Source organism: Canis lupus, chromosome 22 (assembly GCF_048164855.1).
Source record: "Canis lupus baileyi chromosome 22, mCanLup2.hap1, whole genome shotgun sequence".
Classification (NCBI taxonomy): domain Eukaryota; kingdom Metazoa; phylum Chordata; class Mammalia; order Carnivora; family Canidae; genus Canis; species Canis lupus.
This window is the reverse complement of record NC_132859.1, coordinates 38,468,203-38,540,291: the sequence shown is the minus strand read 5'-3', so window position 1 is coordinate 38,540,291 and position 72,089 is coordinate 38,468,203. Positions and strand designations below refer to the sequence as shown.

General features: G+C 37.3%; 1 long non-coding RNA gene across 1 annotated transcript; it reads right to left on the bottom strand.

The window, feature by feature from the left end:
- Positions 1 to 23,938: 23,938 nt before the first annotated feature.
- Positions 23,939 to 42,942, bottom strand: LOC140614491 (uncharacterized). Its single transcript, XR_012015345.1, has 5 exons — positions 42,895 to 42,942; positions 37,915 to 37,974; positions 30,952 to 31,164; positions 28,390 to 28,467; positions 23,939 to 24,378 (listed from the first exon to the last, which is right to left on the bottom strand). It is a non-coding gene; the product is annotated as an uncharacterized lncRNA (long non-coding RNA).
- Positions 42,943 to 72,089: the final 29,147 nt, after the last annotated feature.

The window sequence follows — 72,089 nt, the reverse complement described above, 5'->3', positions numbered from 1 at the left end:
AAAGGTAATGTAAACGAGAGAGATGGTTGAATATAAGAAAACCACTAGAACAAAGTTAATGATAAATAGTCCCTGCGGTGTCAGAGATACAGCACTGAGTGGTAAAAGATTGTGACATCAGAACCCACATACTCTGTCTAAAGGGAACAGATACTCTGTGCATTGTGGCCTGGTGAGAACACAGCTATACATTGCCAGATCTTCTAATGTTTCTGGAGAAGCTGGCCTTTGGATATTGTTTATGGAATATTCTATTACCCCCCAGAGCTAGCAATTTACTCAAATTTCTTAACAGCACTGGGTGGAGCAATGATCATCTCTAAAAAGTAGAATTGGCTCAAAAAAGTCCTACAGCTTTGTTATGGAACAATTAACAATTCTATTGCTTTACATGGACCCCAAAGTCATTAATTAACTAATGAAGGCGAAGTAAAAAATATAAAGGAAATAAGATTTAATGGGAACCTAGTATGGTTTGGGCAGAGTACAAATTACTTCAATACCATTTAACAAATATTGGTTGAGTATGTGCTTCATGACAGACACTAGGCAAAATGCTTGGGATACACCTCTGAACTAAAAAGACGAGGCCTCTAAACTCACTGAGTTCATTCTACCTACGGTTCTCTTATTGAATATCAACTTTAATCCTGGAGGGAAGAAATATTATTCACATCAATTTTTAGATGAGTCAAAAAATGATGGAAACATGTTTAAACTCAATTTGGTGAAACTTCAAATCCTCATTTGTTCCTATCGTGCTATATTCTATGCTGGTTCCCAGGAGAAAAGGAATAAAGAGATGAGTAGAAGGATGGACTTCAAAATAAAATCTTTTGATGTATATTAAGGGAGTGGGGTCTCACTGAGTTACAAATTACAGTGGACCCTTGAACAATGTGGCAGTTAGAGGAACTGGCCTCCCCACTCCCCCAGCCCCGTGTGAAGTTAAAAATCTCATATAACTTTTCACTCTCCCAAAACTTAACTACTTAACTACCAATAGCCTACTGTTGACTGGAAGTCTTACTGATAACGCAAGCAGTTGATTAACACATATTTTGTATATGTATTATATACTGTATTCTTGTAATAAAATAAGCTAGAAAAAAGAAACAGTTCAGAAAATCATAAAGAAGAGAAAAGACCCTGATAGTACTATATTGTATTAATTTAAAAAGTCTGCATGTAAGTGGACCCATGCAACTCAAACCCATGTTGTTCAAGGTCAACTGTACATTTCAAGAAGGTTGTATCAGTAGCAATATCAGCACACATTTATTATGCTTATTCTTGGCTAAGCACTGTGTTAAGTACTTTTCATATATTAAGTTTTACTGCAGTAGTATTATTGGGTAAAAGCTATTACTCTCATTTTAGAGGAAAGGTAACTGAGGCTTAAAAAGAATAAAAAATCTACTCAGGACCACACAGATAATCAATAGTAGATATCCAGTTCAAGGTCAGATCTGTCCTGATCCAAAGCTTATGCTCTAAATCCCAGTTCTGCTCTGAATCTCATAATCAGTCCTTCTGAGATCAGCAGAGAGTGGAGTGAAAAGTTAGACATTAGAGGCCAAGTTTGATTTCCATTGGCAGGAAAGCCAATGGCAAGGGTCCATTTTTAAGGAGTGTGGTCAGGAATTTGAACTCAGCTCTACTCAGCATGGAAAGCATAATAGCAGGAAAACAAAACCTTTCTTCCCTCTGCTCCCAGTCCTTAGCCCATAGGCTGCCTCAGAGAATTTGACTCTTGCCCTTCCCTGTGCATACTCTTACTGATAAAGCTGGCTGTTTCAGGAAATTCAGTAGGCCATGTAGATGTCAAAATAAGAAGCCCACTAAGACAATCATAAATGGGAGAAGTTACGATGTAGACCTGTCAGGCCTGTCACATTAAAGCCACATGTTCTTTGCATAATATATACACAGCTAATAATTATTAATGAGTAACTTACCTCTCTAATTTGAGTGAAGCCAGGAAAATATTTGGGCTATTTATACATAAATGTTTTCTCCTTTTCAAGTATTTATGAACAAGCATTGAGTTTTATAGATTATAGAGTAAACTTCTCTCACAAACCTCTCTTGTTTTCTGTTTTTACCTTGGTCAATTTACCTAGTTAATCGAGCTAGAAATTTGAGTTATTTTAACTTTCCCTCTACTTCATCCCATGTATATATTAATCATCAAGGCCTATGTAGGCACCTCTAAATGTCTTAGAATCTCTTGTTCTTCTTCATTTCTGCTGTCTTTGCCATAGGTTAATCTTATAATCAATTGCTTGGACTATTACAATCGCATTCATACTGGTTTGGCTGCTTTCACTTTTTTCAACATTGCGGTTTCAAGACATCTTAAATATGATCCTGTCCTATCAAGACCCTTCAAGAGTACCTTATGGCCTATAGAATAAAGTTAAATTCCTTTACCATGCATAATGTTTAAGTGCATTTATTCATCCAAACTTTTATTAAGCGTCTGTATTATTTACTCTCTAGAGGAAAAATTATAGTAGACAAGGATAATTTCCTGCCATTGATGGGAACTACCTAGAGTCTAGTGGAGGAGTTGTATATGTAAAGACATATACAATAAGTATATATGCATTAGTTAGAGGTTTGTTTGGTATGAGTAAGCATTTAATGAGGGATTGTTAATTAATTTCTGTAGGGTATATCTGTTGGTTGACTTTGTAGCATCCATTCCATACTTTTCCATAATCCCACATCATGCTGCTCTTTGTTTTAGTCACAGAAGGTATGACATAGATTAATCCAAGTAGTGTTTTCCTTGCCCCTGGTCTCAGTCAATGGTTTAGGGATGGACCTGTGAGGTTGGCTGGTCAAATAAAAATGAGTATTGCAACTTTTCAGAAAAATGTGGGCCAGGGATGCTCTGTTTCTTTTCAAACAAAAGACATGATAACCCAAGATTGCTGGCAGCCATTTGGAAAATAAGGTGGGAATCAAGGTCAAGATGAAGTCAATAAGACGAAAAAGAGAAAAAAGATGATAGAAATGTATCTTTGATGATGCTGTTGAGCTAAGGGATCAAGTATTAAACTCTGCCCTAATCTGAACTTTTTAGTTAGATAAGCCTCTTTATTGTTTAACTAAGATTATATATAATTTTGCTCCCAGTTTTTAACTCCTTTTCTCCCGGAAACTGCTGGAAAACTTACTTCTGCAGTTTAAAGAAGACCTCCTATCTGGTCCAGATTCCCCCTTGTGAGACCTACTTTAGTCTTGTCAGCTATGTTTTTATGTGTTGAAATGCCTGCCTTTTGCTTTAGGACTCTCATTATTAAGACCAACCTCTCTCTTCTCTTTTTCTCTCTCTTCCTCTCTCCCTCTAAGCACATGCTCTTTCAGGTGCACTGCTGTTGGTTCCTCCCCAGAATCAATCCCTCACAAATTATCTTTGGGAAACCACCCTTCTCTTGTCCTCAGTCTATATAATGTGTCTGTGACTGTAGCCTATGGCGCTAGGAGATAGCACAAGACTTATGCTTGGTTAATGAGTTCACTATATTTCTCTGGTTATAAATATTAGGTTAGTAGGGGATCTGTGGCCAAATCTGGTCAATATAAATTAATAAGCACCATCTCTGGTGTATCAGTCAGGGTCTAATCAGGAAACAGATATACATAATAATTTGAATAGGAAGATTCACTATAAAGGATTATTAATGATTTACAAGAAATTAACTAAAAAGGGATAAAAGAGAAAACTAAAGAACATCCTAGGGCTGAAGGAGGATATTTAAGGAAGAAACAAACTTGATAGTTGGGAAATTCTCACCAAGACCAAGATTCAGACTCTGCTGGGAAGTTGTGATTGTAGACACTGGTTAGTGGAGAGGTTCCTTAGGTTACTCAGACAAGAACTGCCTCAAAGTTGGTAGGACATGACCAGTAAGCAAAAAATTGACAGTTGGGAGTGCCCATTAAACTCACCAGGAAACTGCCTGTATAGGAGGTGCTGAAAATCAAGCTGGAGTAGAGTGGAGGTGAGGTTTTAGAGCCTAAAGGAGACACTGAGAAGCTGTCACCAGGAAGCTGATAATAAGATAGTAAGTAAAGCACCTATGGAACTCACTCTGAGGAGGCCCACTCTGTCACTCTAAGAGCTTTCCTGGAAGCTGCCCAAAGGAATTTGTTCTATGGATCTCACTGCTGGGAAGTCACTTAAGGAGGTAAGCTTTACTGAGTGTCCTACAGACCAGCACAACACAATAGTAGCTAGAAAAAAACAAGCATGCTGGAATCAGGAAGAGAAACCTTTTACTTTTCCAGGGTCCCTCCAGCAACTTCTACTGACAAACATCATTCTACTGGAAAGGGAAACATGTTCCAATTATCACAAGAAAGGCAATGAAGGTTGGATTTGCAGGTGAGAGGCAATAAATTGCTAACTGGCACATCTGAGATATTTACTTTAATACTAAAGAAGAGATGCTCCCTAGTATCTACTGATGGATGCTCAGAGCAAAATGGTGGCGATTTTGCCATCAGGAGGTAAAAGTTCACTTTAGAATAAAACCAGCACATAAAAAACACAAAGCTGAGATATAAAGAGAGGCAAGTTGGTTACAACATTGTTTGAGTGCTTAGATCCATCCATGCCTTGAATCCACAGTGAGGGAGAGCAAAACATATGACCTCAAAATGCCATTTGGCATGTGGATTATTTTGAGTTAAAGGCAATCAAGACCCAACACACTCAAGAAAACCTTTTACCTTCTCCTTTAACTATCTGGAAGAATTTAGACAGAGGACCTGGCCCAGAAAGAGAGCTATTTCCAAAAATAACTCTTTATCTGAAAGACCTATCTGTATAGAAGGGTAAACATCTAATTGCCAAACATTTGCTCTTCTTCTCATCCTGTGAATTACCCTCCTTCTCTTTGAGGTGTCAAGCTTCTATCTTATTTCTCACCTCAAGAGGGCATGTAAGACTCAATTGGCCTATTTGTCATGAGGTCTCATATTCTTATGAGACTCTCACAGTGGCATAATTTTGTTTTTTCTGTTAATTGATCTTATGTCAATTTAAATAATAGACCAGCCAGAATAACCTAGAAGGGAAGAACAGAAAAGTTTTCCTCCCCTACAGCATGCACTTGGAATTTTTAGTTATAAGGCCAATAATTTATTCCCCCTAACTAAACCAGTTTAAACTGGAATAAAGTGTTTTACAATCTATAGCATGCTCATCAAATCTTCAATAAATCCTCAAGCATTCATATCAGGCCGTGTTGTCTTTTTAATCTGCATGTATTGTCTCTCATTCTTTGACTCTGGTTCCCAAATACATCATCCCAGATACTGCAGTGATCTGGGATCTGAAAGCTCCATTAGTATGAGGAATCTTCTTGAACTTAAAATAAATGCCACATTTGCACAGCACCATAAAACTTCTTATGGAGCATCCTCAGGCTTCTTGTGTCACACCTTTTGCAGGCGTATCTTGCACTGTTATGGTTCAATCATTTCATATGCAGTATCATATTAATTACAATAGAGCAAACAAAATTTAAAGGGGTTGAGTGACCGTAATGGGGGTGGAGTTCTTATTGAGAGAATCCAGGTTTGAGAGTCTTAGCATTTGTTTTCCAGATTTGGGGTAATGCCTGGCTGGGTGAAGTCTTTAGAGGGAGCCAAGATACTCCACAAAACCCAAAGTATTACCTGCCCTTTTCTGAACTGAATGATTTCAATGTGAAAGACGAATGAATAGCTGTAATATGGTCCCATAAACTTAAATTGTCGCAATTTAAGAAATTGAATTGGTTTTGATGGGTACTTTTTCCTACTGCTGTTGAAAGGTAATTTGCCTGAAAGTCAAAGACAAGGGGAGGGAATTTTGTTGAACACACGGAGGAATGGTTTCCAGGTGAACCATTAGCTCTGCTCCATGATCTCAGTGCCCTCAACCAAGGCTGAAGTTGTATCAATAGCAATCACTCATGTAATCTGACAGGGCAGGGATTGCCTGATGGAGAATATTTCCAAACACACGATAGCCCAGAAACTGCTCTCAAATAACCTGGCACTGTTCCCAGAGATGACAGCCTCTATTATATATATCTTTGTAAGAAAAGATTTCTGCATTTCTCCTATTCCACAAACTTAGTCCAGTCAGAAGGTTTGCAGCAGAACAGAACTCGATGTTAGATGAGGTGATACAACTGAAATACTCATCTCATTGATCTTGACAATTTTCAACCTTCTCTAGCTTATTCTACATGAGACTTTGGCCTGAAATACAGTTTGAATGTGAAAAAGGAGCATGAAAAGGAGACAAAAGGAGAGTGACAGAAGTGAGGAAGAACCATTGGAGACTCTTCATTCAAAATCAGGAACTTGACACAATGAAGATGATTGGGGAATCAATCCCCTTTTCCCTGATGGTCTTCTACTTTTAGAAAGAGAATCAGGGTGCACATCTAAGCTAAATGTTCCCCTTGAGAATTCTGAATCACCAGGGCAGATTATTGGGAGTCCTCTTGCATGAAGGACCATAGATGTTCTAGGACAAACAAGGTGTATTCCAAGATTTGAGCCCAGAGCTCTCTGTTAGGAGATAAGTGGTTTCCCCAGTCTGTTGGGAAACAAAGTTTACATTTATTCAGAGTGCAGAAAAATTCTTCCTGAGGAAAGAGTGGTCTAAAAGATACACAACTAACAAGTGAAGAGTATAGTAGATGATGTTTCACATAGGCACGGGCCCTCAGGGAGCTTGTTCTAACTTCTTGGAAAAGGATGATCTTTCGACTGTACCTTTAAAAGAATCAATTGGCCTTTGGAAGACCTCAGAGAATCATAATCATTGACAAGCTGACACCCACCCACTGTAGATCAGAAAATTTCTGCTCACTTTATTTGTAATATCCAAAAACTAGGAATAGCCCAACTGTCTATTATTAGATGAATGGATAAAAATAATTTGTAGTAGATCCTTCAAATGGAATATTATTTAGCAACAACAATAAATAAGATAGTGATGTATGTAACAATATGGATAAACTTTCAAGTAATTATGCTGGTTACACTTATAAAAACTATGGAAATGCAAACATATATCTATGTTCACAGAAAACAGTTCAATGGTTGCTTGAATATTTGGAGAGAGAAAGGAAGTGTGGGAAGGGGGAAATACAAAGGGACACAAGGATATTTTGGGTGATGATACATATGCTCACTGCTCTGATTGTGATGATTGTTTTACAGGTATATATACCTGTGAAACATATCCAGTTGCACCTTTTAAATTTCGTATGCTAATTATGCCTCAGTAAAGCTGTAAAATGTACAAACAACTCTGCTCACCCAACGACCAGAGTAATTAAATTTGTCTCTGAGAGCTGGAAAAGAAAACTGCCTCCCAACTTCAGGATGCATTTCGTGGAGATGTTGAGAACATCAGAGTGGCATGCCATGGGAAAGCTACATAGCTTCCAAGGTGGTCAGAGCTACTGGATTTGGAATCATAATGATGAGACGAAGCAAGAGTTCGAGATAAATCAACTTAACTTTGTTATTGACGTCCAAGTCCTTGGTTATATCTAAGACTTGAATTGTAGTTAAGGATAGAGAAAGATTACATGATAAATACCACAAAGGGTAAATGTGGACTTGGTGTTTATAGCTATGAAACTGGAATGCTATGAGGAGACAGGAAGGCAGGAAGATCAATTTCATTGTCCTGGACCAATACCTCAATTTTTTCTGGTTCTGTCTATGGATAGCAAGGCCTACCTCCTTCTTGTCATTTTGTTGAGAAGGAATTTACCAGGCAGGATTATACTGGCACAGGATAAAGAAAGTAAATGAAGAAGAAGTGTGACAGTTTTCACGCCGTGCCATGCATAGAAGAAACAAGACTTCTTTGTGGCTCAAGAGGACTGAAATTAGAGGGAATGGATAAAAATTATTGGGTGGTAGCACTTGATATAATATGGAGAAGTTATTAATAATAGTGGGTAATATTTTTTAAATGAAATGGGCTGCTTTGTGAGACAGTAATCTCCTTGTCAGCAAGAGCATTGGATCAGAAACTAATTACCGATATTGCTTCTATAGTTTGTGTTCCCTTAACTAAATTGCGTGCAATTTAATTGATTAATTCAGGAACACAATCTGTATTATGCAGACCACTATTAGGTATAACATGATAACTGTGTGCATAGAAAAAAAATATTGCAGGAAGCATTGTAATACATAGATTTTAAGTGGCTGTTTGCTTAATTTGCATTGCATTCTTTTGTTCAATATATGCAATTATAAATTGTGTTGTAATTCTGCTTTGTAAAGTTTTGCAATATAACTTGAATTATGTTCATTTTTTTAAACAGTATGCAGTATAGGTAATATGGAAATATATATTAAACTATGGGTTGCTCGATTAAATTAATTGCCTTCATGACACATTTTTTTTGTAAAGTAAGATTCCTTACGATTAAAGCTCTAACAACAATAGTGTCACAGCTCCTGTAGAAGGGCTGATCACACTGAGCAATATTAAACTAGATGCCCTAAAGTGATTGTCAATTCTTCAGTTGTCTAATTCTAATACTCTTAGAAAGGTTAACTGATGGTTTTGGAGTTCCTTCCACTGGGAACATTTCCCCTAATTCCACCACCCACCCCTTTGCCTGAATTCCTCCTTCTTATTAGTTAGGTCTCAGAACTTCCTGGAGTAAATTTTATAGGGAAAGGATCAGTAGTTTAGTTTCAGATGCTTCCTTGACACTCAAAGAAAGATATCAGTTGGAGCCTGAGTCTGGAATGAGGAAAGAGAGAGCACTGGTGGATGGGACTTATTCCCGTGAAATTTAGATAAAACCAGCAAGAAAGAATGTGGATAGAGGAGAGAGGAGAGTACATGGAGCACCTAGACCTCTCTGACATTTAGACATCAGTAGAGAAGACAAAGATGTAACAGCCAGCGAGGTAGGAGGAGATGCAGGTGAGCACTATGCCATAAAAGCCTGGGGAATTTCCAGAAGGAGGGAAGGCCAAACACCATTTTTGTATTCTTTTTATAAAAAATGTGTAATTGATTGTAGTCATGGGGAAACATCAGACAAACTCAAATTGAGGGACAGTCTACAAAATAATAGGTGGCTGGGATTCTTTAAATATATCAAGGACATGTATGATAAGAAAAAGTGAGAAACTGTTCCAGATTAAAAATAATAAAGAAAAATCACACATAATGCGATGTATAATCTTGGATTGGACCTGGGTGTGTGTGTGTATATATATATTTTTTTATACATATATATTTATATTTATATATTTATTTTTATATACACATTTTTCCAATATATTATAATATATAATATATTGTAAAAGACATTATTAGAACAATGGGCAAAATTTGGGTAAAGTCTGTAGATGTGATAATTGATTTATATCAGTGTTAATTTCCTGATTTTGATAACTTTAATGTGGTCCAATAAGAGGGTATCTTCAGTTGTTAAAGATAAAGAAAACTAATGTTTGGAATGTGTTCTCAAATAATTCAGAAAAAATACTATCTCTCTCTCTCTCTCTCTCTCTCTCTATCTTATCTATCTAGACAAAGATAAAGCAATATGAAATTTTAATTTGAGGAAGGATGAGTGAAAGTGATATGATAATTATTGTACTATTTTTACAAACTTTTTATTTTTTTAAGAGAAAGAGAGAGAAAGCACAAGAGGGAGGGAGGGAGAGAGGGAGAGGAAGAGAGAGAATCTTAGGCTGACTTTGCACTGAGTGTGGAGCCTGACTTGGGGCTTGATCCCATGACCCTGAGATCATGACCTGAGCCAAAATCAAGAATCCAATGCTTAACCCACCGAGCCACCCAGGCACCCCTACAACTTCTTTTTATCGGAAATTATTTCAAACTAAGATTTCTTTAAAACTTAGGAAACTAGAAGAGACAGTGAAAATACAGGCACATGTCCCTGTCAATGATCAGTTTATAGATGGAAAAATGTGGCCCTTTATGGCCCCTAACACCTGTCATATGTTATACGTATGTCTCTTAACCTCACACGTGACTTTCCATCTACTTTCTGATTCAGAAATTCAGAACAAATTCGCCAGACCCAAGGTGCCTTAGACCATTTTTCCCATAGAAGGATTTCTAATGATCCCAGATACAATTAAGCTCTGATGAAAGAGTACTTCAGTATGGCTTATAGGCCTATTCTGCTTGACATATAAGTCTATTAAAATGACTTTTCTCATGAAGGGATTCTTTGATACATTAGCACAACAATGATATTATTGTCACTCAACCATTTCATTCCAAGAGCCAGAGCTATATATAAGTCATAAGAATGCATTCATACGAGTTGGAAAACACAGCTTTGTGAGATTGACAAGAAGACGTTTTAGTATTAGAACAGGCATGCTTTCTGAAGAGCATTTCAGAAATTGGGGTCAAGAAAATGGCAGCTGGGTCTGTAGGATATTCACATCAGCACTTTTTCCCTTTAGCATTTGCAGTCTTACAGAGGCCAGAAATTATATCTTTGTTTCCCCCGGATTTTCTTGGCCTCTCAGACATCTGAGTGATTCCTTAGTTGTCACTCACCAACAAAGACTTAACATTTACCAGAGGACTTGAGAGCAAATTCCTCAGGCCTTCAAACCATGGATGATTAAAAAAGCCAGCATTTAGTAATTAAAGCATGAAATGAATGTGAACCACGGAATATTTGGAAGGTTATTGCAGAATGTGCCCAGCAGCTGTCAAGCATGAAGGACTTCTACTCCAAGAGAAGCCCTTCAGTCTTCAAGATGTCCAGGGGACCCCTCTAGCTATGTTGCAGTGTTTCCCTAGCTGGAGATTTTCTAATACTTCTTAATAGCTAATATAAATCATAAAATTTCATAATGGTAGACAGGCATCCCAGGGTTGGCTTAATATGTATCATCCTAGCAATTTGCAGTACGACCTACTGGGTAACTCTGCATAAGTTATTTTGATCAGTTTATGCAGCATAATGATAATGGCTTTTGTAAATTGCTTGTTTTTCCTTTTGCTTGATAGATTTACTGCTTGGGATTCTGAGGGGGGTCAGAGACTCATAACTTTGGAGAAATATCAAGCCTTTACCCCTCATGTTAAAACATGAAAATTCTCATGAATCAAGAATATGCACTCTGTATTTTCAGAGCTTACGCAGTCACGGTAAGATACCATCAAAGTATCTGTCTGCTGAGAATGTTTACTAGTATCAGCTTCTGTAGTAGCATTTCCTGAGAGGGTCCCCGTGTTGAATGATAATTATTGCTTTATTCATGAAGAATAATTCTTTTTTCGATTGTTTTAAAGATCAGTCTTTTTTTTTTTTTTTTTAAGATTAGTGCTCTTCTATCAACTCGGAAGACTTACACCAAATTAAAGAAAAAATAAGTGAAAATAACAGTATGCTAGGCCCTTTTTTAACCTTACCCAAGGCAAGTGAATGACAAGTATACCATCTTTACTTTTCTCCCATCCAAGTACTAACCAGGCCCAACCCTGCTTAACTTCTGAGATCAGACAAGATCGGATGTGTTCAGGGTGGTAAGGCCATAGACCATATTTACTTTTCTCACAAGTATCAATAAATATTCAGCAAATAGTCTCTGGGTATCATCATGAGCACTCTGAGGGGGGTAATAAAAAATAAAATATTTTGCTAAGTTTGCCACTCTATCATATCTCCATTCTTTTTGGTAAGACAGAGCAGATGGTTGGCCAACCAAAAGGAATTTAGAGTTCGTATGAGTCCAACTCTCCAAGTGTGGTCTGCAGGTTAGCAGTATCATCATAGCCTGTGAACTTGGTAGAAATGCAGAATGCCAGAACTTGTGTCCACACACACAAGTTTGAGAAGCATTACTGCAGATAACAGAGAGACCTTTATGTGGAGTGTGGGGCAGAGAAAGAGGTGAAAAGGAAAGGTGTATCTTTCAGGCACCAGTGTTATCTCAATAAATACGAGGAACTTCTATTATCTTCTTTGCATAAAGAGGAAAGCTGACACCTGGGGAGGTTAATTATATCACCCAAAGTCATGATTCAATAAATGGCAAAGCAAGAATCTGAACCCTGGTGTTTCTAGCTTGAAAGAATGTCTGGCTCCATTTTGTCATCAAGTGATTTCATCATTGTTGAGTTTTAGAAAGTTCAACGTGAGTCCATGAAGAGGACTGAGGCTGCTTCTTGTCACTGGAAACTAGCTCTTTTGCTCTTGTGAGGACTGAATGAGATGGTTTAGGAAATGTGAGGAACACATGCCAGGGAGGTGGTATTTGTTATTATTAGTAACCTAGAGTCTTTGCTGCAGTCCTCTCTTCAGGCTGTGTTTATGTAATCCAGTGTCTCTGTGGTTTCTTTCCCCTTTAACAAATATCAACTATCTGAGTTGTCTTCCTGAGTGACTGTGGAAAGTCTGGTCTTTTATTTTATTGCCCCCCTCCAAGCATATCTGAAAATGCCAGAGGCTTGTTTATATTTAATGATCCCCAAATGGTTTTCAGTTTTCAATTTTACCAGCCTTCTGTTTGAGATCTCCTTCCTCAATGGTTTCACCCTAACAATGGGCACAGCCATCTTCATTAATTCCTCAAAGGACAGTTAAGGTCAATGTTTGGGAACAAGACTAGGAAATGACAATGCAGAAAATATAATTGGATCCTGAGCAACTTTTTAGTCTCCTTTCCTCTCTTCTTCTCTTTCCTTAGCTTTACCTTTCTTGTCAATGTCAATGTTTGGTGATTTCTACTCTACCTTGAAAACAGGTTCCCAGCTTCCTCCTGGGTCAGCAAGAGGGGAAAAGAGTTCTTATCTCCCGTAATTCCAGTTTTGTTTGCTTTTTTTTTTTCTTCCCCAGGATTTGTGAAAATGGAAATGTTCATTTCCTTTAGAGGAAATATCAATCTCTATCCAAAGGGTGTAAACTGGCCTCCATGTCTAAATTAGGCAATTGTAGTACTCAACATTTCATTTCCTGTTTGGCTAATTCAAGCTAAAATAACACCATGGGGGTGGATACCAAACCATGAAGATAGATCCCTCTAGCCCTTCAGCACTTCATTCCTCCTGATGTGGCTTGGTGTCCTAACTAGTAAGAAGCTACTTTTCAAACACAACTATACATTAAGAACAAATAGCTTTCTTACAAAGGGGAGTCTAAAGTCTAAACAACATTTAATATCTTGGGTTGAATTAGACGTTCCCAAGGATAATGGGTAGATATTACATCCGTATAACTCAATGGGCTTAGTAAACCCAACCTACACTGTCCATTATGACTGGCACATGACTTTGCTCATAGAACAGATGTGTTTATGGGTAGGTATATGTATGCATATGTGTGTAAAGAAGTAACCACAAGGTTATAGAAAAAATAAATCCATCCAATTGTTATATTCTTTGACAGAATGTTGACACAATAAATCACAGAAACTGGCAATATCCAAACAAGCAGGATTCATAGCTCCTGCTTGATTTAAAGGTCATTCTATATTAAGGATTGGAGGAATGGTCTCCAAAGAGGGTATACAGACCCCAAAGGCAAATTTTACATCTACCTTGAAAGCAAAAACTTTGTATAATCTATCAAATGGCACAATAAGCCTCAACAATTTTAATATACACTCCCTCCTCGCCCCATGAGCTACCATATTACCCATGCCCTGTTGTTTGCCTTGGATACAAGATGAAGACCTTGCATTCACATCTCTGAAAATTATTCAGGTTATATTTAGCCACATAATAAGTTTTTCTGTCCCTAATGGACAGAATCTGTTTTTTAAAGCTCGAGTTTGAAGGAGTAGGGAGAAAGAAAGAAAGAAAGAAAGAAAGAAAGAAAGAAAGAAAGAAAGAAAGAACACTTTATTGAGTTTTATGCTTTTGAGGGCACATACCCTTATGCACCTAGAAGCTAAGGGCTTAACCCCTAAAAAAGTACTCACAGATAGCATTGAGAAAGTAATTTGAACTGATATATTTGTTCTTTTCTTTTTTTAAAAGATTTTATTTATTTAATCATGAGAGACACAGAGAGAGAGAGAGAGAGGCAGAGACACAGGCAGAGGGAGAAGCAGGCTCCATGCAGGGAGCCCGACATGGGACTCAATCCTGGGTCTCCAGGATCACACTCTGGGCCAAAGGCAGCGCCAAACCCCTGAGCCACCTGGGCTGCCCTGAACTGATGTATTTTTCAAAGCTTTCATGGATACCCTCCATGAAGTCTTTTGATTTAAGATTATTTTAGAGAAATGGGGTAGACAATATCTTGGTATATTTAAGTGGAAGAAAATGTTAATACCCTTAAGATAGTGGAAGACTTTATACCTTGAAAAAGTAATCTCAGCATCATCTTCTTGCTTTAGTCTGAGGTAAAAGATGGACTTCATCTGCTACCATGATGGGTTTCCTGAGGCCAACCGAGTTGTTGACCAGATTTATCCCTACAGTAGTTAATGCTGGATGCCTACAGCTTGAATGGCTTTTGAAAGTGGGCAGGGACTATAAATCAACGGTTGGATATTGCTAGTTTCTGTGGCTTAGTCTTCAAAAGGGAGCCAAGGACAGTAGCAATTTAAAGGATTTAGTTTCTTAGTGACCAGGTATTTCCTTTCTCATACGTACACTTAACTCACTGGGTGAGAGTGTGTGACAATCATTCCTGCTCTTTGAACACTTGTAAAGTGTTCTATCACTAAAACCGATGGAGTTTCTTTAATAGAGGCTTCCTCATGACTTAACCTTTTCTTCTGGTAAACGGACAATTTGTGAATGTTCTCTAAAACCTAAGGGGGAGAGACAGAGTGAGCTACAGAGGGAGAATATCACATAAATGGGTCAACCAGGATTTCTGATTTGTGAATTATGGAAGAGTCTGTGTTCCTCAAAGTAAAGAAGGGAAGGCAGGGCAGGATTAACATCATTTATGTTATCAACACACAGGCAGAACGATGGTAGATCTTAGCACTTAAGTCCTGCAGATTTCAAAAGGTGCTTCTCTGAGGTGTAAGGTTTTTTTTTTTATTTTTATTTTTATTTATTTATTTATTTTTTGAAACCAAATTTTAAAAAGAATGTCGAAATGTGCTCAACTCTTGATTATATGTCACTTTGTGTCAAACCTTGAAGATTCCTGAAGTGTAAATTATTCAAATAAAGTCTCAAATGCTAAATGTCAATGCAGAATAATGGCTTAAAAAAAAAAAAAGAATAATGGCTTGAGTTCATCAAAACTTGAAAACATGGCTACTCTGGTCCGAGTCACTAGCATAGCAAAGCAGAATCATTCTTTTTCTCCCCTTGTCCCTCCATAGTCCATTCTCCACAAAGCAGGAAAGAAGACAATGTTGAAAAAAATATGTGACTCACATTGAACTTAAAACTTTAGAACTTCACATTACACTCAGAATAAAATCTAATGTCTCTCTTGGGGCATGGGTGGCTGTGTTTGATTGTGCCCCAACCTCTCTGGGAACTTCATTTTGTACCACTTTATTGCTTGCTCATAACACCCCAGCCCCATGGGCTGCTTGCCATGCTTTGAACAAACCAAGTTCATATTTCTTTGCACTTGCTATTTCCTTTTATTTTGGACTGCTTGCCCTCTACAAATTTCAATGTCTGGCTCTGCCTTCTCATTTGGGTCTCTGTTGAAAGTCGTCACCTCAGAGAGAGCTTTCCTGGAACGTGCAATCCAAGCTGGTACCCTCCCTCTGCATCTTATCACAATGCCTTATTTTCTTTATAATACCATTACTTAAAAATACAAAATATTTTTGTTTATGTGTTCATGTTCCCCTTAGTAAGATTTAAGCTCCCCAAAGGCAAAGACTTTATCTTATTCAGAATTACATCTCCAATCTTTAAACATTGCCTGCCACCAAAAAAAAAAAAAGAAAGAAAGAAAGAAAAAGAAAGAAAAGAAAAGAAAAAAAAGAAAAGAAAAAAAAGAAAAGAAAAAAGAAAAGAAAAGAAAAGAAAAGAAAAGAAAAGAAAAGAAAAGAAAAGAAAAGAAAAGAAAAGAAAAAAGCTGTTTGGAATGAGTGAATGAATGGAAGAAGGGATAACTCACTGAGATTTCACATGTTGGACCTTATTATGAAATGTAGAATGTTGGAGGGCAAAATGTTGGAGAACCATAGTTCTCAGATTCATTAGGCCTCCCTTAAATACAGTCTCAAGCCTTGCTCTTTTGTGAGCAGATGAAGAGAGATCCCATGGAAGACATAGGGTGTGATACTTGGGAACTCCTATAACCACTGGAGGGAGGGCTGGAAGAAGCTTCAAAAGCCAGCGACAAATGTGGAAAGGGAGAGAACCCTGGAACATAGCAGTACATCTCTCTGGACAGAGCACCTGCTTAAGTCATGGTAATTTTTCTGTTCCTTGGGCACAGAGAAGGACTTTGGGACCAGAATACAAACTCAAGTCCTATTCTTGCTATGCATTCTGAACAAACCTGAACAAGGCCCAGACTCCTGAGCCTGTTCTATCGTTTGTGCAGTAGGAATGCTAATTAACAGAGCTAATAGTTGTGTTGGGTCTTTATTTTATTCCAAGACCTACATAAATATTTGCATGTATTATTTTGTGTAGTTCTTACAATCATCCCCAGGACATGGGTGTTATTGCTATACCTGCCCCCACCCCACATCACTGATGAAGATCAAGAGGGATTTGATAATTACGGGAAGGCAGTGGCCAAGCTAGGCTTGAGGCTTCATATCAGTTTGAACTAGGAACTTAGGATCTTCATGGATAGACTATATGGTTTTGCCCTTTCAAGGCAGTTGGAAGAGCAAAATGAAGTAACTATGTAACTCTAATTGAATGTAATTGTCATAAACACATAGAACCTCCACCACTAGACTAGGAGAGTTTCAATGTTACAAACATGCTTTTTATTCAGCCCTGTGCATCTAGGATCTAGTGCACAGCATGGCTCATAAGATTTATAAGCTCCCTTTCCTTCCTTACTCCCTTTCTTGTTCTCTTTCTTCTCTAGTGACAGAAATTACAGGTGCCCTAACCCACGGGGTCATAACAAAGGTGTTCCTATGGAAGGAATGAGAAGCATATCAGGTCCTGAGCAAACTCCCTGGCTTTCCCTCTTTCAACCTGCTGAGAATCCACACGCTGCCCGGCTTCCTGCAAATCCAGCTTTGCCAAGTACTCCGTGCAATTCCCAGACAGGTTAGGGTAAGTGCTATGTTTAGAGCACAGCTGTAGGTAGGCAGGAGTTTTAAAATTCTAGGAAGTATCATTAGCTCTGTCTGAAGTACTGGGCTTGGCTTCATTAATTTCACAAAGTACAGGAACAGGACTCCTGGCCACACATTGTATTTAGATTCAGTGGTATTAATTTTAGGTAAGAGGGGAAAGGCTCTGTGATTCTGGGTCAGGTGGGTATCCAACAAATACTATAGGTTACACAAGGTTTAGGAAACAGATTTTTGCTTGTGTGTGTGTGTGTGCCACCTACTGCTAAAGTTATGGGGGAAATCGTTTAGTTCTTACTTATTTGCTTGGTTCTATATTAGGGTCCCAAAGGAAATGTAAACAGCTGTTCTCAGCTGTGTGCTTTTGTTTTTTAGTGTTTTAAGTTTATGTTTGTGCAATATGTAATTTCTCTTTGCATCCTTTTATTTATATAGATAGTAAATAATAATATGACAGTCAACGCAATGGTATATTAATCATTCTTGACAGGTAGAGAGCTGCTACTCGTCGTGCAAATAGAATAAAATTTCAAGAGCATTAAATGACATGCCTTGGAACAGTGGATCAGACAGCCATGAGCAAGATTGAGGAACAAAAACCAAACCTGAGAACTTCCTCATTAACTCTAATCAGAATCCGATTATGTAGAGGCATATTGGAAAGAAAACAAGAAAGCAGGCTGATATTTCAAACTAAAAATAAGCTTGGGGAGTTTTGAAATTGTTTACCTAAGCTGTCCTCTGCCCTATAAATGACCTTGACTGGATAGTTGGGATCCTTATGGCTGATCTCCTTTTCCTTAAGCAAATAAGACTTTGACAGCCAATAGAGGAAGTTGAATATTTGGAAGGGAAAAGTTGTGCCAAACCATCTGCACTTTGGCTAATTTCACTTCTTATATGTACATGGTCCTTATTTGAGAAATGAAAACAACATCACCCTATTGTGGAAAGGTAGAAACTGTAGGAATAGGCCAATGGATTCACTTCTTGATGTTGCAGTGAGCTTGTGTGCTTTAACATTCTTAAAATTCCATAAATAAATATTGGGGAAGCCTGCTGTTTGTGGCACTCTCTACAGACTCAGAGGGCTGGATAGAGTGCTGGAGATGGGCTCCATTTAACAGATGAGGAAACTGAGACTCTTACAGAAATGAAGAATTACTTGAGGGGACATTTCTATCCAGTAGCACAACTGTGACTTGAACCCACCTCGCTTAATTCGTAGTCCTCTTCTCAAGTTCCATCCACCATTTCTCACCACCACCATCACTGATTTCCATGCCTCACAGAAAGTCATTCAACTAGCAGATTGCAAAACACAGATTTTTGGACTCAGTCCACTAGCCTTTCCACCTTCCCCCATCATATTTTGTGCTGGAATTAAAAAAAAAAAAAAGTAAGAAAATTGTTCCATTGTACCTTCTGGCCTCTAGACCTTATTCTGCAAAAATGATATCCTAATTTCTGTTCTTGGAGTGCAAATATTTCATAGAAATAATGGGTTGCAAGGAGAACCGCAGAAAGAGTCCCAAGGCGTTCTGCTGATGGAATTGATTTTTTAGAGTTGTCTCCTCTGTTCTGAAAGGAAACAGGTTGGCAATTGTCTCCTTGGAAATGAGGACCACATTAATTATTTATTATAAGTTATAACCATTTACACAGAGATACAACAGAAGCAGGTTTGGACATGTTTATTAATTATCCCAAAGCTCATTTTTTTTCAGTACCTGACTTCTTTTCTTTCTATAGTCAGTGCAGGAAATCAGAGAAAAATGACTTCCCTTCAAGATACATTGAAAAAATACTATTTTAAAATATCTTCCAATTCTGGGAGATAACAGTGTTTTCTTTCAAAATTACAACTAGATCTCTCTGGCATTTTCTTATTAATTGTTCTTCAAGGCAACAGCTAAAATCTTGAAAAAAAAGAAAGCAGGGAGATTCCTGAAAGAAAAGCTAAGGAAGTTGTTTCTGAAAATGAAACTTGTTTTCCTTTTTTTTTTTTAAGATTTTATTTATTTATTCATGATAGACATAGAGAAGAGAGAGAGGCAGAGACACAAGCAGAGGGAGAAGCAGGCTCCATGCTGAGCCCGATGCGGGACTCGATTCCGGGACTCCAGGACCGCGCCTTGGACCAAAGGCAGGCGCTAAACTGCTGAGCCACCCAGGGATCCCCTGAAACTTCTTTTCCATTGCAAAGGGGGACATGATTGTTAGTCCCAATCTATTTATTTATTTATTATAGTAGTTCTGTTGAACTGAGTGCACTGTGGAAAGGAAGCACCACTCTGCAAGGACCATGGGTCATCACCTTTAGGGAAAAATTGATCAGAATGGTTGTGAGGGTGAGAGGTGTCAGGGCTAAGCTGAGTTGGTGGGTATTAGGGCATAATAGCTGAATTTCTTGAGAACTTACGTTCTTATTTTCAAAAGTAATGCTAGGTGGCATATAACAAAAAACACAGGTACATTAAGGGAATCAAATGAGGAGTAGAGTTGAGCTTCATGTAGAGGGCTCTTTACAAATAAGCTACCCGGCTCCAGGCCACCTCTCCCACTTGTTCCTCTGATGACTCTGCAGAGAGTTCCTGATTCCTCTCCTCGATAAATGACATCTATTTATTTATTTATTTATCTATTTATTTATTTATATCAGACCAGGAGAGTCATCTTTCCTTCCCTCTGCCACCCCATTTTTAATTCAAAGTACAATGTAGATGTGGTGAAGTATACAGGTGACAAGTATCGAATTTGATGTTATACTTTGACAAATGTATGCATCTACTTGGACCCAGACCCCAATTAAAATATAGAACATTTCCAGAAAATTCTGTTGTACCTGACAACTCCTAAGAAGTAAATTATAGGTTTTAAAAGTAATGTATTTGTTTTTCTTGGTGACCTGGCAACATTTCTGTGGCTTCCTTTGTCAGATACTGGGAATCAAGATTGTGTGAGACCACGGTGCTTTCAGTGGCCTTGGCTAATTGGATGTTTAATGAATTTCTCAGTGGTAATTATCACTGAAAATGTCAAATAAGCTCTGCAAATAAGGTGACATGGTCAGAATGCCTAGGTCCTCAATGTAAAACCGTCATTTTGCTTTCTGTAGAAGCAATGTGTTGATGTGTATTGAACAGAACAGTGCTCCCTGATGCCAAGGGTGTTCCCCAGCTGTAGGGCAGGAAATATTGGGAGCTGCCTTTTTATGACTCTCTTGCTGGTTAAGCAAATTCTCGTATCTCTCAAAGGAGTGAACTTAATTTCAGGACGAATAAGCACTGGGGAAATAAAGTTTCACATGGGTAAGCAAGCAGAATTCTGTGTACTTTTATAGCTGGCTCTTGAAAAGTCTTTGAGCTGGATATATCATTCACACCACGGAGTAGCCAGGTCACATGACAGGCTTGCTGAAAGTCGCTCAACCAAGGCTTTGTTGCAAGGCTCCCAAATGCTGGTCTCCGGTAGAACCTATGTTGACTTTATGGCAAGCGGTTATTCAATGCACTCAGTCTTTGGGGACCAAAGCAGTGTGTAGATACCGCCTACAACATTCCACTCCTACCACCAGGCCTGTGAAAATGCTTGTTAAGGGAAGGGAGAGATAGAGATTTATCCTGCTTTTTAAAATTAAAGATGCCTTTCCTATACTGGGGCCTCCTGAGAAACATGAACTTTCTTTAACTGCAGTTAGTGCCAGCAGCAAAAGTACCAGCAGGGGAGCTGTTTAGCTGAAACCAGGCTGAGGTGCTATAGTTTATTTTAGATTAATGGGCTTCTCTGGTTTCATTCCCCAAGTCCCTACCAATGGATGTCGACATTTCTCCAGTCCTGGAACAATTATACCTGCCCTAGGTTTCTAGCAGGATTCTGCTTGCAGATGTCATTCATTAATCTGGGGCATACAGGTTGTTTTCTTAAGGATAAAAGATGGAGGATGAAGGAGTGATAGTGTCCCACTGGGAGACTGGTCTGACTAAAATCTGTTGGTGTATTTGTAGAAACTCCTTGCACACGGATGCCTGGGTGGCTCAGCAGTTGAGTGTCTGCCTTCAGCTCAGGGCATGATCCCGGGTTCCTAGCATCAAGTCCCACATCCGGCTCTCTGCATGGCGCCTGCTTCTCTCTCTGGCTATGTCTCTGTCTCTTTCTCTGTCTCTCTTATGAATAAACAAATAAAATTTGAAAAAGAAAGAAAGAAAGAAACTCCTTGCATAACATCAAGAGTACATTCATTCTTGAGTCATGCTACTAAAACTCCTGCTGAAGGAGTTTTGGAAGGATGCAGTCATGAAGCTTTGAGGATGTGTTGGCATTATTCATGGGGCACCATGGTACAGGAGCACAAACTGGGCTGAGAACTGGAAGGTCAGTGTTCCAGCCTCAACTTCCTGCTAAATTGGTGAATCATTTGCAAAACAGGAGATTAGAGATACACACTGACGTCTTTTTTAGCTGTACATTTTTATGTAGATAGGTAGTATCTAATCAGATTCAGTTTTATGGGAATGCAGTTAAAATTTTAAGATTGGCAATAATGATGATCTGAAACTGACATAAAAATTTCCATCAGCATATCTTTAACAGAATGTGACTTCTGTTTTTTGCAATGATGGAGTAGTTTATACAAGTTGATAATTCTGCTTAGACACCAAAACAACGAGGTAAAATTAAAAACAAAACACTGCAACCTCCCCCCAACCTTTCAGGTGTTTGAAGGCCTTGGAAAGCAAGAATGATTTTGAAGAAAAATGCATCATGGTGAGCAATATGCCTAGGTACGTTTCCCCTTGAGGCATTTACTAATTTGTAAGAAGTGTGGGGTTAAGAAGCCAAGTAGAAGAGAGACAGCTCAAGCCTTCTGTAGTCTAACTAGCTATAGGAGACAAAAAGTGGTTTTCAAATTTATTTCAAATTTCAAATTTATTAACTTAGCTGAACTCGAGGGTACATCTCCGAGAAAAGGAAACTCTAGTGAAGTGATTCTAAAACTCTATGCAAGTTTTACCCTCAAAGCATTTGCAACATCATAAGCTACGTGGAGTGAAAGCATACATAAGAAGCAGGGAGAAGCAGCTAGAAACTTAAATGTTAATTAAGCACAGGTTTTTTAAGGAAGTTAATGATGCTGGGATACAGAATCTGAATTTCAGGGCACTTCAAAGGAGGTTCCTGATGAACATGCCAGTACCCCATTTGAGAATCTTAGGAGGCTTTGTCTTATGAGCAAAGCAAAAATTAGAAGTAGATTAACCCTTACTGCAACAGAAACTCAGGCTGAGTCATCTTATTTCTTGGTTGGATAGAGGTGATTTGGCCCCTAACCTACCTGAATTTCAGAAGAAAATAAATTTTTCTCTGAGAAGAAATAGCATGAATAACATGATACGTACAAATCTGCTGCAGTAGTTCATGTACAATGCCCAGCATTGATTAAAAATTATCAGATTTACCAGGAGACAGGGCAAAATAAAGGTAAACTGAAAAGGAAAAAAAATAGTAAAGAAAAATAGGCCCATAGGCGATCCTTGTATCAAAATTATTAGTCACAGAATTTAAAATAAATGCAATTTCTTTTTGGAGTGATGAAAAACTGCTCTAAAACCAATTGTAGCAATCATTGTGCAAATACATGAATATACTTCCACGCTATTGTATTTTACATTTTAAGTGGGTGAATTGCTCTATATGTGAATCGTATCCTAAATAAAGCTGGCCAAACAAAATCCTAAAAAAAAATCCACCAGAAAAATTCAACAATATTAAATATGTGTAATGCAAAAAGAAGGCAGCAAAGTATACAAAGCAAAAATTAACAAAATTTTCAAAAAATTCAGAACTGCAGAGGCATATTATAATCCTCCGAGGAACTAATAAACAGACAAACAAATGTAAAAGTAAAAAGTTGATTTTTTAAGTGACCTAATTGACCACTGCAATCAATAAATGCAATGTTCACAGTGAGGTGATCATAAACTGTGCTGTAAAGCCAGTCTCAACCAATTTGAGAAGATTAAAATCTAGCAAGTTATGTTCTCTGCCTAGGATGGAATTAAGCTAGAAAAAATTGATTGGATGCTAAGTAGAAATCCTCAAATGATAGAAAATGTAAAAATAAATTTAAATAAGCAATAGTTCAAAACATCATACTACAAATTAGAAAGTATTTTAAGCTCAATGGAAAAGAAAATATTTATGTCAAAACTTTGAGAATGTAAGCAAAGCCTTGCTTAAAGAATTTAAAGCCATGATAGGAAGTCTTGGAAATTAAGAAAGGCTAAATGGTAATGATCTAGGTATCTAGTTCAAATAATTAGACAAAAGAACAAATAAGATCCAAAGAAAGTATAAAGTAGAAAACAAAGATAGAATGGATGTGATCAACAGTCAAAAGTTGGTTATATGGAAATATTATTAAAAGTGGTAAAATTCTGGTTTGACAGATTAAAAAGAAAAAAGTAGTGAAAAATCAATCACCTGACAAAAATCACAATATAATGAATGACAAACGTCATTATAGGTACTCTAAACAATAAAGAAATAATAAAAGAATTTTATGAACATTATTCCAATATATTTTAAACCTTAGATTGAAGGAACCATTTTTTTGTGTGTGTGAAAAATAAACTACCTAAAGTGACATTGGTAGGAAACCCTAAACAAAATATTTGCAAAAACCCATCAATGCATAAAATATATAGTATCACAACCATGTTGGGTTCATATCAGAAAAGCATGGCTAATTAACATTTAAAAAATCAATTCAAACTCTCACATTAAGAAGACAAAGGAGAAAATTATATAATTATCTCAGTAGATGCAGAGAAAGCATTGATAAAATCCAATACATATTCATGAATAAAAAAACAACTTTTTAGCGATTCTGAGAAGAGAACTTTCTCAATCTAAAGAAAGGATAAAAAATATATATAAACGAGCATACTTAATGGTGAAATATTGAAAGTAGTGATAATCTTAGGATAGAGGCAAGGAAACTCATTATCACCACTTCTGGGGTAGGCAACATCCAACATGGCTCCAAGTGATCCCTGAATCCTGGCATTCTTGCTTTTGTGTCATTGTCATCCTCTCCCCTTGAGTGAAGGGTAGACTTATTGATTCAGTACTCTGAAATGAAATATGACAGAAAAAAAAAAAGAAAAAAAAATATGACAGAAATGATGAGATGTTATTCTGAGATTAGTTATAAAAAACTCTCACTTCCATCTTGGCTCTTATTCTCTCTCATTCTCTTATGTCACTCTCCATGGGAGAAGCCACCTGCCATGACTTGACATAGCCCTGTGGAGATGCCCCAGTAGTGAGGAAGCTGGCCCTACTAACATGTGAGTGAGCTTGGAAATGAATCACCTCCTCCACACTTCTCCACTGGGCTCTTCTGTTAAACCATGGCCTCTGCCTACTGCTTTGACCACTGTCTCATAAAACACCTTAAACCAGAGGTACTTAGATAAGTTTCATCCACCTCCATGGCCTAGGAAATAATGAATACTCATTGTTTAAGCTACTAAATGTAGAGGCAAATTGTTATGCAGTGACAGATAACTAATACAACTTCTACTCAGCATTATCTCATCAGTCTTAGAATGCTCAGTAAGACAAGAAAAGACATTATCATTGAGTATATAGAAAATAAATATAATTTATTATACTCGTAGATTACAAGATCAATATACAAAGAATGATTGCATTATATTCATACAGATATAGGTGTAAATATAAATTAGCAAAAGATAATTTAAAAATAAAATTTAAAACGGATCAAAAAAGAAGATAATAAAGAGATGGATACATTGAACCCCATGAAAGTTAAAATTTTCTGTTTATCAAAGGATAGTATTGAAAGACCATAGATTGGGAGAATATGTTTTAGAACATATATTCAATAAAATAAATTTATTCAGAATATATAAAAAGTATATACTAATCAAAAACAAAAAGATAATCCACCATTTAAAAGTGGACAAAAGTCTTGAACAGGCATTTCCCAATAAAAAGATATCCAAATAGCCAATAGCCATATGAAAATTACTCAATATCATTAGTCATCAGAGAAATATGAATCAAAACTCCAGTGAGATGCCATTCATTATATACCAAACAGAATAGTTAAAACTAAATAAATAAATTGGAACACTAAATGTCATTACAATATAGAACAATGGGAATGTCATATATCACTAGTGAAAGGGTAAATTGATACAATCACTTTAGGAAACTGTTTGCATTATCTAGTAAAGCTATATTTATGCCTCCTCTCCCATATAGCAATTCCAGTTTTAAGTGGATTTCCAAAAAAGAAGCTTGTATATATTCATCAAAGTACATGTGAAATAGTGCCCATAGCAGCATTACCAATAAGTGTTACAACCTGGAAGCCATATAGAGAAGAATTCCTACATTGTGATCTGTTTACACAATAAAATACTATACAACAGAGAAAATGAGTGATTCCTATGAAGAAATAATATGAATGAATTTCAAAATTGTTATATTGACTTAAACTATATACAAAAAGTACATTAGTGATATCCCATTTTTATTTATTTATTTATTTTAATTATTATTATTATTATTATTATTTTTTTTTTTTTTTTTGGTATCCCATTTTTAAAAGAGCAAAGCCAGACAAAATGAATCTATAGTGTTGGAATTCAGAAGAGTTGTATTTTTTGGTTGGTAATGATGGGGGATGTGAGGAAGGGGCAGGTATGAAGGAGGATTTTGAATTGCTGTAATATTCTCTTTCCTGTTCTGGGCAGTGGTTATTCAAATGAGAACTCACTGAGTTCTGCTGATTCTAGCACTGTTGTTAATTGTGTTATATTTCAGTAAAATGTGGAGTAAAAAGATTCTCCTTAAAGGTCATAACTTTTCTTGTTGGAGTAAACTCATTAATTCCTCCCAAGGCAGGAGCAGTAAGCTCAGAGAGCACAGTGCCCAGCAGGCAGAATGAGGGGAGCAAGCCTGAAGGGCACTCCGGCAAGGTGGCACCTGCCTGCCTGCTCCATCTAGCTGGGCAGTCACCGCCACTCAGTCCACGGTGGTCTTTCGGGAATACAGACCAGCCTTGACACACCATCTGGTTTTTCAAGGAATGTCAGAAATTCACATTTGTTTATGAAATCTCTTGACTTTTAATGTTGGTATCAAATTAGAATTCTTTTACTTAAAAAGATTTTATTTAGGGGCACCTGGGTGGTTCAGTGGTTGATCGTCTGCTTTTCTCTCAGGGTGTGATCCTGGGGTCCTGAGATCGAGTCCCACATCAGGCTCCCTGCAGGGAGCCTACTTCTCCTTCTGCTTCTGTCTCTGCCTTTCTCTCTGTGTCTCTAGTCTATGAGGCCCTCTGACATTTATGCTATTCATGGAAAAAAAGAAAGGCCAGACAGGTGATTTATAAGGGGCAACCAGTGGAGTGAGAAAAAAGCAAGGCAGGTGTAGACTCACAGAAGCCCATGGATACAATATATTATGAAGGAGGAGAGGAAGATGAAAGTACAGTCTTGGATCAATGACCACTATCTATGATGGAGCCCCCTAGGGCTTTAACTCACACACAATGTAATGGTCTAGGCCCCAGCTCTCCTACAGACATATGTCATATCATTCTTTCCTTTGTTCATGATATTACAGGCACACCGGCCTTCTTCCAGACTCCAGAAAACCAAACCAGCTCCCATCACTAGGACTTTGCCATCACTATTGCTTCTACTTGGCAAACATCCCTCCTGGCCTCTCACTTGATTGGCCTCATCTATACATCTCAAATACCGCTCCTCACAAAGGCCTTACTGATGAATTTCCCAAAGCAGATCCTGCCCCAGGCCCTGTATCATCTCAGTCTGTTTAATTCCCAACTCAGCACTTAGCATCATCTGAAATTACACTGTATACTTGTTTGTTTGATCTTTTATCTTCTGTCCCTTAGGGAGAACAGAGCTCCATGAGGGCAGGGACATATCTGACTGTGCCCAATGCTGATCCTAGCATCTGGTAAAGTGTTTCTTTTGGTTGAATAAATAAGTAAATTAGAGGAAGAAAACTGAGTTCAAAATCATAAACTCAAAAAAAAAAAAACCCCACAAAATCATAAACTCAGCAATATTAGAACTCAGCGACATTCTTATTTGTCTGATTTTATCAGTCTGCTAACACTGCCATAACAAAATATCACAGGTTCGGTGGCTTAACAGAATTTATTTCTCATAATCTTGGAGTTCTCTAGAAGTTCAAGATCAAGGTGTTGGCAGGTTTTATGGGTTTTTTTGTTTTTGTTTTTGTTTTGTTCTGTTTTTTTTTTTTTTTTTTTTTTTTTTTTTTTTTTTTTTCTGAGGCCTCTCTCCTTCGCTTGCAGATAGCACCTTCTTGCTGTGTCTTCACCTGGGTTTTCCTTGGTATCTCTCTCTTCTTAGAAAGACAACAGTCCTATTGGAATAAGACCCTACTCTTATGACCTCATTTAGCCTTGATTACCTTCTTCAAGGCCCTCTCTTCAAATACAGCTTCATTGGGGGTTAGAGGTACAACATATGAATTTGGAAGGGTGGGGCACAATTCAGTCCATAACCCCTGTGTCTATCTCTGGCATGCCCACTCCCCCATTGTGAGTCTGTGACTGGTGCCATTTGTAATCTGCTTGAATTGGCTGAGAAGGGAGAGAGTAGAGTCCTTACTTAGTTAAGTATAAATGGCTTTGCTGAGAACCAATGCTCAATCTAGAGGACAGAAATGGATAGTATGCTCTTTTCTTAAAAAAAAAATAAAAATATCTACCAGGAAACTTTGATATTTCCATCATCCAGTCCAGAACGTTTGCTTTTTTTTTCTTCCAAAGATGTGAAAATTCAAGCATGAAATTCTGTTATTAAAGACTTCATTGTTTCTCTTCAAATAGCACGTAAGTCCTGGAAATATAGTTTAATTATCTAAAGGGACCATGTTATAGCTAATGATTGACTACTACATTGCTTAGGTAGGAAAAAAAATCATATTGGTGCATTTAATTTTGTTGAGTAGTGAGCAGTGACTTCATTCTGATAAATGGTTTCACACTAAGTGCTTCTCAATTTGCTCTCTGAAACAATAAAGATTAGGTACAATTAGAATTACCTTCACCTTTCAACTTGGCGAGCTCTCTTGGTCTGCTTGTACCTTCATTATTTACCTGGAAAACTGCATCACAGAAAGGCATGACTTTGAAAAAAACAAAAACAAGACATTGTGATTTTTCCAGGGATTCTTGGGTAAAAAACAGAAATGATACATTTTCCTTTTGCCATCATGCAAGGATTGATCATTAAACAGAAGTTTCTGGCCTTTCTTGAAGCCACGTATTATAATATAATGCACCAGCATTATGGGAGACCCAACAGTGTACCTAGTATAGTAAACTAATAGTGCCTAGACTGGCTCTGGGGTAGAGATTTTAAACTGTATTGGACTGGGGCTTCTCAATGTGTTGTCCAAAGAGTGTGTCGAACCAAGTCTGACATTCACTGTGAAATAACTTTTTTTTTTTTAATGAAAGTACTGAATTGACTTTTGCAGAAGTTTTTCTTATCATACTGTTGTATGACAACACTTTGTTCTAACAAGTAATGGAGACATGGTTGCTTCAATTCCTGATGACACAGCAATATCCTTCCAATTTGGGTATTCTGAGCATTCCTTGTGAGATAAAATACATCTGGTGTTTTGGGGCTTTCCTGCTATGATCTGACCTTAATCACACTTTGAACACAGTCAGACCTTAGAAAGGCAAATTTTTAAGAAGCAGAATATAGGGAGGTTTTCTGCTCACTCTCTCTCCTCTCATCCTCTAGAAGTGATACAAATTCTTTTCCTGGTCATTTATGGCCCTGTCATTTCATCAAGAATTAAAGGTAACATCAGAAACAGGGTGAGAGTGATGGGCTTATCAAAGCCCATTTTCAAATTAATTACAGTATTTCCTTTTCCAAGAATATTTCTGATGAATACAATTTTGACTGATCCTACCATAAATTTTTATTCCTCCGGAGTCACCTCAAACTTTAAGAGAGTGGAGAAACCATGGGCTTTCAAATTACATATATCTGGATTGAATCTTATGTTAACAGCTTGATAAAATCTGCTGTCCTCTATAATGTAGGGTAACCAGCAGTAAATGGTGTATCAACAAGGTAAGATACAAAGCTCCCAGAAAGAAGCTAGGAGTTTCCTATTCCCTCTACCTTCTTTACATTATGTGCAGTACTTAGCATAGGTCCTGGAGCCTGCGTCATGCTTACATGCTTGATAAATTGAAACCAGTTTAAAGTGAGCTCTGGAAGAGGGACTTCTTTACCCTGGAAGAATTTTACAGACCTAGAACAGCAATCTCTAATGAGAAGAGGATAACTGCGAGATTTGCGTGGCTCTTTGAGTGTTGCTTTTTACAGGTGGGATTCTGCTGTGCTAGGCACGGTTATGATTATATAATAATCTGTATATAATAATCTGAACGCAGGGCAGTAACCTTAGCATCATTAGTTTGTGGAGAGTGAAATATTTGGGGAAAAAAACAACTGAGAACTTAAGAAACTGTAGAAGCATCGGCCAGGGATGCAGAATTACTGCTGGGGGTGAGGAGACATAATGGTGAGAGAGTCACATTAAGGTTATTATTTGGGGTCTGTGGAAGATAAAATAGTTCTCTAACCTCTGTCTCTGCTGTAAGTATGTTCTTCTTTCTAGAGAAGCTTAATGTCCTGCCAGATGCAACCCCACATCAGGGTAATGTCTATAGTTAGCTCCTTCCCGCCTTCATGTTTAAAAGCTCCTTATTGTAGAGTGCTCCCTATTGTAAAATCCAATAAAAACAAAGGGCTTGTTTTCCATCTAGGCTGTTTTCCTAACTAAATTTCTCCCAATGAGTTTAATGAGCGTTGATTCAATTTATAGAAGGTGCTATTTCTTCAATAGCCCCCAAGCCTATAAAACCACAAGAGGCGAATATTCCTATTCCAGGTGGTAAAGCGTAAATGCATCCTCTACCCCACCTGTTTTCATTTAATCTTGGATTGTTTGCCTCATTTTGTTCTTCCCAAGTGGAATGGAAATGCCTGGTGCTGCTGAGAGAAGCCAATGAAATTGTAACATTTCAACATTTAAATCTCTCCTCAGTCAGTTAGAAAATAAATTCAAACTTTTTTTTTCCTGTTTGGAATTAGATCTGAAGTTCCCACCCCCCAATTCCAGGATATGCCAAACATACTTTGCATTTTGCATTTTAAAGTGTCTGACCCCTTTGTCTAGGAAAAGGCAATGTAGAATAATATTTACATGATAATTTTTCTTTCTCCAAGCTTTTCAAACTCTAGCCTCAAGGTTGTCATTTTCCAACTGCCTTGGTACCAAGAATTTCAAAGCTCAAAAGGAAACAGTGAGAGAAAGAAAAAAATGGTGGAAATTTAGAAACAGAACCCACTGAGTATCCTAAAGACTGCGTTTGTCTGACTCTGCCAGTCTATTCCCTTTTTTATTGAGCAGATGAATATCTTCAAAAAAAAAGAGCCAGCCTTCCCTATCCAGAAGACTCTTCTGATACAGTCCCAGAATTGATGGGATGTGGATCAGTTAGGAGGAAGAAAGGGAAAAGAACAATTTGTAAAAGCAAATGAGGAAGGGAAATGGAAAGTAGGCGGCCAGTTACTCAACCTGTCTTTTCCCAGTTCTTTCCCTCGAAGGCCCTTTTATACCATCTTCTTGGAGGTAGTTTTCATTTTATCCATTTAACACTATAGCCATTATGTAAGGAAGTGGATGTTCAGAAGGCTAGAGTGACTTGCTCCAAATCACATGCTCATTAGTTGGTAGATGGATTTTATTTCAGGTTTGCTGTTTCCATGACAATATCTTCTTTGGGTACAACTAAGAAAGGATGAAAAGATAAAGGAGAAAAGACTCTGAAAACAATACTATGCTGTCAAATAATTACTTATATTTGAAATATGTAATACTTTAAAGATTATGTATGTATAGACTCAAAAAAATTGGAAAATTTAGTAAGGTTTAAAAGAGGAAATAGAAGTGATCTATGAGAAAATCTTCAGAGAAGAGGTAAATGTGAGTTTTACAAGGCTATTTTAGTGTTGTTTTTTAGAGATAAGATTCTGCTGTGCTAGGTACATTTCCATCCATGGCTCAAAATTTTCTTTTGCCATAGGTTAGTATATACCTGGAGGTTATCTGTTTTTAATATGCTTTTTTCACTTAATATATTATGAACATTTTCCTTTGTCTACATGTAGTCTTCTATAATATGATTTTAAATGACTGAGTAATTTATTCAATAAAAAAAAGTGCTTCATTGAATGTGTTTTATGTCCCAGGTACCATACTAAGAAATAGGGATTCACAATAAATGAATGAATGAAGCAAACGATATCCCGGCCCTCAGGAATTTCACATTTGTTGAGAAAAACAATGAACAAGTAAAGAAGATAAACAGAGAATTTGATTTACAAAGCATTATGAAGAAAATACATATAAGGATATAATTTTAAAAATAACTATTTCAGTTAGGAAAATCAGAGAGAGCATTTCTGAGGATATGCTATGGGAGTTGAGAATTAAAGAACAAAAGAAGGAAGTTAAAAAAATAAACTAAGAAATTCATTTCAAGCAAAGGAACAGCAGTCTACACAAAGGGCCTAGCAAGTAAAAAGGCTTTAGACAGGAGAGATCTTGCTCTGTTCAAAAGAAAGTCTGTGCTGCTGGAATATTGTGGGAGCAAAGGAGGGGGACAAGAAATGAGCTGAGAGATTTAATCAAGGAAGGGAACATACGGTGTCTTCTCTTCCCAGAGTTTGGATTTCATTTGAAGCACAACTGGGAAGCTATCAAGTGTTGCCAAGCAAGGATAGCTCTGATTTGATTAAGGTTTAATAAGCATGAATTTCTCAGTCACAGACTTAGGCATGTAAAAATAGAATTTATTTCTATTTCAATTTAATTTCTGACTTTTAGCCTCAAGCTGACCCAGCAGCAGACAATCAAATCTACCCAACTGTAAGTTTCTCACAGTTCAATTCAATGATTTTCTAGTAAATCCACAAGTATAATCACACTCTGCCCTTCACCTCTTCCTTTTCCAGGAAGAAGAGGATTATAAACATCATGTTGAGATATGTGTGTGCATGTGTATGCATGCGTGTGCACCATGTTGTATGTGATGGTGGTGGTGTGGTTGGTTTAATGTTTTTTTGTGGCTGGTATACCTGGTCCAGTCATCCGCACACTCCCCATTCATGTGGGTATCTGAATTGTCCAGTTGTTAACCAATGGTCCCATTAATATTGGTCAGTGTCAAATGTCACCTTCAAAAGTCTACTATTATAGAAAAAGGTTGTTTTTTTGTTTTTTGTTTTTGGTCTGGGATTTAAATCATTTTCCTTTGATATCCTTATTTCCACTTTAATACCACAGTTTTAATTATTGTCTTATATATGTATTTCCATGTTTGCTTAGGAAGTTACTTTTTTTATAGAGGGAGGGAGACAGAGAGAGAGAGAGAGAGAGAGAGAAGGGCGAGAGAGAGAGAGAGAAAGAGAAGGCAGAGGGAGAGGGAGAGGGAGAGAGAGAATCTTAAAGTGACTCCATGCCCAGTGCGGAGCCCAACGTAGGACTCTATCTTACCATCCTGAGATATGACCTGAGCCGAAACCAAGAGTCAGACATTCAACCAACTGAGCCACCCAGGTGCCCTGGGAAGTTCCTTTTCAATATATTTTTATTTAAAATATTCTTGGCAAGTATCATCCCCATATTTTTCAAAATGAACTTTTTAAAAAGATTTTATTTATTTATTTATTTATTTATTTATTTATTTATTTATTTATTTATTTATGAGAGACAGAGCATGAGCAATGGAGAAGAGGCAAAGGAAGAGGGAGAAGCAGACTCCCTGCTGAGCAGGGAGCCCAATGTGGGGCTCAGTCAGAGGACACCGGGATCATGTCCTGAGCTGAAGGCAGATGCTTAACCAATTGAACTGCCCAGGTGCCCCCAAATGAACTTTCATTAAAGTAAAATTAAAGCAAAAGAATAGAAAAAGAAAATCTTAGAATGAACTTATATCATCAATTTTCTACTTTTTTAAAAAGAAAATACCTTGAGATTTTAAAAAAAGCTTTGTATTAATTTTTAAATTTATTTGATGAGAACTTATTTTCATTCCATGTGTGTAGCAACATATTTTTTCTTATAAAATTATTTTGTGTGTTTTTTTCTATTGAGTTTATTCCTGGGTATTAAATGCTTTGTTTTCTGTTGTGGAAGTAGTCATTTTTCCACTGTAGCTATTGGTTTTTACATAATTACTTTGTCTCTGGACATTTTATTAGTTGTGTAAGATTTTCCAGCTGATTCTTTTCATTTTTCTAGTCAATGATAGTACCTATTACTAATAATTGTATCTCCTCCTTTGCAATTGTTAAACATCTTATTTATACTTCTTGTTCTGTATTATTGGTTGAATCTTTCAAGACAAAAGGTTTAAGAAAAGGTGGTGGCAATAGTTCAAATCTTAGTCTCTTTCCTTATTTTAATGGGAATGTTTCTTGGATTTTGTTCTTATACTCTAAGCTGGTCTTAGATTATTTTTTAACCATGATAATATGCCTTATATTTTTAGTTCAAGATTTTTTGTGGAATGTATTGATATTCACTGAATGACTTTTTAACTTATTACATGGTTTTTCATTTGATGTAACCAATTATATCTTGTCTTTTACTGAGAGATCATAATACAAGGATAAGATTTTTAGATTATGTCCTACTCGCTCTCGATATATCACTGAATTTATCTATCATTCAAGAGCTTAGAATTTATATCGATAAGTGAGATTTATGTTTTTACCTGGTAACTTCTATTGAAATGTAGCATTTAGAGAAAAAAATCACACATAAATATATTGTGAAATATCACATGTAATTTGTTTTTATTTTATATTTTACTTTTTTTTTTAAAACTTTGTGTGTTGGTTTTATCTGTTAGATTGTGGTCTCCACATTAGACTTATTACATAATATGAGCTGTGAAGTTTTCCATCATTTTCAGTGATGGAAAAAGGTGGCATAATATGAGAATTTTCTGTTGCTTAATACTTTGAAATAACTAATCTATAAAACCATGTCTGAGCCTAAATCTTTTTTTTTATGAAGCTTATTCTTTGGAACATTTTCTATTTCTTCCATAGCTATTGTTCCATATTTTATCTGTGTACAATTTTGTACTGTTTTGTGTAGGAATTGTTAATATATTTTGTTTTCTTATTCTTTGAAAGCAATATCCATTTCTCTGGTTACATCATATTTTTAAAGTTGATCTTGTGAATTTATGCTTTTCAATTTCTTTTTGAGATTACACTTGCTAGAAGAATTCATTGTTTTCCTCAAGAACTTGTTCTTTGATTTATGCAGTCTATTTCTTTCAGTGTAATTATTTATTTTCTGCTTTTAACTTTATTAATTCCCTCCATTTTATTAAGTTTCTTTTATTCTTCATTATTAATTCCTTCCATTTTATTAAGTTTATTTTATTGTTCTCATAAAACTTATTGAATTCTTTTCTCATTTGTTATTTTTCTTATTTAATAATGAAAACATTTATCACAATGAAATAACTCTGAGAACATGCCATGTGTTTTTATGAGTTTTATAGTTTTTTACCTTCCTAAAAATCCTGCAATTGCTCTCTGAATTAAGAGTTCAGGAAGCTTAAAGTGTTTAAGTTGGGTTTCAGTTGTCTTTAAACTTAAAAAATAAAAGGTAGAAGCTTATTTTCCATTCCACATAATAGGAGTTCCGAGATGGTACATAGCCAGTAAGATGGCTCCTTACATGTTGTCCAAGGGCACAAGATTCTTCAAAAGATTTGCACCAACATCTTAGCAGAGAGAGGGATGGATACCTTCAAAAATATTGCCCCAGGGGTACCTGGGTAGCTCAGTGGTTGAGCATCTGCCTTTGGCTCAGGCAGTGGTCCTGGGGTCCTGGGATGGAGTCCCACATCGGGGTCCCCATGGGAAGCCTACCTCTTCCTCTGCCTGTGTCTCAGCCTCTGTCTACATCTCTTATGAATAAATAATTAAAATCTTTAAAAAAAAAAAAGAAATATGGCCCCAAAGTTCATCTGAATGATAATTGTGAATAATAAAACACTCTAACCAGTGAATTTGTTTTAATTCATTCTTGTACACCCATATGCAGACACCTATCAACAAAGAATTCAAGAATTACCTGAGTTGTCATTAGAATATGAATTTTTAAAAAGCTATCAGGAGACCCCCCTTGCCAAATTATTTCACTTCTTAAAAAAAATTGTGCAGTTCAGGTATGAACCAAAGGCTCAGTGCTGAATGGTATGACATTTGAAGCTAGTCACAAACTTTGTCAAGGAGACCAAAGCTCCTCAAGAGGAATCCTGAAGGTCAACTTTCAGAATAGAGTGGTACCAGCACAGAGTTCTCACTAGCCTAGGGATATTAATGTGGAGGAGAATAAGGACCATACTGATAAGTTCTCATAAACCAATATATAGTTATTAGGAAGGGGGGATTCAAATTTCCTTTCTTTTTAAAATAGTGACACTCATAAGTGGTATTTGTTTGTAGGTTGTTTGTTGTTGTTGTTTTGAAGGAGAGCAACAGTGAGGGCAAGGAGGTACAGAGGAAGCAAGAGAGAGAAACTCAAACAGATTCCACACTGAGCATGGACCCCAACACGGCTCAGGTCATAGCATGACCCTGAGATTATGACCTGAGCCAAAATCAAGAGTCAGATGTTTAACCAACTGAGCCACCCAGATCCCCCTGTAGGTTGTTTTTTTTTCTAAATGTCTTCACTCAATAAAGTTAGAAATTTGCAAATCTTATGTCATACCACCCATTTTTTAGTTATTAGTTTTATGTCTCTTAGACTCCTAAACACAGGCAGCCTGTGTAAGGGAAGTGATAGTTTTCATCATTTAGATTCTGTCAGCAGCCCTAGTCAGTGTCATCTGTCCACCGATGTCTTTCGTGTCGCTGCCTTCATATCTCTCCTCTGAGGATGTCTCTTCGAAGAAATAATAACTGGCTCTGGCTTCATCAAGAATCATAAGCAATTGGAAGTACAGGTTCCCCACTTCTCCTCTGAGCTTGATCTCTATTGGAGGGGCATGAATCCTTGGGCCTTCCCCGAGTAGGGCCCAAGGCCTGAGAAATTAACATTGGATCAGAAGTTGCTTCAATGACAAGAGGTCACAGGGAAAGGAAGATACTCAGGATACAGGGAGGGGAAAATATAAGACAATTAAAATATTACCCAAAAAATGTGAGAAAATATTTTTCTTTGGATGTAGAAGCATGTATATTCATTAGAAAGGAAGATTACTCTATCTCTCTCTCATTTCATAATGGCCACACCAGCTCAGGCCTTTATGCAGTCAGGGCAGTGATACAGGTTCTGCTTTCCAGCCATTGTTCCCATGAGATTCTTCTTATCCTAAGGCATTGTTCAATTTCTAACTTTCGCAATGATGAGCCACACCCATCCCTTTTAGTTAATGGGTTTTAAAATATTTTTATAATTAAGTCCTGGTTTCTGAGCAGTATGTAATAAGAAGTTTTTAGTTCTACTTGTTTTCCTTTTTAAAATATCTTTCTATTCACTTTCTCCCTGAAGAAAAGAAAACAATTTATGCTAAAAGAGCAAATTCAGTTGTATTTTACATTGTAACAGAAGATACTGATTTATGACTTATTACACTCAACTAATCTCAACTAATCCTCCCTTGGGATAGATGTGGGAGAGAGAGAGAGAGAGAGAGAGAGAGAGAGAGAAGGAAAGAGGTAGAGAGTATCTAGAAAGATAATTTTTAAATCATTTTCTGAGGGTTTTTTTTTTTTTTTGGCCCAAAATTGTCATGTCTCTGCTTAGTTGGTATGTGTGCATGCATGCATAAAATGCTGTATATATGTGTTAGGTTTATTTCATGCAGGATAACACTGACAAGGTGGCTTTTGTAGGGAAAGTGTGCTTTGGGGCAGGGAAGGAAATAGGAGATGGAGAGTCACAAAAAAGGACTTGGGTGCACCTGCTCTCACCATCCCCATGTGGTATAGATGGTATCAGTGCTGTGGGAAGGGAGCATACGTGCCTATAAAGGGAATTCCTGAATAAACATCCTGAGGCCCTATGAAAGACAGGGTGGTAGAGTCTGTTTAGAGTAAATGATTGCTCCTGCTTCCTGTGGTCCAGAAGTGGAAGAAAATAATCTTTTACAGGAGTCTTTATCCCTTCTGGGAAACAATATTTCTGGTCTGACCAAGAGATGAACAGATTTGAGGACAGAAGCATAGAGAAGATGGGTGGATCCCTCCTTGTGTTGGAATTTTTGGCAGAGACTACTAATTACCGCCCAAAGGCATTCTTCTCTTTGTGGCAGATTGTATCATTGCTCTAAATATTTTCTGCCCTTCCATCTTAGTTTGGATTTTCAGAAGGAGACCCTGAAGTAAGGACTTAAGTGCAAGTAGCTTATTTGGGAAGTGATCACAGGAAATACTAATATGGAGATGAAAAGCAAGACATAAAATGGACAGATGCCAACAAAGGGCATGGTATAAAGCAACTTACCATTGAGAACAACTGGAGCTCAATCTTATCCCAGTGTAGACCATAAACTTCAGAGTTGCCCTGAGAGATGAGAGATCTGGAGTATTTATTGGTTGAAGTTACCCGTGGGAGCAGTGGGAAGAGGCTTTAATTCCCCGGTATTTTATAAACATGGACAAGGAAGGCTCCATGCTGACCACTGGATATAGGGCTGATTTGTACTAAAATAGCAACCACTAAGCAAATATTCATAGTGGGCTCACTATATCTGCTTTACTCTCCATGTGAAATGATTATATATCCTGAGGCATTGACTCTAAGCTTGGATATGGAATGCATCATTTTCGTCTTTTCTGGGAGGATATATTTCTCTACCCCATTGACAAGAGGATTTGGCCAATGAAATGTGAGCAGAAATAATGTGTTCAATTTATTAGGAAATGATTTATGAGTTATCACATTTTTTCCTTCCACCTTGTACCTAGTAACATTCTGGATAGGAACTGCTCATCTAATCTGGGCCCTGAGATGAGAAAATATGCAGCTGGGCTTCAGCATGGTTAGAATGATAAATAAAAATAATTCTTGATTATAAGCCTCAAAAACTTTGAGGTTACTTTTTATAAAAGTATCTAAAAGTAAGCTGTTGAAAGGAAAAACAATATATTTAGTATCAACTTTGTGTCTGGGTAGAGAATGACAAGGAAACTGTTACTGAGGCCATAAAGATGACATCCAATTCATGCAGTAGCAAAACATTTAATGAAATTATAAGCAGTAGTTTGGAAGGCATGATCTAAGATGGCAGCATGGAAAGATCCTGAACTCCCCTCCCATGGACATATCAAATAAATAGCTACATATGAAACTGTTCTTTCTGAAAAAGACCTGAAAATGGGCTGAACAGCTGGTTTTTCCATGTGCAAAAGATAAAATGGCCACATAGAAACAGATAGAAGAAGCAGAGATAAAGTCTTGCCCCTAACCCCATCCCCTGCATGGTAGCCCACAATTGAGAGGGATATCACAAAACAGGAGTGTATTCCTGAGGATCTAGGGGTTTGCGCCCACAACAGGCATTCCAACTCTTGGGATCTGCCCTGGAGAGATGAGCCTCCAAAGTGTCTAACTTTGAAAAACAGTGGGTTTATATCTGATATATCCAAAGGACGGTGATGAAAGTGAAATACCAGTCTTAAAGGGCTTGCATGCACACTCACTTGTCCAGGAACTCAGTGCAAAACAGCAATTTGAAAATTGCCTAGACTATTTATGAAGAAGATTCATTTGCTAATCTTAAACTGCCAGGGGGGTACAGCTCTACTCTCTGGAACAGGAGTACTGGTGGGCATCATTTCTACACTCTCTCTTAACCTTGCTGGTGCTGGTAGGTGTATGCATTTTCTATAGACTTCTGCTACACTGCTAGAGCTGGCAGGCATGCATTGCCCCTCCACTTTCTAATCTTGCTACAACTAACCAGTACCTAGAAAGAAACATGTACAGATGTCTGCAGCCCTGATTTTTGCAACTGCTGTCTAAGAACACCTCCAGATCATTTGTTCTGGAGGACGCAAGTTTTACAACTGCAATTGTAAGGATCTACGATCCTTACTAGGATCCTAGACTGGTATTTCACTTTCATCACCACCCTTTGGATCTCTCAGATAGAAACCCACTGTTTTTCAAAGTTAGACACTTTGGAGGCTCATCTCTCCAGGGCAGATCCCAAGAGTTGGAATGCCTGCTCTGGACACAAACCCCTAGATCCTCCTGCACATATTAAAAGCTGTGGTCCAGGGGTCTGGCTTCCAATCATTCTGATACTAGGAACTGACTGAGATCCCATCCTTTGGAACCCTGACAGGTCAACAACCGGAAACTATCAAGAATAAATCAAGCTACTTAGGTATTCAAAAGTTGGAAGAGGCAACCAAGAGCTAGAGCAAGGTTGAATGACAAGTTTCATCTCCTACATAAGGCCACTCACTCAATACTGAGAGATAGCTGTTTTTCCTAATACAGAGAAACAAACACAGAGGTCAAGAAAAGTGAGGAAATAGAAGAATATGTTCCAGACACAAGAATAAGATAAAACCTCAGGAAAAAACCCTCAGGAAATGAACATAAGTGATCTACCTGATAAAGAGTACAAAATAATAGTCATCAAGGTGCTCAGTGAACTTAGAGAAAGAATGGATAAACACAGTAAAAACTTCAACAAGGAGATAGAAAAAGTACATTAAACGGGTTCAACAGCAGACAAGATGAAGCAGAAGAAATGACCAGGAGCTAGAAGGCAGAGCAATTGAACTCACCCAAACAGATCAGCACATATAAAAGAATTTTTTTTAAGATTTATTTATTTATTTATGATAGACAGAGAGAGAGAGAGACAGAGACACAGGCAGAGGGAGAAGCAGGCTCCATGCCGGGAGGCCAATGCGGGACTCGATCCCGGGACCCCAGGATCGCATCCTGGGCCAAAGGCAGGTGCCAAACTGCTGAGCCACCCAGGGATCCCTATAAAAGAATTTTTAAAATGAAGGTAGCTTATGGGATGTATGGGACAACATCAAGCAGAATAATATTCATTATATAACAGTCCTAAAAAGATTAGAGAGAGAAAAAGGAGCAGAAAAAATTTGAAGAAATAGTGCATGAAAACTTCCCTAACCTGTAGAAAGAAATAGACATCCAGATTTAGGAAGCACACAGAGTGCCAAACAGACAAGATGAACCCAAAGAGTTTCACAACAAGACATATAATTAAAATGTTGTAATTGGGGCAGCCCAGGTGGCTAGGGGAAGTGCCACCTTCAGCCCAGGGCCTGATCCTGGAGACCTGGGATCGAGTCCCACATCAGGCTCTATAGAAGCATGGAGCCTGCTTCTCCCTCTGCCTGTGTCTCTGTCTCTCTTTCTCTCTCTCGGTGTCTCTTGTGAATAAATAAAATCTTTTTTTAAAAATGTTGTAATTGACAGAACTTTAATATTTTATTTTTAAAAAGATTTATTTACTTATTTTAGAGAAAGAGAAAGAGGGAGAATGAGTGGGAGGAGAGGGAGAAGGAGAAGGAGAGAGAGAGAATCTCTAGCAGACTCACAGCTGAACATGGAGTCCCACACAGCGCTTGATCCCATGACACATAAGACATGACCTGAGCTGAAATCAAGAGTTAGATGCTTAACTGACTGAGCCACCCACATGCCCCATAAATTAGAGAATTTTTAAAATAGCAAGAGAAAAACAACTTTTTACATATGAGGGATTCCCCCACAAGACCAGCAGCAGATTTTTCAGCAGAAACATTGCAGGCCAGAAGCAGCTGGCATAATATATTCAAAGAGCTAAAAGGGAAAAATTTCCAACCAAGAATACTCTACCCAGCAAGGTTATTATTTAGAATGGAAGGAAAGATAAGGAGTTTTCCAGGACAGCAAAAGCTAAAGGAGTTTATCACTACTAAACCAGTCTTACAAGAAATGTAACAGGGACTTCTTTAAACTCAAAAGAGAGGGTACTAATTAATGACAAGAAAGCATATGTAAGTGTAAAGGTAGTGGATTAATCACTTATAAAGCTACTATGAATGTTCAAATACAAAAGTGTTAAAAATTAACTACAATAATTAAAGGATATAAAACATAAAAAGACACAAAATGCAATAACAAAAACATAAAATATGGGATTGTGGAGAGTAAAAATATAGTTTTAGAAAGCATTCAAATTTAAGTTGTTATCAACTTAAAATAACTATTGCAAACATAGACTGTTATATGCGAGCATCATGGTAGCCACAAAGTAAAAGCCTACAGTGGATACATAAAAGATAATTGGAAAGATTGTAAACATAATACAAAAGAAAGTCATCAAATCATAAGATAAGAGAGCAAAAGAAGAAGAAGGGAACAAAGAGGAACTACAGAATAACCAGCAAACATTTAACAAAATGGAAGTAAGTGCATACCTAGCAATAATATCACTTTAAATGTAAATGGACTAAATTCTCCAATCAAAAGACATAGAGTGGGGTAATGGATAAAAAACAAGACCCACCTATACGCTGCTAATAGAAATACACTTCAGTTATATGAACACACACTGACTGGAAGTGAAGGGATGGAAAAAAATGTTCTGTACAAATGGAAACCAACAATTTGGATGGCAGATAAGAAGCTAAATGAGCTTGTGGTATTAAGTGAAGAAGTTGGTGTACAGAATATTAGTAGCCTGACTTGGTGCTAATGACTGAATTTCATAATAAAGAGATAAACTCAGAAAAATAACTGGCTGGTTTGTAAGTAGGAATTGAAAGGAAAAGAAGAACTCCAGAAATTTTAGAACCAACAGTGCTCCAAAACCTTGGAAAATGACAGAAAAGCGGAAAAAAAAAAAAAAAAAAAGATAGAAAATAGAAGGATCCTGGCCAGTAATGGTACCCTGAAGCTAACATAGCTGTCCTGCCAATTTAGTTCAGAGTTATTTTACATGGAAAAAATAAAACTTTAATCTTTTCAAAGCCACTGAAATTTTTGGTTTCTATTACTAATATCTGAATGTAAATTTAAGCTGACTCAATATAGTCAAATGCCTCAGAGAAGTGTTTGCTCCATGAAACTTTCAAGACTGGTGAACATGATCTGGGTTTGATAAATGTGCCTTCACCTGGGAGGGCCTAGATTTAGGTGCCAGGTTGAGAAGAGGAGTATGCACCTCTATGTCAATGGATGTTGCACAGTGGCTTGTGGATGGGCTAGCAGGGGAAACTAGAATAATAAGCTGCTGGCTTAGCTGATGATGGCCTGAAACACTGGCTATTAGTAGTAATTATTAGGCTTGCCTAAGAATGTCACACAGTAGGGCTTTGGCAGGAGTTTATATTGTCTGCCAATCCCTTAGTACTAAGGGATTATTCTTCTTACTATTTGCATAGCAATCTTCCTTATAATTATTTGTGGAAAAATATGAGAAAAGAACTCAGTCTTATCATTTTATACCTCTTCCTTCTGGGCTTGCCCCATACTGATGGAGTCATATTAAGTGCATTCTACAGAATTCTGATGAAAATCATGGAATTCCATGACACTAAGAACTTGGTGACAATTAGCTTCATGTTCTTGACAAAAGAATACTTGTTCAGCACATAGATGGGGCTAATGATGGGTAACTTTGGATTCCCTTATCAATACTGAAGTGCAACTTCTCCTTAGTGAACATATCCTGCAGGTACTAGGCTCACAGGACTGTAAAAGTGTTAACATAACCATCCAAATATAAAATAAGCCTTCTTTTTCCAGGGTCTATTAATCATTTGCAAAGAATGACCCTGTTTGGTTAGTAAAGAAAACCTCAATAAACTCCAAAAAGAAATTATAAACCAATCTTGTCTATTTAGCAGTTAGATTTAAAAATCTTTGAATTCAATCTTTACAACAAGTAAATATCATGAAAAAAATGTGAGAAAGTTAACTCATTAGATTAACAAGGCTTAAGTGACTTAAGCAAATTACAAAGCATTGATTTGTTTAGATTCAGGTTCAAACAAACCAACTCTAAAAGAGTAGGTTTTTGAGACAGTTGTTTAAATTAATTATGCACCAAGAATTAAAGGACACCGGGAATTATTGTTGATTTTGTTAGGGTAATAATACTGATTCCTCCTTCCATAACTTAAATGCTGTAATAAAACAAAGTTTGTCAAATGGGAGGCAAAGGATTCAGCCTCTGTAGACAACGCATCATAGTTTGGCCCTGCCACATCCTGCCACATCTCCAGCACCATCCATAACCATCATAACAATGTATGTTGCAGCCAGGCTGCTGTCCTCAGAGTTCCTCACATATACCCTCATATTCTTTCAAAATTGAGTGCTTTTGTTAAAAGTTGTTCCTAGGAGTTTGCCTGAAACCCTCCAACTCTTCACCTGGCAAAACTGTCCTGTAAGACTCAGCTCAAAAATTGCCTTCCTGTATTCTTTCTTCAGCAGATATGGTACATTAGTCTCTGCGTCACATTTTTATAGCACTTACTCCTTTAGACTGTATTTATTTCTTGGAATATCTGTGTTTCTCCATGTGCCCTGTATATGCTTCTAGTCTTACCATTTCTTTCAGAAGAGAGTTGTCTCCATTTTCTTATTTCCTTTTGCTTTTACTTCACAATCTGTTTTAATACTGCTTCCCACTCCCCTCTCCAGGGAACTGATTAACAGTGACCACCAAATTTCCTAATTTATTTGACCTCTGTGTAGTATTTGAAAGTGTTATTCACCAACATTTTCCTGATCATTTGTGGGTTCAATTTTTGTTGATTGTCTTATTTTGACATATCTTAACATAGCTTCCTCTTACAAGCAAATGATGAAATAAAGGCTTGTGTGCAGGGAATTCATTTTAGGAAGAGATTCTAAGGAAAATGAGGGGGGAAATTGGAAGAACAGAACAGGGAAGGAGAAAAAGCTGATCTAAGTATGCAAGCTTGACTAAGGAAATCATAACAGTGGACCAGAGGATTTTGTCTTGCTAAGCTGTGTAAGGAGCAATGAGGATGCACATGAGAATGTTCTTCCTGAGAATCAGAAGAGAAAAATTTATCCATCATTTTCCAACTCCCACTAGTCAAGGGTTGCTCCATGGACTATTAACAACCTTGTACTTCAATGTTTACATGAGTGGGATAGGAACTCAGTGGATCCCTGCAGGTGTCTTTTTGCTGATGGCAGCAAATCCCCACATAAAAATTTCCCATTACTTGGTATAGCTGTGACAAGATTCATTCATATTACATTTGAGCTCAGCTGATTGATCTAAAAATGACAAGGTTAAGAAAGTAGAGGAAGTCCTAACCTCAGCAATAAGACAATAAAAAGAAATAAAAGGCATCCAAATTGCCAAGGAAGAAATCAAACTTTCACTATTTGCGGATAACATGATACTCTATTTAGAAAACCCAAAAGACTCCACCTAAAAACTGCTAGAACTAATACATGAATTCAGTAAAGTCACAGGATACAAAATCAACATACAGAAATCTGTTGCATTTCTATACACCAATAATGAAGCAGCAGAAAGAGGAATCAAAGAATTGATTCCATTTACAATTGCACTAAAAACTACAAAATACCAAGGAATAAACCTAACCAAAGAGGTAAAATGTCTGTCCTCTTGAAAACTATAAGACACTGGTGAAAGATACTGAAGATAACACAAAGAAATGGAAAAACATTCCATGCTTATGGGTTGGAGGAAAAAAATATTGTTAAAATGTCTATACTATCCAAAGCAATCTACACATTTAATGCAATCCCTATCACAATACCACTAGCATTTTTCACAGAACCAGAAAAGTCCTAAAATTTGTATGGACCTACAAAAGACCCCAAATAACCAAAACAATCTTGAAAAAGCAAAGCAAAGCTGGAGGTATCACAATTCTGGACTTCAAGTTATATTATAAAGCTGTAGTGATCAAGACACTATGGTACTGGCACAAAAACAGACACATATATCAATGGAACAGAATTAAAAACTCAGAAACAAACTCACAACTATATGATCAATTAATCTTTGACAAAGCAGTAAAGAATATCCAATGGAAAAATAAGAGTCTCTTCAACAAATGATGTTGGGAAAATTGGACAGCGACATGCAAAAGAATGAAACTAGACCACTTTCTTATACCATGTACTAAAATAAATTCAAAATGGATAAAAGGTCTAAATATGAGATAGGAAACCATCAAAATCCTAGAGGAGAACAAAGACAGTAACCTCTTTGACATTGACCATAGCAAATTTTTACTAGATATGTCTCCAGAGGCAAAGGAAACAAAAGCAAAAATAAACTATTAGGACTTAATCAAGATAAAAATCTTCTGCATAGTGAAGGAAACAATAAACAAAACTAAAAGGCAACCTATAGGATGGGAGGAGATATTTGGACATGACATATCTTTTTTTTTTTATATTTTTGACATGACATATCTGATAAAGATTTAGTATCCAAAATATGTAAAGAACTTATAAAACTCAACACCCAAAAACTAAATAATTCAGTTAAAAAATGGGCAAAAGACATGGATAGACATTTTCCCAAAGAAGACATACAGATGGCCAACAGACATATGAAAAAATGCTCGACATCAGTCATCATCAGGGAAATGCAAATCAAAACTACAATGAGATAGCACCTCACAGAATGGCTAAAATTAACAACATGGGAAACACTAGGTGCTGGTGAGGATGCAGAGAAAGGGAAACATTCTTACCCTGTTGGTTTGAATGCAAACTGGTGCAGCGACACTGGAAAACAGTATGGAGATTTCTCAGAAAGTTAAAAATAGAGGTACCTTATGAACTAACAATTGTACTACTAGGTCTTTACCCAAAGAGTACAAAAATACTGATTCTAAATGATTTACATGCACCTGATGTTTATAGCAACATTATTAGTAGTAGCCAAATTACAGAAAGAGCCATATACATATATATACCATTTTAAAAAAGAATGAAATCTTATCATTTGCAATGATGTGATTGAGGTTGAGAGTATTAAGGCTAAGTGAAATAGGTCAGTCAGAGAAAGACAAACACCAAATGATTTCACACATGTGTGGAATTTAAGATACAAAACAGATGAACCTAATGAGGGAATAACAAAGAGATAGGCAAACCAGAAAACAGACTCTTAACTATAGAGAGCAAACTGAGAGATACTGGAGGGCAGGTGGGCAGGGGGATGGGTTGGATGGGTGACAGGGATCAAGAAGGGCACTTGTGATGAGCACTGGGTGTTAACATGTAAGTGATGAATCACTAAACCCTATACTTGAAACTAATGTTACACTGTATGTTAACTAACTGGAATCTAAATAAACACTTGAAAAACAAAAACAAAATAATAAATGTCTGCAGGAAAGAAAGAAAGAAAGAAAGAAAGAAAGAAAGAAAGAAAGAAAGAAAGAAAGAAAGAAAGAAAGAAAGAAAGAAAATTGATGAGTAGAATGTGAAATATGGTGCAAGAGATCTTCAATATTCCATTTTTTTTTTCTTGGATCCTTTTCCCTTCCCTGTCATTTAGATATTAATGTTCCCCAAGGCTAGTCCTCAGTCAAGTCCTACATATTCGTTCATTTATTCAGGAAATATTTATTGAGCACCTATTGTTTTCTAGACACTTAAGATTTATTAATAGATGTTAAATAAAGATATCTGCATTTATGGGGCCAACATTATAGTATTACATACTAAGTAAATTAGCATATTAGAAATGTCATAGAAAAATATTAAAAGAAGATTAGAGAAACCAGGAGTTTTGAGTACAGGGGTGGGTTTGCTAGGATAGGCTACATTAAGGAAGTGATATTTTAGCAAAGTCTTAAAGGAGGTTAGTGCATTATCAATATGAAAATCTGGAGGAAGAACATTCCTGATACAGGGAAGAGCTTGTTCAAAGACCCTGAGGCAGTGGCATGACTAACCACCATGTTTGAAATTTTTTTTTAATTTAAATTCAATTTGCCAACATATCGTATAACACCCAGTGCTCATCCCATCAAGTGCCCCCTCCAGTGCCTGTCACCTAGCTAATAACTACCATGGTTGAAGGGTGATGAGGAGGCCAGTGCAGTTGGTCATGCTAAGCAATGGAGAAAGTGGTAGGAGACAAGATCAGAAATGTAATAGCAGCTGGATTATATAGAGCATGCAAAGCTATTGTCAGGATTTTGGATTTTACTTAGGATTAATACGGGAGGCATTGCAGGGTTTTCACAAAAGGAGTAACATGACCTGGCTTACAAAGAATCACTCTGGCTACTGTGTTGAAAATAGACTGCCAGGAACCAAATACAGCAACAGGTTAACCAGAGAGGAAACTGTGGTAGGCAGACTTGTGAGAAAGCCCCCAGTAATTCCTGCCTCCTAGAATTTACATTTTTTTCATGGGATCTCCTACCTTGAAATGTGGGCTGGACCTAATGAATAGACTATGGCAAAATAATGGGTGTTGCTTCCCAGATTAGGTTATAAAAGATGATGATTTCTCTCTGGTTCTTAGCACTTACTCTGATGAAGCAAGCTGGCATATTGTGAGCCACCCTACAGAAAGGTTCACATGACAGAGAGCTGCATGTGGCCTCTGCTCAGTAGCTACTGAGTTACCGAGGCCCTCAATTCTATAATCCATAAGGAATAATAAATCCTGCCAGCAACCTCAAGAATGAGCTTGGAAGTGGATCCTTCCACATTTGCACCACAGTAGGTAGCCCCAACTGACACCTTGAAGCCTTTGAGAAGGCTTTGAAAAGAAGATATCTCAACTAAGCTACACCTGGATTCTCCAACCTACAGACTATGAGATAATCAATGTTGCTGTTTTTCGCCACTAAGGTTTTGGGGAAATTTATTATCCAGCAATAGATAACTAATATAGATGTTGTTGCTGTATTCCAAGTAAGAGGTGATCATGGCTTAGAATAGGGTAGTAGCCGTGGAGGTGGTGAGAAGTGATCAGCAATCAGCTATGGTCTTGAAGGGTGAATCAGGAGAATGTGAGAGAAAGAAAGGGCCAAGAGTGATGTGCAAAGGGCTCAAGTGACATCAGTGACAGAAGGTCATTAGGTGTACAGGTTCCTCGTTCCCAAGTTGTCTATGAAGGAATGTGCTTGGGCTGGAAGCAGCTGGATTAGCTCTAAGAGGAGGGACCTGTCCTCCCTTTTATGGGGCTAGGGAGAGAACAGTAATGTCAGTAAGGATAAACAGATTGCTTAGACATCAAGCTGGCTCAGAGGAGGTCATAGATGTTTATAAAAAAATTGCTAGAAAGTCCAGCTGCTAACTCCTGACAACTTTAAGGGAGACTGAGTTTGAGTGCATTCTCTCTAAGTGTAAGAAAGTGGACCATAAAATTCACTTTTAAGATGGAAGAAGTAACAGATTTTTCCAATGGCAATGATCCAGTGGAAGGAGAATGAGAAAAGAGAGAATTGCTGAAACAAACCACAAGTAAGGGATCTGCTAGATGAGTTTGGTTTTAGATAGACATGCACAGCATTTCATCATTCTGACTACATGGTCTTTCCCGGTAAAGCAGGAGCAATAAAATCAAGCTAAATGCCTCCATTAGACTGCGGCATGCCAGAGAACACCCACCTTGTCCAAAAAAGTCACGTTCTAGACACCACAAGCTCTAGCCAATTGTTGACAGCTCAGGAATATGAACCCAGAGCTGCCAGGTCTTTTGATTTGCAAAAGCAGCCTATAACCCTGCTTTTATGTGAGAGCTTCCAATTTTTAAATGCTCACGACTAATTCAGAATTTAAAAGAAAAGAAAAAGTACTCCGTGGCCCAGAGCACATTAGCAGGTTGAATTGAATTGTGTTCTTTGCCCTAGATAATCACATGCAGGGTCACTATTTTAATTAACATCTCCTTTTCCACACAGTAGCTGGAGTGAGTTTTTAACATACAAATCTGATTGTCTCACTACCCTGCTAAAAATCTTTAAGTGGCTTTCCATCGCACACTGGACAAAGTTTTGCACACCAGACACAGTTTTAACTCTATAAAACCGTTTTTCCCCATGATTGTGCCTAAGCTAATTTCCACAGCCTCAGCTCTTGCCACTCTGCTCTTGGATTTGATGTCTGCCTCATGCCCCTCCCCCCATGCCACTCTTTGTTATGAACCCTTTCTATGTTCTTGCCATACTTTGTATTTCCTCCAATAGCATGAATATCTTCTAGTACATTTACCTTCATGGACATCCCCCAGATTCTAATACCTTTGAGGACAGGGGCATTTTCCATCTTATCCACTGGGTCTGGTTTAGTGACCATTATGTGGCAGGCAGTAAGCAAATAAGTGATAGAATTTGGTACTATCTATGTCACCAATTGTTTCTCCTATGCTCTTTACAGCCATTCTTCAATGATCTCTGGATGTCTAGAAGTCTACTGGCCCGCCAAGTTCAACCTGCCCTCTCTTATTTTCCTATTGATGATACCAAAATCCATTCAGTTATATGGACTACAGAATTGAAGTCTGAGTCCCACATCAGACATTACCAGATTCCATTGGATATTTCTTGGCCATCCTTTAATAGGCTGTTGTTTTCTTTCCCACTACTACCATCGTAGGTAAGACTCTCTTATCTCTCAGCTGTGCCAATTCTATATGCTCAGAAACATCTCCCTGTGTCTATTATTCACTCAACTCTGCCTCAATTCACAATCCTGCTGGCAAACCCAGTCCTATTTTCTTCTGTTTCAAATGCTTCACTGACACTTCATAGGCATTTAGGCCTAGTTCAAATGCTGTAAGAGGTTCCTGACATTCAACTCTTATCCATTCATGACCTATTTTAGCTTGCATCTCCTACACTGCCCCATCTTGCACATTATGCTTTAAGAATACCAAGCCTCTTATAGTATCCTAAACAAAATTTCTATACCATGTCTTAAATGCATTTACCCAGACTTTTATTTCTACCAACATTCTGTTTCATCTCTCCAGAGAGACTATTATTCATCTTCTGAATTCAGCTTAAATGTCCTCTTATCCAGGAATCACTTTTTAATATTTCCCTCTAAGAATTACTCACTTCCTATGAGGTGCCTTGGATGTTTATTTATATTTCTATTGTACTTACTTATAAATTTGTTTCTCCCTCTAGGCTATGAGGTCTTTAAGAACAGAGCCTGGGACTTACTCATCTCTGTTGTCCTACAGACAAGCACAGAACCTGAATCACAGTGATTGTTTATAGACACTGTTTCTTTGAATGGTGGCCATTCTTTATCACACACAGCTCGAATATACCATTGATTCAAGGAACATTAAATACTCCCATTTGTATTTAAAGCACTTACCACAGCGTTTAGGTTTTAACATACAAGAAAATAGAAAGGATCCTATTGCCCTGATCTTGAGGTCAATAAACATTTATCTGCTCATGTCTGCTGCAGAGTAACCAGTAAAATCTAAGCAAAATTGTGAGGAAAAGGAGGTTGCCTTTGGTATCTTGCCCACTTCCCTTCCAGTGTTCATTCTAAAATGTTTTACCTTCTAACTTTCTCCCTTTGCCTCCAACATGCTTATTCTCTTTTCTATTCCCAAGGCACTCCATTTTCTGGTTTCCAATAGAATCAGAAATTTTGATCACAATAATCTTTAGAGTATATTGAGAATTGTTTTTGAATTCCTGGTCTAAATGGAATGAATCCACTGGCGAGAACAAAAGGACAGGGTGTGTGAAATTGAGTCTATTCTAGAAAATGTATGATATATGTTACATTAACTGAGACAGGAAAACTGAAAGGTTCCATAAAAATCTGCTTTTTGCTTCTTTTCCTGCTTCTATTCTTCCTAGGACTTGCACCCCACCCCACTTTACACATGCCTTGTAATGCAGATAGCATATGTCTTCCTTGTAAGGGACAGTTAATGACGCTCCGGGATAAATAAGGACTGGGTGAGAGTGACAGAACAAACCTATCATATGTGAATTTCAGACCACCTGCACTAGACATCTCTACACCAAGGCCCTGTGGCTCCAAAGAATAATACCTGGTCCTCATCTTCATTCTAACTGGTTCCTGGAGAACACTTACACCAGACCACCATCCTCACTAAAAAACCCTAGACCCTGAACAAAGACTAGACCCCTCTTTTCTTTTCTAAGTGTTTCAAATGCTGAGTATCTCTCCTATATATCTTCAATAAACCCTGCTATCACCTCCTGCTGGCTTGCATTTGAATTCCATCCTCTGTGAAGCTAAGGACCATCTTGTCTGGTCCTGCGAGACTCTCTCTGGGTCCTCAGACCCAGCCTGCAGCATCTTAAACAGAAATGACTTTGCTTCACACTTCATTTTATGGATGAGAAAGGCAAAGCCCTCAGACGCTGCTCAGGGCTGCACTGCTTAGTGGTTCCAGGACAATCTTCCATGCTGCCATTCACAGATTGTCATAAAGACTTAGGCATGTAAGAGCAAATAGTTTTTCTCCTACATTTCCAGAAGGAACTCTTCACATTGGAATACTATAGAGGATTCAGAAGAATAAGTCTCAACTGACAAAATGCTGAACGTAGGTGGGTAAATAATACATGATATTTAATTATAAGCATAATATTGAATCATGAATGCCACATGGCACATAGAAGAAAACAACTTCCTATATTTTTTCTGTTCAGAATCTCAGACTAAAAGAGTGAGCACATAAACCTAGTTCTTGTTTTCATGTGAATGAATTTGTGATAGCACATTATAGGATATATCTATTGTCACTGGCATAAATCTGCAAGGTTTTCTTCTTTCTTTGAGATGAACTACAAATATGGTGGGCATCCTTTGGAGAAGATAGCAATGGCATCGTCTTACACAGTGGATGCCTCAGGTGCTACCAAATGAGGATTAAAAAGGCTGGCAAGATTTTGGGAGTTGTGACTAATCAATAGGCCTAGCTTTGCTAATTGTAGTGAGTGTCAAACTGCAAATTTTGCTGATTGCAGTCCCTGTCTGGGAGCTGCACACACCATCTCATAATTAGCAGTAACAGCATTAATAATCTTCTGACAAACACCTTCCCCCAGCTCTTTGTTTTACTGTTTAATTTCTATAGTTCTTTTCCCAAGGTTTTCTCTCTGGAGTTGGAGTTAGGAAGGTAAACGATAAACACTGAATACTAATTAGATGCCAGGCACTGTGAAACACATATTATTTCATTTTGCTATTAAACAAGCTATAAGAAAGCCCACACTCCCATCTACAGATATGGAGACTGAGGCAGAGAGAATTTAATAATTTGTTAGAGGTCATAACAACTAGTAAGCACATTGCCACATCTTTGACAAACAATTTTTTCTTTTCTTTTCTTTGTTTTTTTAGAGATTTATTTATTTATTCTAGAGAAGGATTGAGAACTAAGCAGAAGGAGGGGCAGAAGTAAAGGGAAAATCACAAGCAGGATCCCCACTGAGCGTGGAGCCCAACATGGGATCATGACCTAAACTGAAATCAAGAGTCAGTGCTTAACTGAATGAGCCACCCAAGTGCCACAAGTACTTTTTTTTTCTTTTTTTTTCCTGAATTTGGAGATACAGGTCTGCAGTGGGTAGGAACTTCATTTCCCAAACTTAGGTGTGCAAGAAGCATAACTTCAGGTTTTGTACAGAACACAATTTCCACTATAAATCCTCCATCTAATCAGTTGGCAGATACTCAGTCAATTCTGGATTCCTCCTCTTTGCCCTTTCTTCAAAGTAATAGAAATTTATTTTGGCCAATTCTTTCTCTCTTGCCTATTTCTTGGAATGGTGCCTAAGTTCTGGTGGGCTTGAATAGCAATGTCGGTGCTCCAAGGGAAGCACAGAGCTGAGGCCATCAGATCTCCATGCTGGCATCCACAATGATGACTTCATTTCTGCCCATCTTTGAGTGCTGATCCAGGCATGTCCTTCCTGAGTTGGTCTTATTTTTTTAAAAGATTTAAAAAATTTATTTATTCATGAGAAACACACAGAGAGAGGCAGAGATACAGGCAGAGGGAGAAGCAGGCTCCCTGCGGGGAGCTTGATGTAGAACTCGATCCCAGGACCCTGGGATCACACCCTGAGCCAAAGGCAGATGCTCAACCACTGAGCCACCCAGGTATCCCTGAGCTGGTCTTAATAACCAGCCTCAACTCCAATAGCCAAATTCCTTTGGGTCTAGCACTCTCTCATTTAACTCTCAGAACCTTTTTGGGATTTGGAATCATTATCCAAATTCAGGTTACACTGTGATTAAGAAAGTTGGTTTGACCACCTGTAGCTCTCCCTTTATAGTTTCCATGTTCCTCTTGGTTGTTCTCATACTTTAACTGCGCCTATGTTACACTGGGCAGTGGGCAGCTGCTGAGGCTGTCAGTGCCATGTGCCTGGACAGTCACTTCTATTCAAACATCTTGCTATTACTTTGGGCTTGCTCTGTAAAAGAGAGCATAGGTTTCTCCTTTTGGAGATTCTGTATTAGAATCTCCAAAATTATCTAAGGCTCTTACATATATCTGTACTCCAAACTGATGCCAGAAAGAGGCAGGTTCCAGCCTATCCCATATTTCCATGGTTTGCACTGCCTTTCAACCTCTTGTTAACTCTTTCAAACCTCTCCTCCACCTCAGCAGGGTGGTTTTGGTTTGGGGACGGTAGTGTATCCTGACTCTTATTCTCAGAAAATCCATCTTTTATTCCACTTCAGCTGTATATTTTACACATACATTTTTTTTCCTCTGGAAAATCTAGACTTTTGAAAGAAAAAAATGTAATATCCGTCTTTATTTTATGTGCTAACATTTCCACCCTTCCTTGAGGCAATGACCATAGAGCTCTCTAAACATATGTATGAAGAAAAGAAGGATCATAAAAGTAATAAGAAATCCATGAGTTGGGAAGAATATTGGTTAATTTTTCAAAAACATTATTCTACCACATTCCAACACAGAGGGTCAAGTTTGGATGGTGGTTGGAAATGGAAGAGAATGCAGGCATTATAGCACAAATGAAATGAAGGTAGATTCTAGAGAATGATCAACAATATAATTTTAACCAAGAGAGGCATCTGTTTCGGGTCAGGCTCATTGCTCCATACTTTTAAAAAAATTCCCTTTGATCCTCTTCACCAATCTACTGGACAGGTTTCATTATGTCCATTTTGCAGATGATGAAAATTGAAGGTTTTTTTTTAAGATTTTATTTATTTATCCAGAAAGACACACACACACACAGAGGCAGAGACACAGGCAGAGGGAGAAGCAGGCCCTATGTAGGGAACCCTATGCAGGACTCGATTCCATGTCTCCAGGGTCAGGTCCTGGGCTGAAGGTGGTGCTAAACTGCTGAGCTACCCAGGCTGCCCAAAATTGAAGTTTAGAGAGATAAAATGGCTTGTACAAACTCACCCCACATGATACATTCCAGACTTAGAAAGGACTAAAAACAGATACCTGTCATGTAAAAATGCTTCCAAGAAATAAGAATAAAAGGAAATTATCCCTTTCCTTTTAAGATGCTAGAATTCCAAAACTGGATGAGGATTATAAAAGAAAGAAAATTATCAGCTCACTTCACTTATGAAAATAGATCCAAAAATTTTAAATAAAATATTAACTGAAGCTAACAAAGTATTAAAAATGCATCATGATCAATCAGGGCTTATTCAAGGAGTAGAAAGAAAGTTTAGCATTAGAATATCTAATTTTCTTAATCACCTCTGGGGTTGGGACCACAGTGAGAAGTGTGAGTCGAGGGGACTATTTAAGTGGACATACACTCTCAGGCTAAAAGCCTCCTTACATTTTGTGCCTTATGCTCCTAGCTTGCCTTCTTTAGTCCTGGCTCCATTGTCCACATTAGGAATTGAAGAAAAAATTCACATCTGCTATTTAAACAGCATTAAACCTCAACCAATTTATATGATAGACTTTCAGAAAATGATGAAAAAGGAACCATTTGTTATTCATAAAAGCTACACATCCAAAACTTAGACAAACATAAAATATAGGAGAGGAATTTTAGATGTATTTTCTTCTAAAATCCAGAAAAAGATGAAGAACCCTTGTATTCTACATGGTTGGAAAAAGCCTGTCCAATTAAAGTACTAAATGTTGCAAGCACAGGAAGAGGAAAGACAAAAGTATTATTTGCAGATGACTTAATCATCTACATAGAACCCTGCAAAATCAAGAATTTATTAGAATTAATAAGAGAGTTAGCAAGGTTGCAGAAAATAAACAGAAACTGATAGTGTTCTTTTCACAGTAATAATCCACAAGAAATAATCAACAACAACAAAAAAGATACCATTCTCAATGTGCTATAATATTTAGGAACTAACTTTACAAAGACAATAAAAAACATAGAAAGGAAATTTGTAAGTTCCATTGTAGGACATTGATGAGGGATTTGAATAAATGGAGAGCTATCTATTGTTTATATTTACAAAGACCTAACACTATAAAGATGTCAATTCTCCCAAAATTGGTTTTATAAATTCAATAAAATTTCAGCAAGATATTTTTAGAGAAAATGACAAGCTTATTTTAAAATTCATTTGGAAGAATTGAGGTGTGGGCAATTTGAAAAATAAGAACAAGGAATAAGGGCTTGAGTGATCACAGTGTTTGAGATGGTGGGAAAGGATTTTATAAATAAACACCACTCCCTCTTTCACAAGTCATAAGGCAAAGATTAATGAACTTGACCAATCAAAATTACTACTACAGCAAGTTTATGTTTAGTGCAGGACACAATAAACAAAGTTGACAGACAGATGTCATACTGGAAGATGATATTTGAAAAAAAAATGGCAATTGTTAGTCCAAACATTTCAAGAATATTCTGATCAACAGAAGGAAAGGAAAGATAAAAAGGCTAGGAGAAACATGTGCAAAGGCTCAGGATCAGCAATTGCCCAAAGGGTCAATAAGGATACAATATTGGAAGAGGGCACTGCATTTGGAGCAAAAGCCAAGGATAGAAGGACATAGAGGCATAAATTTAATTTGTCTTGAAACTCTGACATGTAGTTGGCATGTAGATGTTTAATGATTAATGTTTGCAGCTGTTTCCCATGGCATGTGTTGCTGAGACAAGATCTGAAATCAACCACTGCCACAAGGGAGGGTCTAATTTGGAATTCATAGATTGGACAGTGAAGCTCTCAGCACCTCCTCCCACCACAAGGGGTCTATTTATACTTTATTTACAATTGTGTTTCCCATTTGGATAAGGGATTCCATTAAGAGTGAGGACTTCCATTTACCATTATAATTCCCCTAGGAATCCAGCATAACATTTGGTACATTGTGTGTATGGTAGCCATTTGTAAAACAACAAAGTTCAGTATTGGCAAAGGTGAAGAGAAGAGCCCTCTAGAATGGACTTTGATTCTGTAATTATTACATATCGCTAATTAGCAAAAGAAATATTTTTACAATTTGTCCTTAAGTGGGAACACTCCCTATTCCACTATTTTTTTTAAAGTGACATATACCAGATTAAAAGCTATATGAAATAGGCATGTAACATGTTCTCGGAAGTTATCTAGCAGTACCAACTGCCTGTATTTATTTAGTTTCCAAAGTTGTATGAGTACGTTAATGCCATCATGGGTATTTGAAATAAAAATCTAAGTAAGACATACATGTATTTGAGATAGTTTTATATTCTTTATTTCATCAAGTGTATTTATAGTTCGTAAACCTCCTAAAGTTAGAGAAGATATCACATGTATGTGTATATGTAAATCTATGTAAACAAAGCTAATATATATTATTAAATTATAGTAGTGTATAAATAATATATTACCAAATATTAAAATATATACTTTTTAATTTTTCCTTTCAGCTCCCAATATAGTAATGAACTTTGAATTGGTGAATACATTGAATGATTTCCTTCAGGGGAAATACTAAGAAAGTATGAGCTCCTTTGAGGGTCTATTTTTATTTTGTAGGATTAAATGATTAATGATATCCCCTGCCCATGGGACTAAAGAATGTCTATAGTAAAAGGTGAAGCTATGTTCATAATAAATATCTTTATGTTTGAGTCTAAGCCAACTCATGTAGTAAACAATGTGAGGGAAACATAATTAACATTCTTGGTTTACTGTCAAGGCCTGAGTCATGGGAAGGAAGGCGAGTGTATAGGGCAAGGTCTTTATGAAAGCATTTATGAAAAGTTGAAAAGACTAACAAGTAAAACTAAAGAAAGGAAAAAGCAGTATTTCATTGGGTTTGAAAATAAATTTGCATTCCATAGAGTCCCACATGGCTGGCTGAATATTAAACATGCAAAGAACGATACTAACATATATCCCACTTTCCCATACATGTTAGGCAAATAACAAATGCAAAATTAGAGCTAAAGCCATAACAATGTGCAAAGCAAACAAGCATCCCATTTTAAAAGAACTTGGTGATTTTTAGAAATGACGAAAGTTAGTCTGAAGAGATGGGAAACACCCTCACCCCCACCCCCACCCCACCACCAGGAGCAGTTTACTCCTTTCCATGTTAAAGAAAACAAAAACTGAAAATAGCATTTTAAATAAATAGACCACTTTTTCTCTTCACATTTATTTCATCAACCCTGTTTCGTTGTATTTGCAAATGTGTTCACTTTTATTCAAAGACAGGATGTATTTCTTGTCAGTTTCGGACATTAAGAACGAAGCAAGATACATTTCTTAGCAATTCTACATTTTCTGTTCTCCAGATAAATTTTTTCCTCATCCTTTATTTGAAGAAGAGGAACTGTTTTCAGGTAAACTGGGTATAAACTCAGATGATCTAATTGACATTGATTTAAAACTTCAGTCTGGAAAACTACACTGAGAGTTTGGAAGGATTTCCACAGTCCAAACCCAAAGAAGGGCATTCTGACTCCCCACAAATCCATTCCACTAGAGGACATTTGTCACATGTTATTCAGATATAATTTTAAACCACGTCTCTTTGTATTCACTGAATTATCAAAGCTAAGGTGATTGGCTTATTTGCTGTGTCTTTATAATGAATATTTCTGCCAGAATAATCATGAAGAATCCATTACTGAGGAATATTTTTCTATTAGTAGTACAATATTTCAAACCAAGTTTTAAAAGTTTCTTAGCAAATAATGCAAATATATTTTCTGCCTTTATACTCACTGCAAGTAAAAAAGCAATTTGCTCAAATATCAGTGTTAAGAAATAAGACTTTTCTTATTGGGGAAAAGGATAGTAATTTGCATAATTGGGCTTAAATTTTACCTTGGTGTGGCCCCTTATTAGCTGTGTGAACTTGACAGTCATACTTCACTTCTATATGCCTCAGTTTCCTTCTCTGTACCACGCCCACCTCCCAGGGCATTTGTGAAGAATGAATAAACTCACACTTGTGGAAGGCTCAAATTGGCAATTTGTAAGCAAATCCTGCCCATAGATATGGTTTGCTTGTCTTATACAAAGCTTAAGCATTTTTTAATTTGTTTATATCATTTAAAAAATTAGACAAGTCAGATTTTTGACAATTAGTTTTTAAATCTAAACACTGCAAACCTAGAACTGGCTAGAATCGGGTATACGCTTAGATACATTCCTGTCACTGCCTCTTGTCTTCATCCATATTGCCCAGTAGATGTTTCCCATTATAAAATATATATATTTAATTGACTGCCCTGATGGCATCCTATTAAAGAAAATTTTTTAGACAAGGTGATCTCAAGCACAGCAGGGAAATAGTGAATATTCCAAAACAGGAGAAGAGAGAGACATGTATCCACATGATAGAATGTTTATATAAGTCACTGGACAGTTATACACAGATACTGGTTTATTTCACAGAGCTATAAAACCACCTTCTCTTTTACAACTGATGCGGACTGCTTTTTAGGACATGTGTGACTTGAGTCATTCACAGATATGAATGAACCATTCATCAGAAAAAAAATAAGTAATCTATGTCAGACATAATAAGTAAGTTGATCTGTGGCTATTACTAATGTAATATAGCAAACAATAAGGATTTATCCCTGATACAGCCAGTAAGGTTGTAGGCTCCAAACAGTGTTTTGTTTTGTTTTTAAAGACTTTATTTATTTATTCATGAGACACACACACACACACACACATACACACACAGAGAGAGAGAGAGAGAGAGAGAGAGAAAGAGGCAGAGACATAGGCAGAGGGAGAAGCAGACTCCATGCAAGGAGCCCGATGCGGAACTCTATCCCAGGACTCGATCCTGCGACTCCAGGATCATGCCCTGGGCCGAAGGCAGGCACTAAACTGCTGAACCACCCAGGGATCCCCTCCAAACGGTGTTAAGTAAAGCTCAGCGGATAAAAGCACAGGGCCCTGATTCTTCTCAACCAGCTATGAAAAAATTTTCCACATTGTGAATTAAATACGTGAATTCAGTTTAATCCTTATTCCAGATACAAATGTATTTTTTCAACATCTATCACCCCAGAGATCAATCTATATTTCTATTTTTTCATATTTTCATTAAGGTATAAAATTATACATAAGAGTGACTGTACAGCTCGCTGGATTTTCACAAAGTGAACACATCTGTGATCAAAACCCAGAATAGTTGTCCTCCAGAAGCTCTGCTACCTGTTTCCCACCAGATACTACCTGCCTACCCCCTGCAAGGGCAACAGCTATCATGACTTTAAATTCTTTTCATTGCTTTTGCTTGCTTTTGAGCTTCATTTAAATGGACTCTTAAGATCTTTTTAATGTCTACTTCTCCTCACGTATCATCATATTTATAAGATTCAACCATATTTTCAGGTATACCTGTAAGTTTTCTAGTCACATTGCTGAATAGTATTTCATGGTATAAAAATGCCACAATTTATGCATTCTACTGTTAATGGACATTTGGATAGTTTCTAGTAGAATATTAATAGTGTCCATTATCAATAGTGTTTCTAAGAATATTATTGTATATTGTTTTTGGTACACACATAATGCACATCGACTCAGGTTCCCCAGTGATTTCTAATATCCATTCTCAGAGATTTCCCATCTGCTTAGAGTAATGAAGAACTCTGGATCCAATCACAGGGGCTGTCTTCATTATCCTTTTTGAGGTAGAAGCTTCTTTGGGTTTCAAGTGTTCTTAAATTGTACTCCTAACCATGGACCCTCTGTCTTTCTGGAGCACCTATGTTGTCTTCATCTCTGTCATCTGACTACTCTTTCCCACTGTTTGCTAGTTCTGAGGTACTGATGACATTTCTTGGGTCCAGATCATTCCTGCTTTTGCCTTGTCCCTCCTTTCTCTCTCCTGCCCTTATTCGTCATCTTTGGCTAAAACACTTTTCTTCAGCCAATAATCTCAATATAGTTCTTTAGACTTTAGCATGTTAAGAAACCTTGCCCAGTAAATTAACTAGGGAGATGGCAGAGTAGAGAATCTAAGAGCACAGGCTTGAAGCCAGACTTTCTGGGCGAAAATTCTGGTTGCCATTTACCAGTTGTGTAATAGTGAGTTTTCTCTGTGCCTCATTTTTCATAATGGTACAGTTTGGGAACTTATGTCCAACAATACTTGCAATAAACTTCTCTTTGTTCAACACTACTCTTATTCTTTTGGGCCCTATCGGGTTGTGCTATGTCAATAACTCTTCCTGTATTTTACTTACCTAGTGCTATGTTTACCTCACTTCTCTTTACATGCATATCTCAGTTGGCATTATCTTGCATTATGATGATTCCTTCAAAAGCTCATTAACCAGAACATCATCTGTCTTATGGGTATTAATACACCAGACCATGTAGGTCTCAATTTAAGATACATTGGCTGCATTCCTTTTCTGTCACGCTGTAACAAATTGCCACAAATGCAATCCCTTAAAACTACATAGATGTATTATCTCACCATTCTGGAGATAAGAAGTTGAAAGCAGTCTCATGGACCTAAATATCAAGGTGTTAGCATTCCTTCTGGAATCTCTTAGAAATCTGTTTCTTTGTCTTCTTCAGCTTCTTTGTCTTCATGCCTTCTTCAGGCATCCTGAATTCCTCAGCTTGTGGCTCATTTCTCCATCTTCAAAGCTAATCACCCCAGCATCTACTTTTGTCATTAGATGTTCTCTTTCTGATCTTAATCTTCTTGACTCTCTCTTAAAAGGACCCCTGTGATTAGACAGGCCCCTCTGGATGATCCAGAGCAATTTCCTATCTTAAAATACCTCTTTTATTCGCAACAGCAAACTTCTTGTTGCCACACAGTCTAACATACTTACAGGTTTGGGGCTCTAGGATGTGGAGATTGTTGAGAGGCCATTCATTATTCAGTCTAGCACAATGGTCAAACCATTTGTTGTAATTACTTTAGTCTTTAACAAAGACTAAGGAAGTCTTTGTTACTTTCTTTCCCTCAGGGCAGTCATACATTCACAGAAAATTATTTCCTTTCTAAATAAATGAGAAAACAAAAAACAAGGTATTATTCTAGTGACTAGTGTGCTTGCTAAATATTAAAAGTTAACTATTGTTACACCCTGGCAGGTAAATAATTAGGAGAATGTAGGTTATGCTCTAGGTCTGGCTGTGCCTCCGTTGAATACCAGCTAATCCCCAGATGATAAAGACATCAATGAGCATGTAATTACATATGTAATAAATTCAGCATGTAGAAATTCATCTGCATAAGGATTACATCACGGTGGCTCTAATAGCCTTTATTCACTTAGCTCAAACAAATCCTCTGGGCTAAATGAGATGGGCCTGCGTCTTTTTGCTTTAACCTAATTACTATATATAGTCCTATCTCTTAGGAACATTTTTTTAGGAAATGTGACTGCCGTAGGAGACCCAGGATGAGATAATCTCCATACATTTTCCATTTGTGGCATCTATTCCTTTTTATATTTTACAGCATCTTTTGGCTGAGGCACCAAAAAAGAAAAATATTATTAACTTCTTCCTAAATTTATCTCTGCTTTATCTAAGATCAAACTTCCGCTTTATTCCCACCATTCAGTAAAGATTCCTTAGTGCACTGATCTGACCCAGACACTAGATGTATATCTGGTGGCCTCCAGAGAATTTACTATCATAAGTAAAGTGTCTAACTAATTAAGTTATTAAAATATGGACTGTGGACACAGAATAGACTCTTGCTCATTTTTTTAATCCTTGGGGCCTATTTGTTGCCCAAATGGAAAACCTTTCTCTGAATTTACGGAGATACATTTTTCTTTATTTCAGATTCTTAAATAGAGAAGCCAATTGGGTGGAGTATGATGCTACATTGTGGGTAATAACCTGGTTCTGAGTATGGGATTTGGACATGCAGTTGGGATGTATGAGAACAGCAGGAAATGGCATGTATTGGGAAAGATGTGGGCCTCGTTCCTGAAAGGAACTGTCATTCTGACCCATGACTTAGAAACAAGCCCAAGGTTGGCATAGCAACACTTTGTTTAAGTCAAAAATGACTTTTTAAACTAACTCATGAAAGGAAGCAACAAAATACCTCTTTCTGCCATTCGCCAACCCTTTTGCTTATCTACATGGGGAGAACGAATAGAGGGACTTCAGCAATTACTAAGATAATTCAGCTGCAAAACTTGGTAATCAAACATGCTTTTTAAAATAATCAAACTTATAGATAACAGAGAATAGATTGGTGGTTGCCAGAAATGGGGTATGGGGTGAGTGAAGGGCACCATAAGGTATACACTTCCAGTTGTAAAACAAATACGGGATGTAATATACAGTGTGGTGACTTTGGTTGGTAAAACTGCCATGTCTATTTGAAAGTTGCTAAGAGAGTAGATCTTAAAAATTATCAACATAAGGAAAAACGTTTGTAACTATCTAGAGTCATGGATTTTTTTTTTTTTAGAATCATGGATATTAATCAGACTTACTGTGTTGATTATTTCACTGTATATGCAAATACTGAATTATTTCATACACCTTAAATTAATATAATATTATAAGCTAATTATATCTCAACCAAAAATAATAACAAGTGAGTTTAAGATTTTTTTCTGACTTTTCTATCCAAAATAATTGCCCTCAAGGTCTGGGCAGCACCTTAATAAGGATAATATGGATACTTGTTAAATATGCAGATTCCTGGCTCATGATACACTTACCCATTTGGAGGCAGGTTTAGGAATCCTAGTGCAAATTGAAGTTTGAGATTTGTTGATTTAAGGGAAGGTGTAAAATTATAAAGGCAGACAACCAAGTTTGATTTTTTTTTAATGACAATTTCCTCATTTCTGGTTTCAATGAAATATTTGTGAAACCCCTGCAACAAAGACAATTGTTAAATAATGCTATTGTTTCCACTTCAGATAAAATCTTAAATGGCCATAATTTATGTCAGCACCAAAAATTGTTTTCCCAGTTTGAAATGACCTCACTAACTATGAACAAACACATCAAATCAATCTGCTTGTGTCTACTGAGCATGCACCCTCTAGGAAGTGATACTAACGTGTTACCACTGTGAGAATTATAAAAAGAAAAAAAAAGATAATTTTAAAAGCCCTTTTTTATAATTCATTATTGCTTATACAGTGCTACCAATAATGCTAATAATGACATTAATATTGATATCTATTTGCCTATAGGATAATCTTTTTTTATTTTTATCTTGTTTAGTTCTTACAAACCCAGGAGGTAGATACCATCAACATCGACACTTAATGAAGAAATTAAATCTAAAGGATTGTAACTAAGCCTGTAAATGTCACATAATTGGTAATTCATGGATCTGTTATTTAAATCCAAGTATGTCTGTCTCTATATTCCGCAATCTTTATCAAGGCATTATATTGTTTCCGGATAAATTTCCACTTTGGTGGTCCACGTGAGACTATTAAGACTCTACCTTTGCTTGAGGCAGTCTTAGGAACAGAAGTCCCTGGGGTCAAATAATGAGTACTCTAAATAGCCTGAGGCCATGATAGATTTGATAGTCATTAAACCAAATCTGTAGCTATGATTACATTGTAATCAGTCAAGTTGAGAACTTGAGGTAAGGGCAAAAAAAAAAAAAAAAAAAAAAAAAGCGGAGCAAAAAATAAGATCAGAAGTCAGGAGGATAAAAACTAAAATTAGAGAGGGCATGAGAGGGAGAATGTGGTGGGAGCTCAGAGCTCAGATAAAAGACTGTGGTCTGTGAGCAACTATGGAAGAGAGTGTAGAGGAATAATACTGGGCTAGACCATGTGGCCCCCCAAACTGGGCTTTTACCTAGGCCATTACTGATTCTCAGTCTACTTGCTTGGGTAGGGAGACGAAGGAGAGGTATTTTGAAAACTCTGATTATTTTTTTAGAGTCAAGTTGTATCTTTCCTTCTTATTTAAAACCTTCCTTCTTTTATGATGATCCACAAAGCACTGACGTCTGCAGTTTGGAGGACTGTCTCTGTATAACTGGCATTATAAACAAGCCAGTTTGGAGCATTTTATTAAATATGGCAAAAAGGTAGAGAATCCATTTTTCTGGAAAACAAAGCCCAGTTCAATCAGGCAGTGCTTGAATAGTGAAGGCAATTAGCAAACTTGCCATTGTTCACATTACTAACAAATGTGTTTGTTATTCAGAAGACTATCCGGAGCTGAAAACTAAAACAGCTTTGTGGCTTTTTTGAGGCAAATACTAAACTGTTAGAAGTGAGAGCTAACTGTTTATGGCATGGGGTCTGCTTCAGGAGCTTGGTTAAAGAAACTGGTAAGTGATGAGCATGATCTAAGGTCGACCTTAAAAATAAACAAACAAACAAACAAACAAAGAAACAAAACATCACCCAAAATGAAGAGGGATAAAATGAACTTTTCTTGGGTTGTATACAAAATACATAAATGTATAAATGTATAATAAATGTATACATTTATATATATATGTAATGTATAAATGTATAAATAGGGTAAGACAGATAAAAAGGATGTAATATTATAATAGCACATATCCACATGCAGGAAAATAAAGATGTATGGAGCAAATACCCACAGCTGGTTCTAAACTACTTGCCACCTTTGTATAAAGCTTTATGAATTTGTGTCTACCATCTTATAGCTGTATAGAAACAGGTAGAAAACCCAATAACAGATCAAAAAACAAAAACAGCAATGCTGAACCTAAAAAGAGGACTTGATCTACTTTGCTTTCTCCCTACTCTCTGCTTCACCCCAACTGTTTCGCATCTAAGTCATTTTTGATTTAGATTTGTTTGTTTCCAGGAAGGCTTCTGCACAATTTAAGCATCAATAGATTCTTTCCTTATTTGTTATTCATACAAATATGAATTTGTGTTTGAGTTATACATCTGATACAATATGTATATTATTATATATAAGTATCAGTTGGGCTTATCTCCCAGTAGACAACGTTAGGGCCAATGGCCCCCTGGGGCTCTGCCAGCAAGTTTGGGTCTGTCTGTCCACTCTTGCACTTTGTAATACTCAGCACAGAACATGGAACAGAGGAGTTGCTCCAGAAATATCTGATGAATTAAACCAGATTATCTCCCTCTTTTATCATCTGAAGAAAGTGAGACAAGAAGTCAGGTGCTTTATCTGAAGACAGTAGGAAAGACAGAACAAGTAAAGGAACGTCCATACACACGTTTAGAAGAGAGAGGAAAGGAAAACAACAAAAAAGCAAAGCTGCTGGTGTGATTAAAGCATTCTCTTTCTCTCTCTTTTTTCTTTAAGGAGGCTACATACCCAGCATGGAGCCTAATACATGGCTCGACTCACAACCCTGAGATCAAGAGTTGGCTTCCTAACCGACTGAGCCACCCAGGCGCCCCCACAATTAGCTTTCTTAAACCTTTATTTCCCATGATATGAAACCAGTCAGCAAGCTCAATGGTATCTGCTGCCTCCAATTGCCACTGCCACACACGTTACCCTGGTTCTAGGGAACAGTCTCCAGGGAGACTCTCTCCTCGCTGAGCCAGCCATTCTTCTACAAGAAGGGACAGAGAGAGAAACTTTCCATGGCTTGTTAAGCTACTGATGTCTGGGACATGCATCCCCCTGCCATCCAGAGATGGTGTTTTCCCCTCCTGGAGCCCTAGGGCTTAAAAATGTGCTCTACATTTCAGGCAGGTCAGCTTGAAATTGTGTTTAAATATAACCACACTCATGTCTAAATATAACATTCATCTAAAGCTGGACAATATTGGAATGAGTGAAAATAAGTAGAAACATGAAAGTCAAGAGCAAATAATGTCTTGGGGACCTCAGATTATAGAACTGGTAGCTGGGCCAAGTCTTCCCTATTTGGCTGTGGGTCACTTGATCTCGAAATTGGCATTTGCATTTACAGTTTTAAGCCAATTTCAGCTTTCTTTTCTCATTTTAGAATTTACCTCCAATGAATCGAATTACTAGAAAACTTGGTCTCTCAGAAAAAAAAACTAACAACTTTGTGGCAGTTTTTAAAACTGAGAGTCAAGACCCGTGATCTCTCTCTACTCTGGCAGGTTTCAGCTGCCTCGACCAATGGAGCAGAGTTTCTCAAACTCAGTAATGTTGGCACTTTGGGTCACAGATTCTTTGCTGTTGGGGGCCGTCCTGTGCATTGTAGACTATTCAGCAGCACTGGGGCTTGAAGCTCTAGGCCGACCTCCACCATTCCCCAGTTGTACAAACCAAAAGCATGTTCAGATGTTGGAAAACTTTCTGTGGGGAGCAAAACTGCCTCTGATTGAGAGCCCCTGTAATAGAGTATGGTGGAAATGAAGTTACAGGACTTCAAAGGTCACTCAGCATTCTAATTTTCTTGGGATTCTTGTTCTGGGAGAAACCAATTGCTATGGAAATCTAACTACCATGAAACTTCCATGCTGGAGAGGTGGTATTCTGGGTGACCATCCCAGATGAGCCCAGACGATAGCCTCCCCTGAGTCTCAGCCAAATTCTCAACCCACAAAACCTGTGAAATAATAAAATTGCTGTGTTCCCCCAAGTTAGTGGGGAGGTGTATTAATACGGTAATGGCACTTGAAACAGAATTACTGGGAAATGAGAAGAATTATATAGCCAACCCAAGAGACAGGTTTTACTTGCGTTACACGTGTAGCTTATCAAATGAGGAGCAGATATACAAGTACCCACAGGCATGAAATCTGCACACTCAGTTATCTGGGTGTGTGCTTATGGTATGCTGAGAAAATAAGAATTGGCATCCGAAACTTGTTCTAATCCTTTTTTTTTCTCCCTCAAGAGAAAATATTTTAAAGATGTAAGAGTTAAAGAAAACATCTGGTTTATGGGAAAATTATAAGAACATGCTCTTCCCTCCCCCACTTCCTACTACTCCCCCAGTGGAGCATTAGCAGATTCTCAGACCTTAGCAACAAAATCAATAACAACAGGCTAACATAATTACGCTGTAGAGGGCAGATTGTGTCGGCTCTTACTTTATTAAGAAAGAACAACATGTGTGAAAGAACAGCATCCTGCAAGGACGGAAGACTCGAGAGAATGCAGGAAAGAGGGCAAGGCAGTTCACAAATATGCTGAATTGAAGGAATTAGGATCACACCCTGAAATAGCAGGAAAACGAATGTTTGCTTTCTCTGGCTTATTATTTGCTTAGTGATACTTCAGCATTTCTAAAAGATAAATGCCTTGGCTGTTGTTCTATCAGTCGCTCTGCTTTATTTAATTTTACAAAGAGGAATGCTCAGATGTTAAAATATTTGCTCTCTTTTCACTTACGATTTGTTTCATTTTCTACTCAAAATGGAATGACCCTCCAAGGTAAGATTTGAAAGCACAGAGATTACTTCGTGTTCATCTGGCACTGGTTCTGTGATAAGTTCTTGGCATATTTTCATTATTTTACAAAACGCCCCTGGGAAGTGTTTTGAAACAAAATGATTTGTCCCCTTTCACCTTACTCGAGAAGGTCAAGATAAAATATTTAGAACTTCAAACCTTCCATACCAGCCCATTTTTCCCTTCGCTTGTTTCAAAACGGAAAGTAAAGAAGCCTTTCACATTGGGAGTGGACTGGGCATTTGCCTGCCTGCCCTGAAACTCCTTTCCTGGCCTTCCCCTGCTTTACTTAGTGCTGCAGGGACTGCTTCAGCCACACCACCTTTCCCAGGCTCCTCTGCCACCTGCTTCCACTGATGCTCAACCAACAGGAGACACAGGAGGGACTGAAGGGTGGGAGAGGGGAGCTCAGGAGCATCAGGAGCTCCCTGATGGTTCTAGTCTCTCCAGGCAACTCTAGCTTTGGATGGATGAGGTTTCAAGCCAGCTGTGCTACAACATCTCCTCCTATTGTCCTTCCAGCTCTAGTGCTGGTAGCAGCTGATATGTCCAATATTAAATTTCATCTGTTGAACACACAATGTATGTTCTGTTTTTTCCTCCCTGGGCCCTCACTAGGGAGGGAAATACAGGGAGAATTTTGTTCCATTTCCTCCCTGGGCCCTCAATAATACAGGGAGAATTTTGTTCCAAATGAAGCTCCGCTGAGACCTAGATATTATATGGTATGATTTCAGAGAACATAAAAAAAAAAAAAAAAGGCAAGAAAAACTTTGTATTATCTCTTTAGAGTTTGTTGATTGACTTTACAGTTTAGGTCAAATGCTTTTAGAGTAATATAATATAAAATTCTAGAGAAAGCCAAACGAATGTATAGCAACAGAGAACAGATCAGTGATTGTTTTGACCCAGGGATGGGACAGATTAACTGCAAGGGGCATGCTAGGAACTTTTTCCCATGAGAGAGGTATTCTGAATCATGATTTTTGTGATGGCTACATAAGTGTTTATATTTGTCAAAAGTCACCAAGCCATAAAGATAAAACGGAGCATTTTATTGCATGCAAATTATACCAGGTAAGTAGTAACGAATATTCCCCAAATCTTGTCTGCATCATTTATTTTTATGGTGTTTCTGTAATAATGATTCCTTCTTTCTCCATTTATTAACTTGAAAACTATTGTGAGGAAGAACTATCTTTTCTCCTGTATTTATTTATTTCATTATCTATATCATTATGGACTCATGGATGTTTATTCATGGATTAAAATCCAGATTTGTTCCTAAAACTTTGTTGCTAACATTTTTCCAGTTTTGGCCATTAATGCCTCCTTCAGGTGTGTTCCTGTGTTCTTTTACCAAGACTACCCCCAACTTTTTGAGCATTTTCTTACTTTGGACATCACATGATGTTCCTAGGATCACTTTATTTTATCTATCTATCTCTCTATCTATCATCTATCATCTATCTATTTATTTATATCTCCCCCACCCCTGTTCACTTTATATTTGGGATGTTCCAGCCCTAGAATTATTCACTTCTCAAAGCAACCTTGGTTCCTTTTATTTGAATGTAGTGTTTAGAGCCAGTATCTGGGTGTTAGGTATTCTCATCGCTATTGGGGTATCATTGCTCTGACCTTTAAGCAAGCAGAACTAGTTATTTTATGTATGTACACTAATCCATATGTACATATATTTTTGTATTTATATGGACACATATTAAAATTATGAGTCAATACTAAAAAAATATCATGAGTTAATACTGCTATCTCTGATTCTAATCTTATACCATGGAGTTTATTTTAGGCTTCTTTTTTTCCTTATTTATAAATTCTATTTCTAACATTAAGAAACCCTGCTCTCATTATCTATGACCTATTCACTTTTTTCACAATAAACATAATTTCAGAACTACTAGACCTTACCCTTGTTTAAAAACAAAAGCAAAAAAATAAAAAATAAAAAAAAATTTAAAAAAAGCAAAAATTTTGTTACTAACTAGATTATAATTTTTAGGTACAGTTATTTTTTGTCTTTAGCCTTATAGTATCAAGTCAAGGTACAGGTTCCCAGAGCTACTTTGGAGAGTTCTTTTCCCATGCCCTTAGGTGTGGATATATTATTTATCTGTAATAGAGTCAGGTTCATTTGCTAGTGTTTCTATTCCATTTTGAGTTACTCGCATGTCCTGATTGCTTTTAATTATTTGTTTAATCTTGGGGTATGTAAGGGATGTATGAAACATTACTATGGTTCTAGGAGTCAGAATTATACCAAAAGCTATATTCAAGGAAGTATCACTCCTCCTTCAACTCTGATACCCTATTCCCTCATCTCTCTATTCCCAAACTTTCCCCCACAAACCCTTGCAGCTAATCATCTCCTTAGTCTCTGGTTTGTCTCTCCAGAATTCCTTCTTCAGGAATGTCATTGTTAGATAAATGAGCAGATATGGATGTATGATCTTATATTTCTTTCTTACATTAAGTGTGACATACTATAGACAATTTTTGAGGGCTTAGCATTTTTTCACTTAAAGCTGTGTCATGAAAATCACTCCATAATTATTTCAGAGATTCTCCTCATCTTTAAATTTTTTCACAGCTGCATAGTGCTCCCTTATGTTATGGTTGGTAATTTTTTATTGACCTTCCACTGCTGTAAAATTTGTGTTGTTAGACCTGGACAGTTTTGTATTCCTATAAATATCCTTAAGCTTGGCACTAGGGTTGCAGTGAAGTTGCCTGGAAACAGTTTGATCTTTCAGATTCTTGTTTTCAAGTTTTGTTGGGCACTACTGGGACAAGACCCATTGGCCATCTACCTCCTGCCTTATGAATCAAGAGGGTTTCCACTCCCGCAGGTGGGAACTGGCATGGTTTCTAGACCTGTGCAAGCACTGGGAGCTATTACCTCAAATTCTTTCTGTGGCTCTCTCCTGGGTTTGGTAGTTTCCTCACACTCATGCACTGAGGAGTATTCAGTTATATACCCTGCAGGAATCCCACGTTATCTCCTCTTCAGTAGGCTGTCTAGTAAATTCAGTCTGCCATGGTCCTTGTAGATGCCTAATTCCATCTCCTCAACTCAGAGAGTCCTTTCCTTGCCCCCGCCCCCCATCCTTCCTCCTCCCTTCACCACAGCCTGGAAACTGTCTCGTGACAGTAAGATGAAGCAATCAGATGATTCATCTCATTTGTTTTCTGTCTCTCAGGAATCACTGGCCTTCTTTATCTGATGTCTAGTATCTTGAAAACTTTTGTTTCATGTATTTTGTCCTTTAAAAAAAAAAAAAAAAAACAAACTGTTTCAGCCAGAAGGGTACATCTGGTCCCTGTTATCCCATCTTGGCTAAAAGTGGATGTCTTTGCTGTTGTAAACAAAATTGTTTTATTTTTCAATTTCAATTTCCAGTTGTTCACTGCTAATATATTAAAAATTCAATAGATTTTTGTGAGTTGGCTTTTTATTTTGCAAAATAGCTAAACGCAGTTATTAGTTATAGTAGCTTTTATTTTTTGTAGATTATATTAGGGCTTTTTCTATAGACCATCATGTTGTCAGTGAATAAAGACAGTTTTACTTTGTGCTTTTATTTATTTTTCTTGCCTTATCTATGATCTCCAGCACAATGATGAATAGAAATGGTGAGAGTGGATATCCTTGCCTTGTTCCTGATCTTAGGAAGAAAGCATTCAGCATTTCACCTTCAAGGATGATGTTATCTATAGTTTGCTTTCTTAGATTTTCTTTATCAGATTGGGCTTCTAATTGTAGCTTTCCCTGAGTTTTTATCATGAATGGAAGATGAATTTTGCTAAATACTTCTTATTCATCTTTTAAGATAATCATGAGTTTTCTTTCTTTTTTTGTTAATTTGATGATTTACAATAAT